The following is a 72,089-nucleotide window of genomic DNA, read 5'->3' as shown; positions in this document are numbered from 1 at the left end:
CCCAGATTCTCCGGTGTCTGGTCTCAGTTTATCTATGGTTGGAGTTTTGTTCAGCAGTCTGAGTTTGTTAATCAGTTCTGCAACTGCAGTTCTCCTACCTGGTTTCCAGCATCAATGGCCCCTCCTCCCTCAAGATTGTGCCTGGCAGGGAGGGGCACAGGCCCCCTGGTCATGAGAACTTACAGATTTCACTGATATCAGCTACTTCAAATGCTCTTCAGTGTTGTATGATGTGTTTCCAAACTCAGATTCCTCTGCAGTGTCCATTCCACACAGTTTCTGGCTATCTTTCAGCTGCCTGAGAAGAGTAACTAAAACCCACACCTCACCAATCCACCATCTTGCCCCACCTCCTGATCCTCATTCATGATTTTGCTTCCAGGCCAATTATGCATTAAGTTTTCCTCTCTCATATGCCTCTTTTATCATTGGTCTATTAGTCTATGTCAGTGTGTCACTGAGTTTTTTCGATAGCATTTTTTTCATTGTAGAGATAACCCAGACAGCAGTACGATTCTCAGTATTAAAATTTTGTCAGCCATTAATTGATTTAAACCTTCCTTGAAATTATTTATGTTTTTGGTCTCTCACAACTCATGTTTACTTACTAAGAAAAATTTTCTTTTATTTATCCCCAAATTACTTAATTCTGGTGTCAAAAGGAACACTTCCTCATTTTAGTGTTTTACTTAATTGGTCTACATTCAATCTCTCTGTAATTGTTTGTAATATTAAGTTGATAAAGCACTATTCTTATTTATATGTGGACAAGACAGCATGGACTCCCCAAGTGCAAGAGACTATCATTACAATTGGGGAGACAATCTAGGAATAAAACGCTAGCAGAGAATTGTATGTTGTGAACAAATGAGAGGTACAGATAACTATTGTAATAACATTGTGGTGGATGAGGTGGAAAAAGAAGGAGTTATGAGAAAGGTCTAGTTTTGCCTAAAATGTGCCCCTGACAGTGTCAGAAATAAATGCTTTAATCCTAGGAAGGTATAGTAACATTTCTTTCAAGATGTAACTGATTTATATCCCTTCCTCTGGCAGATAATTTCCTTCACCTGAGAAAAAATTTAACTGCAATCTCTTCAGACTCTATCTTTTGTAACTTGAATTCAGTTTTCAAAATTCTTTTATCAGCTTCTTCTTCTCTTCAATCATTTCTGTTACCTTTATTTGAACTTTCTACCTGTTGCTATTTCTTTAAGTATGGTGTCAACAGAGGTACACAGTAAAAAATATTTCATGGGTAGGCACAGGTTAATTTTGAACAGGGCAGCATGATGTGTTGTTTTATTTTAAATGCTCCTCCTTTCTTATATGTTGAAACTTTGATGTCTTTTTTTTTTTTCAGTGAAATATTGGGTATGTGCTCATGTTCTTTTCCGGGGCTAAATTTTTTGTCTTAGAGTGTGCCATCTCTTAAATATAGTTCACATTTGGCTTTTTATTTTCCTGGGTTTCAAAGTAGCTCAGTGTCATCTGAAATCTTAGAGATTCCTTTTTGCACATTCTTTTTTAAATTCTTTTAATTTTTTAAGTTCAGTTTTGTTGAGATATGTTCACATGCCATACAATCATCCAAAGTGTACTATCAACTGTTCACAGTACCATCATATAGTTGTGCCTTCATCACCCCAATCCATTTTTGAATATTTTCTTTATACCATAAAGAATAAAAACAAGAATAAAAAACAAAAGTAAAACAGAACACCCAAATCATCCTCCTCATCCCACACCAATCTTCATTTAGTCCTAGTCCCTGTTTTTCTACTCATCCATCCATACACTGGGTAAAGGGAGTGTGATCCACAAAGTTTTCACCATCACATTGTCACCCTGTGTAAGCTACATAGTTATACAATTACCTACAAGAGTCAAGGCCAATGAATTGGAGTTTGATAATTTCAGGTATTTACTTCTAGCTATTATAATTCATTAAAACCTAGAAAGGGATATGTATATAGTGCATAAGAATGCCCACTAGAGTGACCTTTCAATTCCATTTGAAATCTCTCAGCAATGAAACTTTATTTTGTTTCATTCCACTTCCCCCTTATGCTCAAGAAGATGTACTCAATCCCATGATTTTGGGTCCAGGTTCATCCCTGGGAATCATATCATGAATTGCCAGGGAGATTTACACCCCTGGGAATCAGGTCTCATGTAGAAGGGAAGGCAGTGAGTTCACTTGCCGAATTGGCTTAGCTAGAGAGAGAGGGCCACATCTGAACAACAAAGAAGAACTCAGTGGGAGACTCTTAGGCAGAGTTATAAGCAAGTTTAGCCTCTCCTTTGCAACAACGAGCCTCAAAAGGGCAAGCTCCAAGACAGAGGATATGGCATACCAAGCCATCAGTCCTCAATGTTTATGAGAACATCAGCAACAACACAAGAGAGGAAGTCTAACACTTCCACACTTTCTCCCAGCTCCTCAGGGGGGCCCTCTCTATAAATTTTCATTCCCTGCCTGAATCACCCCAGGTTGTGTCACTATTTCACACTAACCTGCACAAACACACCAGATCTCACTTCCTGTTCAAAGTGCCATGTAATCATGGCACTTGAACAAGCTGACTGTACAAGTCAGATTGTTTAGTGTACTACAGAAACACAGATTCTTCTCCAGATAACCATCTCTTCCCTTGGTCTCACATGGAAGTTGAAGCTCTAAAATACAGTCAATATCTTCCTCCACCCCTTGCCTTGACCCATCCCAGTCCCAACCAGATCTTCTTCATTTGTATCTCTGATTGAAGTCTAGCCTCCTCCTCAGCTTTTCAAACAGTTGCTGTATATGCTAATACTGATGTTCTTATCTGTTGAGCTCTCACTCTGAGCCTCAGGCACCACACAGACACCTAAAGTTCCAGAGATCAGCCAGATCACACACAAAGGGATAAGCATCTCAGAATTTGGAGATAGCCACTACAATTCAGGAATAGATGTGACTGCTGTAAGAGCTTACAGTCCATGAACCATTACAATGAGCATTCCCCTGATAAGCTGTGCTCTAAGATTCAATTCTGAGTTTACACATTGTAGTTAGTCCATATTGGTGAGGCATTATAGTGTCTGCCTTTGTTTCTGGCATACTTCACTCAAAATGTTGTCTACTGTATCCATTCACCTCATTGTATGTCTCACAGCTTCACTCCTTTTTGCAGTTGCTCAATATTCCATTAGTATGCACACACCACAGTTCACCATTCCATTCCTCAATCGAGCACCCCAGGCCACCTCCACCCATTGCAAATTATGAATACTGCCTCCACAAACACCAGTGTGCAAATGTCCACCCACATCCCTGCTCTCAGATCCTCCAAGCACACACCCCATAATGAGGTTGCAGGACCCTGTGGCACCCACATACCTAGCTTTCTGTGGTACCACTACACCATCCTCCTGAAAGGCTACAACAGTAAATAGGTACATCCTTGTCTCCATGTTCTCTCCAGCACTTTGTTGCTATTTATATTTTTTCCTACAATTTTATAGAGATATATTCACATACCATACAGTTATCCACAGTGTACAATCAATTGTTCATGGTATCACCACAGCCAGCACTTGAGCAATTGATTACTACAAAATAAGTGTTTTTTAAATGAATAATAAATGTATAATAAATAGAAAAATAAAATATCATATAATACAATATAATAGTAAGGTCAAACAGCAACACTGCTACCAAGAATCTCATATCTTCCCTTATATTCCCCTCTCATACACATTTAGCTTTGGTATATTGAATTTGTTACATTTAATGGAAGCACATTACAATATTACTGTTGACCACAGACTCCAGTTTGTTTTGATTATATTTTTCCCCAATACCATCCCTTTTTCAACACTTTGCATGGTTGCCCTTCATTTGTTCTCCCACATGTAAAAACATTACCACATTTTGTACATTTAATCACAGCCATCAACCCACTCCAGCTTTTGCCAAGTAAATGCAGTCCCAGTCCCTATCATTTATCTTTACTTTCAGTGTCATACATGCCCTTAGCCCACACCTCTAAGCTTCACTCACAGACATCTTTGTTCAGTGTACTTACAATATTGCAACACCATCAATCTGCAGTTGTGGGGTGTAGTGTTCTATATATGTCTGCAAAGTCTAGTTCATTTATCATACAATTCAACATCCCCAGTTCCTTATTGATTGTCCAGATGTTCTATCCATTGATGACAGCAGTGTATTGAAGTCTTCAACTATCATTGTAGAGGTATCTACTCCTTTCAGTGTTTGCCTTGTGAATTTTGGGGCACTCTGGCTTGGTGCAAAAATATTCATGATTGTTATGTTTTCTTGATGAATTGACCCTTTGATTAATATATAGTGTCCTTCTTTGTATCTTTTAATTGTTTTATTTTCAAAGTCTAATTTGTCTGATATTAATATAGCTACTCCAACTTTTTTTTGTTTCTTTTCGTGTGAAATATCTTTTTCCAGCCTTTCACTTTCAGCCTATGTTTGTCTTTGTGTCTAAAGTGAGTTTCTTGTAGACAGCCTGTAGATGGGTCCTGTTTTTTAATCCATTCTGCCAATCTATGTCTTTTTATTGGGGAGTTTAATCCATTAACATTTAATGTTTTACTGTAAGGTCAGTACTTTCTTCTACCATTTTGTATTTTGGGTTTTATATGTCGTATCTTATTTTTTCTCTCTCTCTCCATTTACCCTTCCTGATAATCTTCATTTTTACACTTTTTTCCAAACCTCTCTCTCCTGTCTTTTCCTATCAGCCTGTAGTACTCCCTTTAGTATTTATTGTAGTGCTGGTCTATTATTCATAAACTCTCTCAGTGTCTGTTTGTCTGAAAATATTTTAATCTCACCCTCATTTTTGAAGTACAGTTTTGCCAGATAGAGAATTCTTGGTTGACAGTTATTCTCTTTCTGTATCTTAAATGTATCATAACACTGTCTTTTCGCCTCCATGGTTTCTGCAAAGAAACCTGTACATAGTCTTATTGAGCTTTCCTTGTATGCGATGGATCACTTTTCTCTTGCTGTTTACAGAATTCTCTCCTTTTCTTTGATATTGGACAATCTGATCAGTAAGTGTCTTGGAGTAGGTCTATTTTGATCTGTTCTGTTTGGGGTATGTTGTACTTCTTGAAACTGTAACTGTCTGCCTTTCATGAGAGTTGGGAAATTTTCAGTGAATATTTCTTCTATTATTCTTTCTGCCCCTTTTCCCTTCTCTTCTCCTTCTGGGACACCTATAACACACATATTTGTGTGCTTCATGTTGTCATTCAGCTCCTATGACCCTGCTTGTATTTTTTCATTTTTAAAAAATTTTTTAAAATTTTTATTGTGAACTTTAATACATATACATAGCAGTGACAACTTTCAAAGTATAATTCAACAAGTAGAGAGCAAATTTCAAAGAATGTCTTGGATCATAGTTCCACAATTTCAGCTATTTCCATTATTGTAAAATATAACATACATACAGGTGTTAACTTTTGATGTACAGCTCAACAAGCAGTTATATGGGTCATATCAAAATTTTTTATGGGTTACAATTCCACAGTTTTAGTTCTTTCCTTATTATACAATGTATGGTACACACAGATAGGTAAAGACTTTCAAAGCACAATTCAATGAGTAAACAAGTAGCTTTAGCACAAATTTCAAAGAACGTTAGAGGTTACAGTACCACCATGTCATTTACCTCTTTCCAGCTATTCCAACACCCCAGCATCTAATATATATACTTCAGTATTCATAGTCATTTGTTAAATCTTTTCTTGTTGTTGCTTCCCCTTCCTCTCACTTAATCTCTTTCTCCATCTTCAAGGGTGTCTAGGCAGTGAGCACCCTAGCATGTACATTTTGAAAGGTGGTGTTGACAGTATGGGGAAGGGAGTTGCATCTGTTTGTCATTCTTAAAGAGGCTATTGCCTCTGGGTTTTAGGACCTGTCTGGCATAGGAACTCTCTGGTGGACTTAAGTTTCCAAGAGAGAAAACCTAGTAAGCAAATCTCCCATAGAATCTCAGAATGGGACCCAGATATTTGGGGGCTACCCTTGGTGAGGGCATGGACTACTGTGGCCAGTTGGGGTGTGTAGCTGGAGCTTGCCTAAAAGAAACCCACAGGATAGCCTCTTGACTCTATTTGGGATATTTCAACCATTCTAAACTCAGCTTGTTACCTTTCTATTTCCCCACATTTGGTCAAGTAGGCATTCTCAATCCCTTGCTGCCAGGCCCAGGCTCATTCCTAGGAGTCATGTCCCACATCACCAGGAAGATTAATTCCCTGGGAGTAATGTCCCTCTTGGGGGGGGGGTTAATGTATTCATCCACCAAGTTGGGGTTAGAGAGAGAAAGGCTGCATCTGAGCAACAAAAGAGGCTCCACGGAGGTGCCTCTCAGGCACAATTACAAGAAGACTCAGCCTCCCATTTACATTCCACAAGAAGAAGTTTCACAAGAGCAAATCTCAAGTCAAGGACCTGATTTATTAAATAGTGGGTTACTAATTTCACTAATATATATTGTATCCTAATATAAATGGCCAGTTTCTTAAATTATCTTCACTTAGTTGTACAATCATCACTTTCAACTTTAAACAATTATCCTAACAAAACATATTCAAGAGATCTTATAAGCTGCTAATTATTCATCCCTAGTATTAGTGTAGTGTTGGTAAGATATTCCTATTAAATATAGTCTTTAATATGTAATCAGTAGTTTTCCATATCTTGCTTTGTTGTTAACTCTCTGCACCAGTGTCATACCTTATAAGTGTATCATGCTAACAGTTATTAAGGTTTGAGGTGCTAGTCAATGGGTTATATGCCCTTAGCCATTTATGAACATCTTCAATGCATCACTGATGCTTATAATCCCATTAATGAGCCATATTCATATCTAATCATTCCCATACCATTAAGTTCATCCTCATTCTCATATCTGTATATATTAGATTATCATGCCCCCTTCACTAGTTTCTCTCTATCTTTAGGTCCCCTATATTCTAAATTATAAGACACTTATTTTACATTTTTCATGGAGTTCACATTAGTGGTAACATACAAAATCTCTCCTTTTGTGTCTAGTTTATTTCATTCAGCATTATGTCTTCAAGGATAAACCATGCTGTCATATGTGTAACAACCTCATTCCTTCTTAGTGATGCACAGTATTCCATGTATGTATATACCACGTTTGTTTATCAACTCATCTGTTGTAGGACATTTTGATTATTTCCATCTCTTGGCAATTATGAACAATGCCACTGTGAACATTGGTGTGCAAATATCTGTTCATTTCACTGCTTTCAGATATTCTTGGTATATACTGAGAATTGAAATTGCTTGATGGTAGGTAACTTGATATCACATTTTCTGAGGAAATGCCAAACTGCCTTCAAGAGTGACTGTGTTAGGAGTTCAATTCTGCCAAACAATGTTGTTGCTGATGTTTAAATGTCACTTATGGCTAAACAGTATATATTTTAAATTTGCAATATTTAAGATACATAGGTAGAATAAAACAATATAAATAGTTCACTTATGATTAATACAATTAGTGTAGAAATAATACTTATAAAATACTTTTTTGGGGAAATATAATTTGATCCAGTTTCCATTTGATTAAATGTTTAAATTGTGGCAGTTTTTTCCCACTATTTAGAGATATGTCAAACTTTCTTTGAAGAGAGTTCAACACTTCCTGGTATTTTCTTTGAAGTTGATGGTCTTTTCATCTAAGATGAATTAACCATGGCTGTATCCAGGATGAAAAAGTGGAGGAACTCCAGCCAGTGGAGGGGGTTTTTTGTATCCACCATCCTCAAGCAACTTCAGATGGGGCGGGTGGGTGAATGTGGCCTGGAGGATCCCAAGCCTGAGTGGAGGGGAGGGGACAGCACTGCTTTAACTCATGGACCCACCCCTGAAAGAAGGGTCTTCAGAGGGTGAATGAGATCACACATTGGGTTTGGAAAATGCCTTCTCCTGTGGTGGTTCTCATGACCCCTTTGAGAGACTTTATGTATTTAGCATTTCCATTATCACCTGTTTTTAGTTTGGAGGGTTTGGTTCTCTCTTCCTTTAGTTTTGGGGCCAGAGAAACTAATCTCAGCAGTATCACTTTCATTCTCTTTGCTTTTCTGTAGGTATCTACAAGGCTGGGTATTTTTTAAGTCTCTTTCTCTAGTCTGACATATAAAGATGCCACAGTCTCTGAAAAACCCTGTGAGGAAACTGATCTTATCAAGGAGCTGGCATTTCTCTTCAGCCACTGCATCCAGTGTGTGAGCAAGCTGCTTTTCTCATCTTGTATAAGCCTATCTTCTAACAGACTGTGCAAGTCTGAACAAACATAAGGGACCCATCAGTAAGCTGGTGACAGGTGGAAGCTGTGGAATGTAAGGCCAGGGCCCATGTCATTTACCAGCAGCTCCATCTGCATCTCTCACTGCTTCCCAAGGATCAGCCCAAAGTCAGACACAAGAGAGGTTTGCAGCTCTCTATGGCACTGTAGCCACCAACAGAGCTTTGCCCAGTAGCCACAATGACCTCCCCAGGATTCCACCTGAAATACACCAGCCACTGGCAGCTTGGACAGGTCATCAATGAGAGGGTCTGGAGAAGAGGGGAGGAAGGGAGAACTGGAAAATAAATGTCCTTGTTTCCTTTACAGTCTAAGGATAATCTTTTCTTTCTAATTTTTCAAGTGAGGTAAAATTGAAATACAATGGTGCCAATCTTAATTGAATGAGTGTCAAATATTTAAACATACTCCGCACTATCCAACAATTCTATCAAGATAGGAATCATTCAATTGCATTAATCCAGAAAATTACTCCCTACCTATTAAAATACAAACACAATATGTTACAGTAATTTTAAAATTATATGTGGAGAAAGTAATACTTCTCAAAATGTACAACCAAATTTATTCATCTAATTTTTAACCTTCTGTATGTCAACACTTCCCTTTTTGTTCCAAATCATGAGAATCTTAAACAAAAGGCATTCCACTAAGAACTTTGAATAAAAGGGAATCTTTAAAATCAAAGCACAGTTCTAAAAGCTATTGTTTCATTAGAAATATTCTTCTGGATAGTGTGTCAGATGCCTCTATAGTTTTTGAAAAAGATACATATTTCACTATCAAAAAGACCAGAACACACCCACCTTAGAGATAGAGTGAAGCTACCTCAGGAAACTAAAGAAATATTGAGTGTGAACTAGAACCAGGACAGCAGCTTTTATACATGTTATTAAATATATATTATGCATATATACATACACACACATACAAATGAAAAGATGTCTAGAGGTTTTTGTCAATTTTGCTAAGTAGGCATCGTCTAATATTAGACAAAGCTAAGGTGATTTTGGATAAAATGTGAAGAGTAAATACATGACTTATTTTATTTGCAATCATCATGCTGACAACAATGCCTGTTTTGAAAAATGACAGAAAATGGCCAAAGGGACAAAATCTATTGAACATCAAATAATTTTCTTCAGATGCCAGCCAACATATCTGTTGCTATGGAGCCTTGTAGTAAAGAGCTCAGGGCTGCCTCCAAAAATAAATTCTCTGTTCTTATCAGCTTTACATATTGAATTTCAATTGTTTAGGGATCACTGTCCCTGGGGGAGTGGGGAGGAAGGGAGACTTGGAAAATAAATAAAATGTCCTTTTTCTCTATTATATTCTAACGATTTTCTTCCTTCTCTCTTTCAAGTTATTTTTAAGTGATATAAAATTGAAATATAGGGAAATATGCCAATCTTAATTGATAAACACTTCAAAAGGTAGGAATCGAAGGAAATTTCCTCAATACGATAAAGGGCATATATGAAAAACACAAAGCCGTCATTGTAATCAATGGTGAGAGACTGAAAGCCTTCCCCCTAAGATCAAGAACGAGACAAGGATGCCAACTGTCACCCACCATTACTAAATGTTGTGCTAGAAGTCCTAGCTAGAGCAATTAGGCAAAACAAGGAAATAAAAGGCATCCAAATCAGAAAGGAAGAAGTAAAACTCATTATTTGTAAATGATATGATCCAACATTAAGAAAATTCTGTGAAATCTATGACAAAGCTATTTGAGCTAATAAATTCAGCAAAGTGGTGGGGTACAAGATTAATGAGCAAAAGTCAGTAGTGTTTCTATACAGTAGTAATGCCCTAACTGAGGAGGCAATTAAGTATAAAATTCCATTCACAATAACAATAACTAAAACAATCAAGTATCTAGGAATAAAGTTAACCAAGGATGTAAAGTCCTGTACACAGAAAAGTAAAAAATGCTGTCAAAAGAAATAAAAGGATACCTCAATAGGTGGAAAGACATTCCATGTTCATGGATAAGAAGGCTAAAATCAATGTCATTAAGATGTCAGTTCTACCCAAATTGACCTACAGATTCAAAGCAATGCCAATCAAAATTCCAAAACTCTAATTTGCAGACTTGGAAAAGCTGGTTATCCAATTGATATGGAAGGGAAAGTGGGCTCAAATAGCCAAAAACATCCTAAAATAGAAAAAAATGAAGTGGAAGACTTACACCTCTTGACTTTACTGCTTATTATAAAGACACACTAGTCAAACAGCGTGGTATTGGCACAAAGTTAGACACATTGATAAATGGAATCAAACTGAGAGTTTGGATATAGGCTGTCAGATCTATGGTCAACTGATTTTTGACAAGGCTCCCAAATCCACTAAACTGGAAGAGAGCAGTCTCTTCAATAAATGAACTGTGAGAACTGGATATCCATATTCAAAAGAATGAAAGAGAACCCATCCCTCACCATCCTATACAAAACTTAACTCAAAGTGGATCAAAGACCTAAATATAAGAGCCAGTATCATAAAACTCCTTGTAGAAAATATAAGGAAATATCTTCAAGAGCTAGTGATGAGGTAGCTTCTTAGACCTTATACCCAAAGCACAAGCAACAAAAGAAAAAATAAATGGGAAATCTTCAAGACTGAACACTTCTGTGCTTCAAAGGATTTCATCAAAACAGTGAGGAGACAGCCAACTCAAAAAGAATATTTGGAAACCATATTCCATTCTTTTTACCATCTGTTCTTTTGTGTTTATGAATTCAAATGTCATCTTCCAGTTCCCTAATCCTTTCTTCTGCCTGTTCAAATCTACTTTTGTATCCTTCTACTGTGTTTTTCATCTCTTCTATTGTGTGCACACTTTTTAAAAATAATTCATAATGTAATACTGGTTCTAGGATTTATTCTTTCAGACCCTACTGTTTATGTTTCTCTATCCAAAAATAAAACACACGGAAGAACTCATGCCTTTTGCCAAAATGAGAAAGGTAACCCTTTTTCTCCTTATTACTTAGCTCTAAGCCAATTTTTGGTACAGAAATTTGCCAAAGTAGTTCTGAAAATCAGCATCCTAGAGAGTACATTTTTCTACTAATACTATTGAGTAATATTTATTAAATACTATATAAATAGTTTAGGGTAACAGCTAGATGATGTCAAACAAATCAACATTGTATCCTGATCATCTAGAATATTTGGAGTCTAGTTTGCAGATTATAGCATTTTGTTCAGGACACCAACATTTTTGTTCAGCTGGGAAACCAGATCACTTGAAAAAATTGAAGCACCTGCAGACTTCTAGGGATGGCAAACAAATTTTGCTGACACAAAAAGGAAGTTATTTTCACTCTTATTGATTGGATGAGGGTTTATTATCCTAGAGGGGTGTGCCAGTTTGGATATATTATGTCTCTCCAAAAGACATGTTTTAATCCAATCTTGTGGGATATTTGGATTAGGTTGTCTCCATGGATATATGACTCACCCAACTGTAGGTGAAAATTTTGATTAGATTATTTCTATGGAGGTGTGGCCCCACCCATTCAGCATGGGTCTTGATTAGTTTACCGGAGTACTTTAAAAAGAGCCACACAGGCCCAGATGCTTGCAGACTCTGATGCTTAGAAGTGCTTGGAGAGCAGACAGAAGGATGTTTAGCTAAGAGATGAAGCCCAGGGTTTGCCAGAGGATATGCTAAGACAGGACCTCTGTGAGCTTAGAGAGAAATATCCTGGGAGAAAGAACCAGGGATGTGCTGCAGCTGGGAGAGATATTTTGGAGACGACCATTGAAAGCTGACTTTTGCTGATGCTTTGGACATACTAGTCCAGAGTTTGCACTGAGAATCTAAGCCTAGAGACATTTTGGAGAATTCCATTTTGAAATGCAACCTGGGAGCAAGCAGACACCAGCCATGTGCCTTCTGAGCAAACAGAGATTTTCTGGATGCCAACGGCCTTTCTCCATTGAAGGTATACTCATGTTTGTGTCTTGATTTGGACACTTTTATGGCCTTAGGACTATAACTTTGTAACCAAAGAACCCCTTTTATAAAAGTCAATCCATTTCCGGTATTTTGCATAATGGTAGCATTAGCAAACTGGAACAAGGGGTGAGTTTAGGGCAGGAGGGCTTTATTTTGCAATGGGTCAAATGTAATGAACTAGGGGCTTGATTGCCTATCTGCATTGATTGCCTTGGTGGTGATTTAAAAGTTCAAAAGATATCAAATGGAAACTCAAGACGGAGTTAAAAAAATAGGGCATTCGCTTTTTTTTGTTTTTTGTTTTTTTTTTTACTCTGAGGGGTCCCAGGGCTTTCTCTATATAATTTTATCAACTGATTGGGGCATTATATTCCATACTTTCAATTAGGATACAAAGCAGATGAAAGGAATAATGAAAGGGAAAAATAGGTGATAAGAAATGTAGAAAGCTCATAGAAACAGAAGGGATAGATGAACATTATATACCTATATAAAAGAGAAGCAAAATTTATAAATGTGTAGAATTTGTCTAATACCTTTAAAAAAATAATATACATTTATCTTTATTCCTGTTGATTATCTGGCTTGTTAATTGTGAGGCCCATATCTATGTATCAGTCCTTTAAAAGGATTAGAGTGGCAGTTGAAAATTCAAGTCCCAGTGTGAACATATTCTAAATGAAAACATTTGGAATCCTCCTTGGAGACAGAACAATAGTGGAGTACTGCCAAACTTGTTGAAAAATGCAGTCTATAATTGTTATTTCTGTTTGCTTACCCCATACTCATTCTATGGAATTGGTTGCTCGCTCTTCAGCACTGCTTTAAAAGTGCTCTTGCTGTCGTTAACAATGAACTCCTGATCTCCAAATTTAAAGTGTCTCTTCTCATTCTCCTCCTACTTGCCTTCCCTTTAACCTGTGTTGATCCAGTTCAATTAGGCCTGAGGGTGGATAGATGTGTGTGGGGTTAGAATAATGTTGAAATGACAGTCATAAATAAGTATTTCTTTCCACTCTTATGGAAACCAAGATTATCTAAAATTCCATCAAAATAATTCTGGGAGCAGTACTTCCTAAGTGATCCATTGACCAATTCTTGGATACCTGTTTTAACTGCCATTTTCCTCCTTTTATGTTGTAACTCATAAGCAGCAGCTATGTCACAGGTGCCAAAGGGACCCAATGTGATGGGCACTATGGGACCTTCTGATGCTGGTAATGATTGTTATTTTAAGTGCCCAACACTAATTTAAATGATATTTCAAGTATAATTAAGTATAAAAAGCAGTTCCAATCATGACTCAAGAATGCCACTGGCAACCCTTATCTAAAATCATTATTTCAAAGTTACAGAAAAACAAGAAACTTTTGGAACCTGAAGGAATAGTTGTTTTGTTTTTGCTTTGTTTTGTTTGGCAAAGATCATTTGACCATCTAAAGATATACCTACAAGGCAAAAAGTGAATGGATAAATTATTAACATCATTTAGAGATGCAAAAACATCTCTATAAGCTGAGATACTTGCATTTCAAACATTTTAAATGCAATTTTATTGAGATAGATCCATGCACCATATAATCCATCCAAAGTATAGAATCAATGGCTCACAGAATAATAATATAGTTGTGCATTTATCACCCAATCAATTTTAGGACATTTTCATTACTCAAAAAAAAAAAAATAAAAAAGAATACCCAAAACATCCCATACCCCATATCCCACCCTATTATTCATTTTGTCTTTATTTTATTACTCTTCTGCCCGTGCACTGGATAAATGGAGTGGCAGTCACAAGACTGTCACAATCACATGGTCACATGGTAAAAGCTGTATAGTTATACAATCATCATCAAAGATCGCTACTGGATTACAGTTCAACAGTTTCAGGTATTTCCTTCTAATTATTCAAATACACTAGAAACTAAAAAGAAATATCCATATAATGCATAAGAATAACCTCCAGAATGACCTCTCCACTCTATTTGAAGTCTCTTAGCCACTGAAACTTTTTTGGTTTCATTTTTTTACCCCCTTTTGGTCAAGAAGGCATTCTCAAGCCAATGATGCCAAGGCCAGGCTCATCCCTCGGAGTCATGTCCCACATTGCCAGGGAGACTTTCACCCCTGGAAGTCATGTCCCATGTAGATGTGAGGGTATGAGTTCATTTGCAGAGCTGACTTAGAGAGAGAGGCCACATCTGAGCAACAAAAGAGGTTCTCTGGGGGTAACCTATAGGCATAATTATAATTAAGTTTAGCTTCTCCTTTGTAGGAATAAGTTTCCTAAGGGCAAGCTTCAAGATCAAGGACTTGGCTTATTAAATTTGGAGTCTCTAATGCTTGAGAGAATATTAAATATTTTCACATTTTCCCCAGTCCCTCAAGAGGACTTTGCAAAAGTTTTTTTATTTTCTGCGCAAAATACTCTGAGATGTGTTGGGGTGTTATATTAACCTGTACTGAATAACAGGCTCTCATTCCCTATTCTAGGTTCCATGTAATTATTTTGTTTAAATAAACTGACCATAGGTTAAATTAGTGTGCTATAGAAAATTTTAAATTTTGTACCAAATAAATATCTCTTCCTTCGGTCTCACACAGAAGTTTAAGTTTTAGAGTACAGTCAATATCATCCTTTATCCTGTATTCTGTTTTACCTTAGTCCTAGCCAAGTCCATTTCATTCATATCACTGATTGAAGTCTGATCGTTTTTTCAGCTTCTTTAGCAGTTGCTGTATGGAGTAATGCTGACTTTCAGAGCTTCAGAACTCTAACCCTTGAGTTTCAGGTGTCAAACAGTTACCCCAAATTCCAAGGAACTACCAGGTTATATACAAAGACCTCAGCATCTCCGAATTTAGAAATAAAAGGTAAAACTCAGGAATAGATGTGAATGCTATAAGGGCTTACATTCTAGGAACCTTTACAATGAGAATTATTGAACATTCTGTACTCGTAAATCATTAATTGCCCAATCTCTGCCCACATTCTATCCCCTGATAACCTATTCTCTTGAAGTCAATTCTTGGCATTTGCTCATTATAGTTAGTTTATATTAGTTAGACTATACAATAGTTGTTCTTTTGTTTCTGGCTTATTTCTCTCAACATTATGTTCTCAGGGTTCATTCACCTAGTTGCATGACTCACAACTACATTCCTTCTTGCAGCCACTTAATATTCCATTGTATGTATACACTACATTTCACCCTTCCATTCATCAGTAGATGTACCCTTAAGCCACCTCCATCCATTGCAAATCATGAATAACACTGCCCTAAACATCAGCATGCAGATGTCTATTTGTGTCCCTGCTTTCAGCTTTTGCAAGTATATACCTAATAATGGGGTTGCAGAATCATATGGCAACCCTATACTTAGCCTCTTATGGTGCCACACTGCTCTCCAGAGGGGCTGCACCATTCTACTACCCTACCAACAGTGAATAGCTATATCTCTCTCTCTCACCTTCTCCAGTACTTGTATCTTTCTGTTTATTTTAAAAACAGTTTTCTTACACACCATACAGTCCATCCTCAGTGAACAGTCAGTGGCTCCCAATAGTTATGCATTCACCACCACAATCATATGAGAACATTTCCATTTCTTCCACAAAGAAGTGAAAAATAACAAAAAAATAAAGAATTAAAAAAACTAAAAGGAGAAACAACAACAAATGGTTAAAACTCAAAATAACTAGAGGCTAGAGATCGGGAAGGACAGGTAAAAAGGGGCCTGAGTATTTAGGGATTTGCACATTTTTCAAAGAAGCCTGAACTTTATCCTGTGGTCAATAAGAAACTTTTTTTTTTTTACTTCTGTGCTGGCTTCCAGATTTCTGAGTGCATTTATTTTGAGCTTCAGACCAATATTTCCTGAATCTCCAGGGTCAAGAAGAGTCCCATAGCCTCCCTTATATCCCCCTCTTATTGACATTTAACTTTGTTTATTGCCTTTGTTACCATTAATGGAAGAATATTACATGTTACTGTTAACTATAGACCCTAGTTTGCACTGATTTGTATTTTTTCCATATACTATCCCATTCCAATCCATTATTTTTGAACTAGAATTCTTTGCCTATAATTTCTTAAGAATAAACTTATTCCCATCCCAGGAGGCTTAGCTCCTACCATAAATGAATTCCTGATAGACCTATAGGTTCCCCACATACACAGATTTCCAGATTACCCACAGCAGGCAATTCCGTCCTGATTAAAATTTTTTTGTTCCTTGCCCTCCACCACACTGCTCATTTTCTCTCTGGGTGCTCCAGCCTTTCTCAATTTTTCCTTGAAGCTTTTCTCATCTGCACACAAATTAATTTACTTCTTTGCTGACTTCCAAATTTCTGAGTGCAGCCCAGACATATATTCTGAACTTCAGACCGATATTTCCTGAATTTCCAGGTTCAACATAAAACCAACAGAGTAGGGAATGAGGAGTTAAAGGTCAAGTTTTGCAGAGTTTCTATTTGGGGTGATGGAAAAGTTTTGGTAATGGATGGTGGTGATGTAGCACAACATTGTGAACATAATTGGCATTACTGAATTACATATTCGAAGGTGGTTAAAAGGGGGGGAATGTAAGATTGTATATATGTCACTAGAATAAAAATTCTAAAAAAATCATAGGACTACATGACACAAACAGTGGACCTTATCATAAATGATGGACTACAGTTAGTAATACAGTTATAAAAATGTTCTTTCATGAATTATAGCAAATGTATCACATTAATGCAAGTTATTAATAGGCTGTTATATGGGAACTGTGTATTTTACCCAGAATTTTTGTTTCTGTACAACTTCTATAATAAAAAATTAAGCATAAGAAAATAAAACAAATGGAGCTGAATTCATTGGTGTCACTTCTCCACACCTGCTCTATCTCTTGTATTCCCAATGTTACTTAAGGTCATCACTATTCATGTAATCCTTAAATTAGAAATTCTAGAGTTATTGTATACTCCTCACTGCCTAACTCCTATGTCACCAAGTTCTATTGATTCTGCCTTTGACATTTAGCTTTTGATATCTTTCCTTTGTTTTAATTGAACCCTCTTTTATCTCTCTTATTTTGGCCTCTACTGTCCATCTCTTGCCTTTGTTACAGCCTGATCATTTTGATCTACATTTTTCCTTCGGCTTGCCTGAACTTCCCGTCCCTAATCTTACTCATTTCTACCCATTCTTCATACTGACTCTAGTTATTTTTCTAGAGCATAAATATTATTGCTACCCCTCTCCACAAACATCCCAGACATTTATGAGTTCTCACTGACCACAGGATAAAGTTCTGGCTTCTCTGAAAAATGTGCAAATCCCTAAATAATCAGGCCCTTTTTTACTTTTCTAGCCCATTTTCTGCCACTGTCTTTCCCAATTCCTGGTCTCTAGTTATATTGAGTTTTAACCATTTGTTGAACAGATCCCTTTCTTTTGAGCCTCCATTTTTTTGCACCTACTATTCCTGCTACCTGAAGTGCTTTGAATCCTAAAAGATGAAATGTCTTTTCCTCTAATGCTTTGCTTAACTTTCCCAGGTTGTTAATTGCTCCTCTATTGTGCATCTTCCCTGAATACTTGCCCATGTTATAGTACTTATTACACTGAATAATAGTTGTTTGCGTATTCCTAAATGATGAAACATAAGCCAGGTTTGAATCAGTATCTCTATTGCCTGGACTGGCATAAAGATATGTGATCAATAATGATTTATTTACTGAATAAATGAATGAATGAATGATTTATTTATCAGATTTTCCTACTATTTAGTTGATGAGAAAACTATTATTTTTATCTTAAATACTTCATGAAAATGTATTGCAAAATACACTTCAAGGCATGATAATTTGATAGCTTTCTATCCAAATAAGCAGTGTTCAGAAAGGATTTTTCTTTCCCTTAACAGTGTTTGGACTTTTTCTTTTCTTGTCTTTCCAATGTGAATGAAGTCTATAAAATTAAAAAAAAAAAGTCACAAACTGAACAAAGAAAATCCTTTTAGGCCTATATAAAAATTTACTTAAGTTTTCAGAAGTCCACCAGGAGCTGAAATTCTACATTTTGTATGGATAATTTCACTACTTTTTCCTTTGTGCTGGTCAAAAGTGCCAAATAAAGTGATTCTCTACTTTTCTTTTCTTGATTTAGCACTGACTGTGATTTTTGGATGAGTCCCCTATGGTCTGATATGTCTGATGCAGAAGGAGACATTTGGATCCATGGAAATCTTGAGCAATTTTCCTTATGTTTGGTGTTAGCATGGAAGCAGACTGTAAAGATGGGCATGGTGCTGTAACTAAGAACTGAGACTTAATTCTGCATGGTGAGACATGATGAAAAGTGACTGAACTTTCACTAAGTATACCTAGATATCATTCTAAGATGCTAACTTTCATACTTTCGTCAACTGTAGATTTTAGTTTTTTTCCTGTGCTTAGGTTTATGGCATTTTATGCCTAGAGAGCAATAAAAATAAGGTAATTTTGTTTGTGTCATGGATTTTTTGACAAATGCTAGGCTAGGCTCATAATGAGTAATAAAGTTCCCTTGAGGAAGGAGACAGTTATTTAGCATTTTAAGTGTTCTGAGGGTAGTTTTATTGGATTCATTTTCTCTTACACCTTGCATAAACTTTGGCTGTTGGCTCAGAGCAAAAAGAGAATAAAACACACTTAATCTGTAATTCAACACATATTAATCATATATCTTCTAATTCATTGATTCATTCAACAAGCATTTACTATGCATTCTACATGTGCCAGGCATTGCAGTAGGTGCTTTGGAGGCAAAAAGGAGTAAGAATTAGTACATAGCCTTAAAGATTTCATAAATTAGAGAGTAAGAAGGGAGAAGACTTATAAATGAATTATAGCAAAGCCTGACAAATGCTATAAAGGTATTGTAAAAAAGAGCTGCTAAATGGGTGGACAGGACGTGGGTTAAGGAAACCTTTATAGTGGAGAAGGTCTACAGTCCTTTGAACCGGATCTTGAAGGGTGAGTCGGAGTTTGTTAGGAGTAAAAAATGGGAAGATTTTTTCATGCAGAAGGAACAGCATGCTCATAAATTTGGATTTATCAGTGAACCTGATATTCTCCTGAAATAAAGAGATTGTTATATAAGAGATTATAAAATCTTAAATTGCCACAATGATTCCCTTTTGTCTGTAGAAGCAAATCAACCAGGCACTCAGGAATGTTCTATCCAGTGGCTCCAGCAAATGTATATCCAGTATTAGTTCTGCTGCTTCCCACTGCAGTTCCTTAGCTTTACTGACAGGGTCTCCTCATTGTATTCCACATGTACCTGCAGAGTTTCTTGACAAATCTCACAATCTCACATTCATTCTTCCTTACTCTCCATAACCCAATCAGGGTTCTCTAATTGTTTTTAATATGTGTACTTTACAATATAAACTTCTGTGGACAGGGATAAACCCATACATTTCTAATATTTATAGTGCACAGTCAAGAGTACTTAACCATAGGAAATATATAAATTCGTGGGGGCTATTATTGTAGCTCTAAATAAATATGTATAGATTTTTAAAAATATTGTCCCCTATTTTTATTAGAGAAGTTGTAAGTTTACAGAAAAATCATGATGGAAATAGAGCTACAATATAACCTACCTGTCCACAAGATTTCCCTGTTATTCACTCTTTGCATTAGTGTGGTATGATTGTTGCAATTGATGAAACAATACTATTGTAATTATACTATTAACTATAGTCTATAATTTACATTAGGGTTCACTGTGTTATACATCTGTGGATTTTTAAAGAAATTTTTTTCATGATAACATATATAGAACCTAAAATTTCCCCATTTAACCACATTTAATTACCTAATTCAGTAGTGTTAATTAAATTAATGACGTTGTTCTGCCATTATCAACAAACATTAGCAAAACTATTCTATCAACCCAAACAGAAACTTATGTACCAAATAAGCATTATTACTTATTTATCAAATAAGCATTAACTCACCATACTCTACTCTCACCCCTGACCCTAGTAAACTTTAGTCTAGTTTCCAAATTTGTGCATTTGTTTTTTCTGTTTATTTTGTGTCAGTGAGAGCATACAATATTTGTCCTTTTGTGTCTGGCTTATTTCATTTGACATGATGTTTTCAGGGTTCTTCTATGTGCTTGTGTGTATAAAAACTTCATTCCTAGAACCGTCAATTTATCCCTCCAAATCTGCCAGTATTTGCTTCATAAATTTGTGACTTTGCTGTTAGGTCATATATATTTATAATTGTTACATCTTCCTGTTGAATTTTCATGTTTATCAATATTTAATGACCATCTTTGTCCCTTGTAACTGTTTTTGACTTAAAGTTTATTTTATTGGATATTGACATAGCTATCCCAGTTGTAGATATTAGTTACCACTGCAGTTACTACTTGCATGGTATCTTTTTTTCCATCCTTTCATTGTCATTCTGTTTGTATCTTTGACTTTAAGGTGAGTCTCTTGTAGACAGCATACAATTGCATCATGCTTTTTTTATGCATTCTGCCAATCTCTGTCTTTAGACTGGAGAGTTTAATCCATTTACATTTAAAGTCACTACTGATGATACAGGACTTTGTCTGCTATTTTGCTATTTAGCCTTTGTAATTCTTATACCATTTTTGTCTCTCAATTCCATTATAGTTCACTTTTATATTTTTTTATTTTTTTGCGTGTTGTATCCTATTGAGTGACTTCTCATTTCTATCTGGATATATTTTTCATCTATTTTCCTTGTGGTTACCATCAGGTTAAAATTTAACATTCTCATATATAAGAATCATATTTGGTTTGATACGGAATTAACTTCCGTATACTTCACATATACTTTTCCTATACTCCTGTGTCTCTCCACCATTCTTAAAAATACATGTTACCGCATGTATATTTGTAAATAGTACATCCAAAAACCAGGAATCATCATTTCTTTTTATGCATTTGCATTTTAGCACCAGTTAGGAAGTAAAAAATGAAGTTACATACCAAGCAATTCAGTACAGTAATAATGGCATTTATGATTGCCCAAATGGTTATCTTTACTTCACGTCTTTATTTATTTATGCTGCATTAAACCACTGTCTAGTATCCTTTACTTCAGTATGAAGAATGCCCTTTAGCATTGCTTACAGGGCTGGTCTAGTGGTGATGAACCCCTCAGCTTTTGTTTATCTGAAAATGTCTCAATCTTACCCTTTAAGTTTCTCAACCCATTGCCTTCTTGGCTCCATGATTTCTGATGAGAAATTGGCACTCAACTAATTGGGACTCCCTTGTATGTAACACATTGCTTTTGCATTTTTCAGAACTCTTTCCTTTTCCTTTGCATTTGATAGTGAATTCAATATATGACAGGGTATATGTTTCTTCATGTTTATCCTGTTTGGTGTTCTCTGAGCTTCTTGGATGTGCCTATTCATGTCTTTTGCTGTGTTTTGGAAGTTCTCTGTCATTATTTCTTTGACTATTCTTTCTTCCCCTTCCTCTCTTCTCTTTACTGGACTCCTATAATGCATATATTGGTGTGCTTGATGGTGTCCCATGGCTTTCTTAGGCTTTCAGTATTTCTGTTTTCTTTCTGTCCGTCTGACTCATTTCAAGTGTCTTGTTTTGGAGTTTACTGATTCTTTCTTCTTCTAGCTCCAATGTGCTCTTGAAACCCTCCTGGGCATTTTTCACTTAGTTATTGTGATTTTCAACTCCAGTAGTCCTGGTTGGTTTCTTTTTAAAATTTCTATTTCTTTACTTAGACTCTCATTTTGTTCATTCATTGTTTTCTGATATCCTTTATTACTTTCTCTTTCCTTCATCTTCTTGAGCATTTTTAAGATCATTTTTTAAAAGGCTTTGTTTGGTATGTCCACATTCCCATCTTCTTTGTTGGTATTTTCTGTATTCTTATCCTCTTCCTTTGGATGGACCATTATTTACTGCTTTTTTGTTTGTACTGTCTTATTGCACACTGTGCATTTTAATATTTTAAATGGTAACTGTGGGATTTGCTCCTTAAATATCTGTTTTTTGGTTTTGTAGAGCTTCAGTCATGGTATGCCCATGGCAAAGGCAGTGTGCATAATTTTCCCTGTCTTCCTGGGCCTCCTATTTGTCCTGGGATTTTGCTTATTAGTTGCTTTTGGATCCCTCTTTTTACAGGAGTTTGGTTGTCCCCTCTGTTTCCCAGAAGACACACCCCTCCCTCTCATGGGTGTATGAAGGCAGAAGGCCTTTGTCCCAGACTGTCTGCTTCTACAGTTTTTTTTTTTTTTTTTTTTTTTTTTTTAACATTCATTTTCTCATGCTGCTTTTGCCTGGAGGGAAAATTCTAGGAGGAGGGTCATCCTGGAGAGGACTTTTCCAAGTCAGTCTTTCCCAGCCACAACAGGGCCAGGGACCCATGAAAGTGGTGCAGACTGGCTTCAAAGTGTACCAGGGATCAGACAGGGTTCGAAACCTTCTCTGATGGCATTCCAAAGCTCAGCTTTACTGGCATGCTCAGCAAATGGAGCCCTTCAGCTGACTGTTTCCTGCAGCCCTGAGGAAGTGGTATGTCTTTAAATCTCCACTGCCTCTGCTTCTGTTCAGAGAGGGTTCAAACAATGGTTGCCACCACCTGTGCAAGTTGAAACAATAACAGCCCTCAGACCCGGGACCCAGTGATCTGAATTTGCTAGTCAGAAGTCATGATCAGCAATTGGCCATGTCCAACCCTGTTCATGGGAATGAGGACTTTCATGTGACATTCTGTCACCAACAGCTAGCCAGGGCCTGGACCCCAAGGCAGCCTTCTGCTGGAGTAGTGGATGGGCACAATTACCGCAGCATGGATAGAAAAACTTACAGTTCCTTACTGTAATTTATATGCCTTTTCCTCCTACTCTTCCTTGGATGCTATATAGTGTTCTCCTGGTCTATGGAGTTTCAAAATAGTTGTTTCATACAGTTCCTGACTGTTTAATAGTTGTTTTGGTGGAAGGATTGAGTCCTGGAGCTCGCTACACCACCATCTTACTTGGAAGTCCCTCTCTTCTCCCTCATTTTTTAAAAATTCAGTTTTATTGAGATATGTATTCACATATCATACAGTCATCCATGGTGTACAATCAGCTGTTCACAGTACTATCATATAGTTGTGTATTCATCACCCCAATCTATTTTTTGAACATTTTCCTTATACCAGAAAAAGTAAAAATAAGAATAAAAAATAAAAGTAAAAAAGAACACCCAAATCATTCCCCCCACCCTATTTTTCATTTAGTTTTTGTCCCCATTTTTCCACTCATCCATCCACACACTGGGTAAAGGGAGTGTGATTCACAAGGCATTCACAATCATACTGTCACCTCTTAAAAGCTATGTTGTTATACAATCAAGTCAAGTTATACTTCAAAAGTCAAGGCTACTGTTCTCCCTCATTTTTTTTCCCTTTGTCCATAAACTTTTTTTTATTGAGATTATTCGCATGCCATACAATTATCCAAAGATCCAAAGTGTCTAATCAATTGCCCACGGTACCATCATACAGCTGTGCATTCATCACCACAATTAATACGTTTTTCAATTTTTAGAACATTTTCATTAATCCAGAAAAGAAATAAAGACAAAAAAAGGAAACTCAAATTCTCCCATACCCCTAACAAGCCTCCCCTCCATTAGTGACTCATAGCATTGGAATAGTATGTTACTGTTGATGAAAGAATATTAAAATACTACTGTATTTTAATACTACTGTATAACTGTAGTATACAGTTTGCAAGATATATTTTTCCCTATATGTCACTCTATTATTACCTTCTAATTATAGTGTCATAAACTTTTTCTAGTTCATGAAAGAGATTTCTAATGTTTGTATAGTTAATCATGGACATTGCCCACCACAAGATTCACTGTTTTATATATGCCCATCTTTTTACTGCCAACTTTCCTTTGGGTGACATATGTGACTCTGAGCTTCCCCTTTCTTCCACATTCACACACCATTCAGCACTGCTATTCTCACAACATGCTACTGTCACCTCTGTCCATTTCCAAGCATTTAAATTCAACCTAGTTGAACATTCTGTTCATAATAAGCAACCATTCCCCATTCTTTAACGTTGTTCTATATCCTGGTAACTTATATTTCTTGTCTATGAGTTTACATATTATAATTAGTTCATATCAGTGAGACTCTGCAGTATTTGACCTTATGTGTCTGACTTCTTTCACTCAATATAGTGCCCCAAGTTTTCTTCATTGACCCATTTTTTAAGACAGTTTTGTTCACACACCATACATTTTGTCCTAAGTAAACAATTGATGGTTCCATGTATAGTCACATATTTATGTGTTCACCACCATCACCACTATCTATATAAGGATATCTGCATTTCTTCCACAAAGAAGGAGGAAGAGTCAAAGCAGGTAGAGAGACAAAAGAAAAAGAAAAAAGAAAGAGAGAAAACAAACAAAAAACAGCTAGGAAGCAACAAAAGGAAAGACAGAATTAAATTAAAGTAGAATAAAGAGTCAGACAACACCACCAGTGCCAAGAGTCCCAAACCCCTCCCTTATGTCCCCCTCTTATATACATTCAGCTTTGGAATATTGCCTTTGTTACATTAAAGGCAGCATAATACAAGGTTTCTGTTAACTATAATCTCTAGTTTGCATTGATTGTATTTTTCCCCCAAATACCACCCTATTTTTAACACCTTGCAAGGTTGACATTCATTTGTTCTCCCTCATGTAAAAACATATTTGTATACTTTATCACAATTTTTGAGCACTCTAGGTTTCACTGAGTTATACAGTCCCAGTGTTTATCTTTCCTCTTTCCTTCTGGTGTCCCACATGCTCCTAATCCTCCTCTTTCAACCATACTCACAGTCATGTTTGTTTGGTGTGCTTACATTGCTGTGCTACCATCACCCAAAATTGTGCTCCAAACCTCTCACTCCTGTCTTTTCCTTTCTGTCTGCAGAGCTTCCTTTAGTGTTTCCTATAAAGCAGGTATCTTGTTCACAAACTCCATCATTGTCTGTTTGTCAGAGAGTATTTTAAATTCTCCATCATATTTGAAGAACAGTTTTGCCAGATACAGGATTCTTGGTTGGCAGTTTTTCTCTTTCAGTATCTTAAATATATCACACCATTTCCTTCTTGCCTCCATGGTTTCTGCTGAGAAATCCACACATCGTCTTATCAAGCTTCCTTTGTATGTGATGGATAACTTTTCTCTTGCTGCTTTCAGGATTCTGTCTGTGTCTTTGATGTTTGATAATTTTGAATATTAAGTTTCTTGGCATAGGCCTATTCAGATCTATTCTGTTTGGGGTACACTGTGATTCTTGGATCTATAATTTTATGTCTTTCATAAGAGATGGGAAATTTTCATTGATTATTTCCCCTATTATTGCTTCTGTCCCTTTTACCTTCTCTTCTTCTTCTGGGACACCCATGACACATACATTAATGCATTTCATGTTGTCTTTCAATTCCCTGAGACATTGCTCATATTTTTCCATTCTTTTCCTTACCTGTTCTTTTGTGTTAGGCATTCAGGTTTCTTGTTCTCCAGTTCCTGGATGTTTTCTTCTGCCTCTTGAGATCTGCTGTTGTATGTCTCCATTGTGTCTTTCATCTCTTGTGCTGTGCTTTTTATTTCCATAGATTTTGCCGGTTGTTTTTTCAAACTTTCAATTTCTACCCTGTGTTTGCCGTCTGTTTTCATTATACCCTTTATCTCTTCTGCCGTATTTTCCCTAAACTTTTTGAATTGATTTAGCATTAGTTGCTTCAATTCCTGTATCTCAACTGAAGTGTAAGTTTGTCCTTTTGACTGGGCCAGATCTTTGTTTTTCTTAGTGTAGGTTGTAGTTTTCTGTTTTCTAGGCATCTGGTTTCCTTGGTTACCCCAATCAGGTTTTCCCAGACCAGACGGGCTAAGGTCTTAGAAGGGGGAAATATTCAGTATCAGGTCCCAGATGGTGTGTCTCAGAAGATTGACACACGCTGTGAGGCTTCTAGTTGCTGTGCTTTTCCTAAACTGCCCAGCAGGCAGCCTGTTGCTCCTGACTGGTGTAATGAGGTGTGGCCCCCTTAGTTTCTGTTTTGGCTGTTTTCCCCCAGGCTCTGGGGTCTGGTTCTGAATGGAACATGGGTAATAGAGCTGTGCACCACCTCTTTTCTCTTAGGGAAGATACACCCCCTAGGGAGTTATCTGCATTTAAGTAGTTCTTTGTCTCTCTGACTCTGTTATCTCCACCCTTGTCTTGGTCAGTGGGCTGCTGACTGAAAATGGCTGTGGCTCTCTCCTCTGAGCTCCTCAGGTTGAGAGAGAGAGAGAGAGGAATGGAAAGCCCCCTTTCAGAGCTAGTACATGGGCCCACAATTTCACTGATCAGCCAGGGATAGCACCTGGTCTTCTGGGCTCCCCCTCCTGGGACAGAGAAGTCTTCTGGCTCTTTAAGGTCAGTTGTCACTGAAAGCCTCTGTCTGCTTGTTGGAGATTTATAGCTTGTATTAAGCAGTCCACATGTGTTAATTAAAACCCCAGTTGGAGCTGGACTGAGGTATATTTGCTTGTTCAGAGAGTGCTGCTTTCTTCCTCAGTGAGATTTTGCAGTTTGGGCTGCTGTGGATGGAGGGGGCTCCTAGCTTGAGTCTGCAGTTTTTAGTTACAGATTTTATGCTGTGATCTCAGGCATTCCTCTCAATCCAGGTTGGTGTATGATGTGTGGACAGTCATGGTTTTCCCCCAGCAGTTATTCCAGATTATTTACTAGTTGTTCCTGGTTGTTTATTAGTTGTCCCAGGGGGACCAACTAACTTCCACTCCTCTCTGTGCTGCCATCTTCTTAGTCTCCCCTCCTTCATTTTTGAAAGCAATTCTTGCCAGATGTAAAATTCTTGCTTGACCATTGTTTTCTTTCATCACATTAAGTATTTCATCCCATTGCCTCATTGCTTTCATGGTTTCTGATGCAAAATCTGCACTTAATCTGATTGGAATTCCTTTGTACATAATATATTGCTTTTCTTTTGCAACTTTTCATACTCTCTCTTTGTTCTTGGCATTCAAAAGTTTGGCTATTATGTGTCTGAATTATCATGTCAAGTTCAATGGGCTTCTTGGAAGTGTATATTCATGGTTTTCATTAAATTTGGAGAGATTTCTATCATTATTGCTTTCAGTATTCCTTCTTCCCCCTTTTCTCTTCTCCTTTTGGTCTTCCATAATGTGTATATTGTTATGTTTGATGGTGTCCTTCAGGTCTTTTTGGCTGTGTTCACTTTTTAAAATTCCTTTTCTTTATTCTTCTATCCTGAATCCTTTCAATTGTCTTTTCTTCAAATGTATTGATTTTTTCTTCTGGTAGCTTCAGTTTGCTGTTGAAACCACCCAGGGAACTTTTCATGTCAATTATTGTGGTCTGCAACCCCAATAAATATTTTTTCATTCTCTAAAAAATGTGTATCATTTTATTAAGATACTTATATTGTTCTTTAATTGTTTTCCTGATATCATTTTGTTTTTTCTATTTTTCTTTTTCTTCTTGAGCATATTGAAGATCATTTTTTTTAAGTCTTTGTCCATTTTGTCCAAAGTCTTTTCTTCATTGATAGTTTTTGGAGTTTTATCTTGACTTTTGCATGGACGTCAGTTCTTGTTTCTTTTCTTTATGTTGTAATATTTTGTTGCACACTGTATATTTTAATATTTTGAAGTATTAACTCTTGGATTTAGTCCTTGAGATGTCTGTTCTTTATGTTTGTTTCCAGATATTATATGACAGAGATTTACTTGAGTTCCAAGATCTAACAAAAACATATGAAGTAGCACAAAAAAATACTTTTCACAGTCTTTGCAAATCGGCACTGTATTGTCTGGTTCTCTGCTTCAGACTTTAGCCCTCATGTCAAGAACATCAGCCTGAGTTGAATGTGAAGTATAGGGTTCTCTCCTTTTCTGAGCCTGTGTCTTGTTTTTGGGTTGTGCTTTCTTATGTCCTTAGGAATTCCCCCATTTACAGGAATTTGAATGTCCCTTATACTCCTTATGAAATAGACTTTCTCCCTTTCTCAGGTGCTATATCATACGACTTAAAGCTAGTAGACCTCTGCCCCACTCCACTTCAACTTAATTGGTTTTTACACTTGTTTAGCTGCCTTCAACCTTCTTCTTCTTGTAGGGCAAGTTAAGTGAGGGCAAGTTGGAGAGGAGTTTCATGGTCTCTCAGTCTTTTAGGCTGCCACCCATTATACTGGTCCTAATGCAGACACCATGGTATGTTCATACGGATTACTCTACTCCCTTGGATCAGGGCAGGGACCCAAGGTGGGGATATAGGTTGACTCAACAGTGCACTGGGGAGGTGGTAGGGTGAGGCAAGCTTGGACACCACAAGCTGCTTGTCTCATTTTTTAGAGGTGCATTTTCTTGATTTGGCACTTGCCCAGTTACTGTATCTCTTTTAACTGTTTTCTGGGATTTTGAGGAAGAAGTCTCTGCCAAACTTTGGTAGTTTTTCAAAGATTCTTTGGGGGAACAGCAACCTGGAGCACCTAACTCTGCCATCTTTGTTGACAGGAATCTTATAGATTTTTAACTGTATATTTATTTTTATTTAGTTTGGTTTTAAAAAGGGTATTCATGTTTTTGGAAAACATATCTAAGGAAGAGTATTGAGTCCTAGTTTGAGACACATCCTGTTTCTCATTTATTTTTTATGTGTGAAGTTGAATGACGTTGAATGGACTATGTGTAGAATCTCTTCTAGTTCACACATTCTTCTAGTGTAGGAGGAGGAGAGCTCTCAATGATTTTGCTAAATTATATTTTCTGCCTCCTAGCTTCCTAATCTCAGATATTATTTTTCTCATTTCAGTCTTTTGATTCTCTAATATCTGTGATGTTATGAAAAAGAGATATAAAATATCAAATCAAAATATTAAATAATTCATTTAGATCTTTTGAAAAATGTGCCCCATAATACACTCTATATGAGTATGATCCAGGAAAAGAGTACTAATAGACAGTGACATGTTAAGAGTTGTAAAGTCAGTGTTCTAAACATTAGAGCACAATAGATGCATAGGAAAAGAAAATTTCAAAGCAAGATGTATATGTGCCAGCGTCCATGTTGGTTTGGGTTCTGGTTATCTCTTGTTGTATAACGAGCCACTCCAAAACTTAATGGCTTAAAAATAACAATTATTTATTTGGTTTTCAAGTCTTCAGGTGTCAACAGGGAAGGCACATGTTCACTCCACAGTCTCAGCTGGGGTGGCTTGACTGGGAAGTCAATGATCATTTCCACGATGACTGACTTATATCACTTACAAGTTGGTTTTCTCTATTGACAGGGAGTTCAGCTGGGGCTGAAGACTAAGGATCTGGTTTCTCTCCTCACATGAGTGGTGACTTCATTCCTGGAGTGAATGTCCCAAGAGTCAGTAAGTGTAAGTTGCTTGTTTTCTTAAGACTGCCATGTGGAAACTGGTACCGTATCACTTCTGATGTGTTCTGTAGTTCAGTCACAGAGCCAGATTTGAGGGGAGAGCATGTAGACCACACGTTTTGATTTGAGAAGTATCTAATAATTTGGAGGAACGTTTTATAATCAGCACATATTTCTTCAGTGAAAATAGTTTCATTGTTTTTATTCTGATATGTATTTTCATTGTAAAAATCCCAAACATGATAGAAAATTTCCAGGGCCCAAGTAAAATATAATTTGTAAAAAATCTAGGTCTGCTTTAGTAATACTGTCCTTTGTTATCTGTCCAGTCATAACTACTTTAATGCAGCCTTGAGATTCCTAACCATATATTTGTGTTTTATAAACAAAACATTTATATTTGAGAGTTAGTATGTTAATTCTTTATTCTTCCATTTAAGGCTTTTATTAATTATATTCAGGCTTGGAAGTGATGTGTGTGCACCCTGATCTTTCCATCTTCCATGACTTTTAAGTCTCTTTATACTGTCTGGTATTTGGGTTACTCTTCATAAACGGTTCTCCAGAGGAATAGTCAGGATCCCTGTTTAGGTATGGTGAAACCACTGGGAGTATAGCATTTAGGATTCAGAATCTTTATACTGAAAAAATACTTTGAAAATCACACAGTTTAAGTCTCCATCAACCAATTGCTTGAATTCCCTCTATAATATCTCTGCAAGTAGTTATCCAGTCTACACCAGAATAGCTCCAGTGATAGAATGCTTACCAGTTTTATGTGGTAGCCTGTTTAATCTTCAAACATTTCTGGATTTTAAAATGTTTTCTTTTATTGAGCTAAATTTGTCCTCCTGTAACTTCCTGACATTCCAAATATTCTAAACCCTTCTACCCATGGAAAGCTCTCAGAATTGAAAATATTTATCATGGCTCCTTCCTGCTCTACTGATTCCTATTACACCAAAATAAACAGTCTTATTTTTTCAACTTTTTGTCTTGGTAGTTTCAAATGGCTTTCCACCTGACCACTTACCTCTGAATATGTTCTGGTTTGTTGATGTTCTTCTTAAACACTGAATATTATTTAAGAACTGAACACAGCACTCCAGATACAGACTGTCAGGGAACCTTCCCATGATGATCTTAGCTGTTTACCTTCAATTTATAACAGGTTGCAAGGTGCCTGCTTGGAATTCCAATAATGTAGCCTTAGTAATATTTGCCCAATCTCTTACTCTCCCTCTTTTCAAGGCTCTGTCTGGACTGTAGAGTTTTAAATCTGGAAGAGGAAAAAGTCTGCCTTTTATTTCTAATGCATTAGAGACATCACTCCTTTTTCTTCTGGTCTATCCTTAATTTGTCAATCTTGAAAGGTAATGAACCACATAGGTTAAGTAACATTCTAACTGTCATTCCATTCTTTGTCAAGTTGTTTGAAAATAATTGTTTTGTAAGGTACACAAGCACCATAATAAAAGGTATACTTTTGTAAATCTGAAGGATAAATTAGTGAAGGATTTCTTAGCAATTATGGATGTTACATATTTTCAAGTGGCCAGGTAACTGCACAAAAACAAAGGTGTTTCAGTTTGCTAAAGCTGCCGGAATGCAATATACCAGAAATGGGTTGGCTTTTATAATGGGAATTTACTAGTTAACATATTTGCAGTTCTTAGGTCATGAAATTGTCCAAATTAAGGCATCAAGAGGAAAATACCTTATCTGAATAAAGGCAGCTGACATTCGGGGTACCTTTGTCACATAGGAAGGCACATGGCAACATCTGCTGATCTCCTGGCTTCTGATTTCAAAATGGCTCACTCGGCTCCTGTGGGTCTTCCTTGCTTCTCTGGATTTTATTTCTTGACTTCTCTGAGCTATCTTCAAAATGTCTCTGTCTTTTATCCTCTCATAGAGGACTCCAGCAAGGGGATTAAGGTCCAACTTGAATGAGCGGGGTCACATCTTCATGGAAACAACCTAATCAAATATTCTGCCCTCACAAGATTGAGGCATATCTGGGGTACATAATGGATTCAAACCAGCACAAAAAGAAAGGAATGACATCTGTATGTTGTTTTCTATGTTTTTTTTAAATTTTTTAATTTTTTTACACTTTTTATTGTGAAATATAACATATATAGAACACTGATAACTTTCAAAGTATGATATGACAAGTGAGAGCAAATTTCAAAGAATGTTATGGGTTAAATTTCCACAATTTCAGTTATTTCCTTATTGTGAAATATAACATATACACAGAAAGGTGATAACTTTCAAAGTACAATTTAACGAGTAGCTGTAGAGCAAATTTCAAAGAATGTTATGGGTTACATTTCCACCATTTCAGTTATTTCCTTCTAGCTAGTCTAATACCCTAGCATCTAAAAAAATTTATGTAAAGATTCAGTTTTTAAACTGTATGAACAATTGTTAAAATGACTGACTGGTCCCAAGCTGGAATTTTGAGTATAGAATTGGAATAGCCTTGATGGTGACATAGGATGACATGACATTCTTTGACTACCTTCAACTCCCCAGGTCAATTGATTTCTAATTATTTAAGTTAATAATAAGTTAAATTCCCTGAGTCAGTTGTGGACATGACCCTTCATGAAGCCAACATGGAGGAAATTTTTCCTGGTAATTTGTGTACCAGTTTGGATGTATTATGTCATCCCCCCAAAAGCCGTGCTCTCTGATGCAATCTTGTGTGGGCTGATGCTGACATTTTGGAGAACGCCATTTTGAAACAACCTGGGACACGCAGATGCCAGCCATGTGTCTTCCCAGCTAACAGGGGTTTTCTGGATGCCAATGGCCATCCTCCAGTGAATGTACTCTATTATTGATGCCTTACCTTGGATACTTTATGTCCTTAAGACTGTAACTTTGTAACCAGATAAACCCCCTTTATAAAAGCCAATCCATTTCTGGTGTTTTGCAAAATGGCAGCCTTAGCAAACTGGAATAATTTGTAATGGATTTATTTCAATTTACTTCTTTGTAAAGTTTGACAATCGTACATGATTAAGGATATACTTGATATATGTGTAGGTACAATATGAAGTTTCCTTTCTTAATGGTTAATTGATTTTGAGGGATGTTTTTAGTTTTGAAAATGTTAGAGTTGGTGGGAAGGGATACGGAAGGAGAATGATTAGGGCTGCAAAATGTGGTCCTTAGAGTTATCATTGATTCTATATAAAGATCACATCACCAGGGCCTTTTTGCAGTATGGTTAGAAAAAATATTAGGGCCCTGTGACAAGTTAAACTGTTATTATAAAACAATTTTATACTCTGCCTCTACTGACCATGGAATGCAGAGATTTGTATTTATTGCTTCATCAACCACTGATCTGTTAGCCCCTTCTCAGAAAGCCTTCAAAAAGCATGTTCTTACTGTACTTCTTAAATGCTATAAACAGAAAACTAAAATCTTCTGCAGTGGAAATGGTGGTAGAAAGATTTGCTTCAGATTGCTATGAAAGTTTCAGCCAATAAGCTGCTCCTGTTTCTCTGAGGTGAGGCCGTTTTGAATTTGCCAACCCAAAGTATAAGTGCATCTGTTACTGGTTTGTCCTAGAGAGCTCTTTCCTGTTTGAAACTGGTAACTTATTTTGTAAATTGTTCATGAAAAAATAAAATGTACTTAACATACAAAACATGAATCTGAGAAGTACATTTCTGAAAAGAAAGTTGAAGAGCAAAATGTACAATATTTGGGGGTAATGTTAGGAGTTCCTTTGTTTCTTTTTATACATTTTTATGCTCTGCATGAAACATGTTTAGTTTTAATAGATATCAGATAGCATTATTCTGTGAATGTGAAGCAGAACAACTGAAATTTTAGTCTGAGCTACGTAGAAATATAAAATCTCAGATTTGAATTCTCTAGCTTTTTGTTCAAGGGTCATTTGTATCTCTTTAAAAACATTTCTAGAGGTGAAAAACTTTCTGTCCCATACTGTGGGTAGCTTCCTTTTTGGACAATTGTAGTTGAAAGCCATTTCTCACACTGAATTAAATATGACGTCCTATAACTTTTACCTTTTAACTCTGATTTTGATCTTTCTACCTGATGGCTCTTTACATATTTGATGATAATCAGTATGCATTCTTAAATTTTCTTTGGCTTAAAACAGACAAATTTCCTTCAGTCTTTTTCATATGACACACTTTTGATTTATATTTGACCTCTTCTAATCACAATTCCTCTTAAAATATTTTACTAATATTGCCTTTGGACATTTGGGATATTATCATGAGGAGTCAGTGATTTTCCTGACAAAGTAATTTTCATTTAATTAAAATGAAAATTTTTTTCTAATTAATTTCATGTAACTTGGTGTCCATCTTGCTAAGGTCAGATGCTGGAAATCAATTAACACCTAAAAGAATTCAAGTTATGCGCACGGGAGAATGTTAACCAGAAATAAAATACAAGATTCATGGTGGTTGTTTCTTCAAAATTTGAAGTAGAGGCAGCCTACTGCAAAGATGGCCCAGGCAGTTGTCCACATGGAGTGATTTCAGGCTACTGGGAAGGACTATTCGCTATCTGAATCTCCTCCTTTGAGTTTAGCTTCTTTTGTTGCAATAGAAACTGTCTCTATCAAAAAGTAAAAAATAAAGTTTATTGCAAGACTGTGGAGTAACACTTAGAAATGAAAGGCACAGAAGCACAGGAACCAGAGAAACCCCGGAGATATAGAGGAAGAAGGAAAGCATAATCAATTCAGACTGCTTCTGTCAATGCTGGGATGGAAACCAAACACTGCCGGTCTTTGAGACAATCTGCTCAAGACCGAATATGTAGAGGAGACAAAGTGACTGTGATGGACAGTCCCACCATACCTGCATTTAAGGGGTAGGATAGCATCCCAAGGCAGAATCTTAGTGTTGGACAGGGAAAAGCAGTACATGAATACTGTATTCCCAAAACTTACTTCTGGAAACTCCTAATCCCTTTAATAGGAGTGAAGCTCTCAATTTTATATGGAGATGTATTTTATTTGAAAAGAAAATACATATGAAAGGTCATAGTGACAATTTTAGTCTAAGTTTTAAAGAAGGGTAAAGAGATCCTCTGCTAAGAATTTTATTAACGTGGAAGGAGAAACCTGTGCATTGAGCCCCTTGTATCAGGTGATACAGCCCTTTGGGAAGGGCTCCACAGGGGAGCTCTAAAATAAACCAATTGTTTTAATCTTTTGCCTTGATCGTCTCCTAAAGCAAGTCTTTACTGTGATATTTGTATTAATATAAAGGGTTGCCATTTAAAACTCACTCTGGAGGAGTTTATCACCACTGTTTGATGGTGGCTCTAGATCCTACTTCTGCTTGCCAATTTGTGTTGCTCAGGGGTCTGGGTTCACTTTACCCTGCCACGAGAATTGTGGTTAATTTGGAATAGAGAGAAGATGACAGCTAAGTTATGGGCTCGCAGTTCTTGCTGGGAATAGCTACAGGAAGTAGATCAAAGAGACTGTGTAGATCGTAAGGCCAGGCTGGCAGAATCTTGCCAATTATTCCTGATTAAAGTAATTATCATATATTGATGGTCTTGCTGTACAGAAGTGGGCAGGTAAGGTTTGAAAGGGGCTATTCTCTTTAAGGAAAGAGGAAAAGCTGTGGTTTGAGGATGCTGCACTTTCAAGTAGATGAAGTTAGAAAGTAACTTTATTTTAGCATTTGGTTTTGAAAAATAGGTTAATTGAAATAATGAAAAAAATGATGATGAATGAATCATAGAAACTAATCATTATATTCTTTCTGAATCCAAGATAAAATTTTATAGGATAGCACATGGCTCTACTTTGCCAGTTTAAGGGAACTGTAGAGTAGCCACACAGGAAGCTTACAGCTAAACCTGGCAAGGACACAAGTGATGAGTGTTTCTTTTAGTAACGATGGGAAACTGGAAAAGTCATACTGATTTTTGTCCTGGCCTAGTGGCAAACAACTGGAATGGAAACAAATATGTTTTGTTCTGTCTATATCCATACATTTCTTCTACTGCATTGGACCCCGATGGGCCATTTTGCTTGTGAATATCCTTTGTGTCTGGGGAAGGAGTCAACTACATTTTGAGGGAAAATATACCCTAGGTGGCTCACTTCGTTCTCTTGAAATACAAAAGAAAAATCTTATTCATGTGTATGAAAATTTATGACATCCAGCATTTAATCACTCCAAATTGCTACTAATTCTTATGCCTATGCTTTGCCAAGACCCTGATAGCTATCTAATGTTCATCGTGATGCCCAGAGGCAGTACACTATTCTCAAATGTCTTCATAATGCTCAAAGAATGATTGGATTGTGTTCATAATAGTAGAGTTGTCATTTTATTGTTCTAATTACTTGAATATTGCTACTTCATTTTAAAGATATGATTAAAAAGAACAACTAATTAAAAATACCATATTCCATTTTTGGTAACAGAATTTACTGGAAAATGCCAGAAGCCTAACTGAGCAAGCAGCCAAGTGCTTGGAGGCTGAACTTACCTGAGGTTGTGCATAAATTATATCTGGTACAATCTACATATATTCACCTATCATATTTGTTCCCAAATTATAATATAGGGCCTCCAGTCTTGTAAATGCAAGATGATTTTATTTATCCTTATAAGGGGAGGTACAGTCCAATCAGTGCAAAGTCTTCTTCAAGGAGATGGCCAGTTACTGTCATCTAAAAATCATGATTAGTGAAACAAACTAAAGTCCTCGCTACAGAATCTCATCTCAAGGACATAATTGATATTCTTCATTTCCATCCTCCACTATCCAATTTATATTTCCCTTACCCTTGTCCAAAACTTTGGCTAGGCTACGTTGTTTTTCTGATGGGGTGACCTAGATACTCATCTGAAGTCTAAACTCTTAGTTACTCCTCTTTTCTTTTGTTGTTACTACAACTATCACTTTAAAGTTATCATGAGGAGGCGGGGCAAGATGGCAGACTGGTGAGCTGTAAGTTTTAGTTACTCCTCCAGGAAAGTAGGTAAAAAGCCAGGAACTGCGTGGACTGGACACCACAGAGCAATCTGTCTTTGGGCATACTTCATACAACACTCATGAAAACGTGGAACTGCTGAGATCAGCGAAATCTGTAAGTTTTTGCGGCCAGGGGACCCGCGCCCCTCCCTGCCAGGCTCAGTCCCGGGGGAGGAGGGGCTGTCAGCTCCGGGAAGGAGAAGGGAGAACTGCAGTGGCTGCTCTTATCGGAAACTCATTCTACTGATTCAAACTCCAACCATAGATAGACTGAGACCAGACACCAGAGACTCTGAGAGCAGCCAGCCCAGCAGAGAGGAGACAGGCATAGAAAAAAAACAACACGAAAAACTCCAAAATAAAAGCAGAGGATTTTTGAAGTTCTGGTGAACACAGAAAGGGGAAGGGCGGAGCTCAGGCCTTGAGGCGCATATGCAAATCCCGAAGAAAAGCTGATCTCTCTGCCCTGTGGACCTTTCCTTAATGGCCCTGGTTGCTTTGTCTATTAGCATTTCAATAACCCATTAGATCTCTGAGGAGGGCTGTTTTTTTTTTGTTTTTGTTTTTGTTTTTTTTTTTTTTTAAATCCTTTTTTCTTTTTCTAAAACAATTACTCTAAGAAGCCCAATACAGAAAGCTTCAAAGAATTGCAATTTGGGCACGTCAAGTCAAGAGCAGAACTAAGAGAGCTCTGAGACAAAAGGCAATAATCCAGTGGCTGAGAAAATTCACTAAACAACACAACTTCCCAAGAAAAGGGGGGTGTCCGCTCACAGCCACCATCCTGGTGGACAGGAAACACTCCTGCCCATCGCCAGCCCCATAGCCCAGAGCTGCCCCAGACAACCCAGTGTGATGGAAGTGCTTCAAATAACAGGCACACACCACAAAACTGGGCGTGGACGTTAGCCTTCCCTGCAACCTCAGCTGAATGTCCCAGAGCTGGGAAGGTGGAGCAGTGTGAATTAACAAAGCCCCATTCAGCCATCATTTGAGCAGACTGGGAGCCTCCCTACACAGCCCAGCAGCCCAGAACTGCCCTGGGGGGACGGCACTCACCTGTGACATAGCACAGTCATCCCTCAACAGAGGACCCGGGGTGCACGGCCTGGAAGAGGGGCCCACTTGCAAGTCTCAGGAGCCATACGCCAATACCAAAGACTTGTGGGTCAGTGGCAGAGACAAACTGTGGCAGGACTGAACTGAAGGATTAGACTATTGCAGCAGCTTTAAAACTCTAGGATCATCAGGAAGATTTGATTGTTAGGGCCACCCCCCCTCCCCGACTGCCCAGAAACACGCCCCACATACAGGGCAGGCAACACCAACTACACACGCAAGCTTGGTACACCAATTGGGCCCCACAAGACTCACTCCCCCACTCACCAAAAAGGCTAAGCAGGGGAGAACTGGCTTGTGGAGAACAGGTGGCTCGTGGACGCCACCTGCTGGTTAGTTAGAGAAAGTGTACTCCACGAAGCTGTAGATCTGATAAATTAGAGATAAGGACTTCAATAGGTCTACAAACCCTAAAAGAACCCTATCAAGTTCAGCAAATGCCACGAGGCCAAAAACAACAGAAAATTATAAAGCATATGAAAAAACCAGACGATATGGATAACCCAAGCCCAAGCACCCAAATCAAAAGACCAGAAGAGACACAGCACCTAGAGCAGCTACTCAAAGAACTAAAGATGAACAATGAGACCATAGTACGGGATATGAAGGAAATCAAGAAGACCCTAGAAGAGCATAAAGAAGACATTGCAAGACTAAATAAAAAAATGGATGATCTTATGGAAATTAAAGAAACTGTTGACCAAATTAAAAAGATTCTGGGCACTCATAGTACAAGACTAGAGGAAGTTGAACAACGAATCAGTGACCTGGAAGATGACAGAATGGAAAATGAAAGCATAAAAGAAAGAATGGGGAAAAAAATTGAAAAAATCGAAATGGACCTCAGGGATATGATAGATAATATGAAACATCCAAATATAAGACTCATTGGTGTCCCAGAAGGGGAAGAAAAGGGTAAAGGTCTAGGAAGAGTATTCAAAGAAATTGTTGGGGAAAACTTCCCAAATCTTCTAAACAACATAAATACACAAATCATAAATGCTCAGCGAACTCCAAATAGAATAAATCCAAATAAACCCGCCCCGAGACACATTCTGATCACACTGTCAAGCACGGAAGAGAAGGAGCAAGTTCTGAAAGCAGCAAGAGAAAAGCAATTCACCACATACAAAGGAAACAGCATAAGACTAAGTAGTGACTACTCAGCAGCCACCATGGAGGCAAGAAGGCAGTGGCACGATATATTTAAAATTCTGAGAGAGAAAAATTTCCTACCAAGAATTCTTTATCCAGCAAAGCTCTCCTTCAAATCTGAGGGAGAGCTTAAATTTTTTACAGACAAACAAATGCTGAGATAATTTGCTAACAAGAGACCTGCCCTACTGGAGATACTAAAGGGAGCTCTACAGACAGAGAAACAAAGAAAGGACAGAGAGACTTGGAGAAAGGTTCAGTACTAAAGAGATTCGGTATGGGTACAATAAAGGATATTAATAGAGAGAGGGAAAAATATGGCAAACATAAACCAAAGGATAAGATGGCCGATTCAAGAAATGCCTTCACGGTTTTAACGTTGAATGTAAATGGATTAAACTCCCCAATTAAAAGATATAGATTCGCAGAATGGATCAAAAAAAATGAACCATCAATATGTTGCATACAAGAGACTCATCTTAGACACAGGGACACAAAGAAACTGAAAGTGAAAGGATGGAAAAAAATATTTCATGCAAGCTACAGCCAAAAGAAAGCAGGTGTAGCAATATTAATCTCAGATAAAATAGACTTCAAATGCAGGGATGTTTTGAGAGACAAAGAAGGCCACTACATACTAATAAAAGGGGCAATTCAGAAAGAAGAAATAACAATCGTAATTGTCTATGCACCCAATCAAGGTGCCACAAAATACATGAGAGAAACAGTGGCAAAACTAAAGGAAGCAATTGATGTTTCCACAATAATTGTGGGAGACTTCAACACATCACTCTCTCCTATAGATAGATCAACCAGACAGAAGACCAATAAGGAAATTGAAAACCTAAACAATCTGATAAATGAATTAGATTTAACAGACATCTACAGGACATTACATCCCAAATCACCAGGATACACATACTTTTCTAGTGCTCACGGTACTTTCTCCAGAATAGATCATATGCTGGGACATAAAACAAGCCTCAATAAATTTAAAAAGATTGAAATTATTCAAAGCACATTCTCTGACCACAATGGAATACAATTAGAAGTCAATAACCATCAGAGACTTAGAAAATTCACAAATACCTGGAGGTTAAACAACACATTCCTAAACAATCAGTGGGTTAAAGAAGAAATAGCAAGAGAAATTGCTAAATATATAGAGACGAATGAAAATGAGAACACAACATACCAAAACCTATGGGATGCCGCAAAAGCAGGGCTAAGGGGGAAATTTATAGCACTAAATGCATATATTAAAAAGGAAGAAAGAGCCAAAATCAAAGAACTAATGGATCAACTGAAGAAGCTAGAAAATGAACAGCAAACCAATCCTAAACCAAGTAGAAGAAAAGAAATAACAAGGATTAAAGCAGAAATAAATGACATAGAGAACAAAAAAGAATAGAGAGGATAAATATCACCAAAAGTTGGTTCTTTGAGAAGATCAACAAGATTGACAAGCCCCTAGCTAGACTGACAAAATCAAAAAGAGAGAAGACCCATATAAACAAAATAATGAATGAAAAAGTTGACATAACTGCAGATCCTGAAGAAATTAAAAAAATTATAAGAGGATATTATGAACAACTGTATGGCAACAAACTGGATAATGTAGAAGAAATGGACAATTTCCTGGAAACATATGAACAACCTAGACTGACCAGAGAAGAAATAGAAGACCTCAACCAACCCATCACAAGCAAAGAGATCCAATCAGTCATCAAAAATCTTCCCACAAATAAATGCCCAGGGCCAGATGGCTTCACAGGGGAATTCTACCAAACTTTCCAGAAAGAACTGACACCAATCTTACTCAAACTCTTTCAAAACATTGAAAAAAATGGAACACTACCTAACTCATTTTATGAAGCTAACATCAATCTAATACCAAAACCAGGCAAAGATGCTACAAAAAAGGAAAACTACCAGCCAATCTCCCTAATGAATATAGATGCAAAAATCCTCAACAAAATACTTGCAAATCGAATCCAAAGACACATTAAAAAAATCATACACCATGACCAAGTGGGGTTCATTCCAGGCATGCAAGGATGGTTCAACATAAGAAAAACAATCAATGTATTACAACACATTAAAAACTCGAAAGGGAAAAATCAATTGATCATCTCAATAGATGCTGAAAAAGCATTTGACAAAATCCAACATCCCTTTTTGATAAAAACACTTCAAAAGGTAGGAATTGAAGGAAACTTCCTCAACATGATAAAGAGCATATATGAAAAACCCACAGCCATCATAGTACTCAATGGTGAGAGACTGAAAGCCTTCCCTCTAAGATCAGGAACAAGACAAGGATGCCCGCTGTCACCACTGTTATTCAACATTGTGCTGGAAGTGCTAGCCAGGGCAATCCGGCAAGACAAAGAAATAAAAGGCATCCAAATTGGAAAAGAAGAAGTAAAACTGTCATTGTTTGCAGATGATATGATCTTATATCTAGAAAACCCTGAGAAATCAACGATACACCTACTAGAGCTAATAAACAAATTTAGCAAAGTAGCGGGATACAAGATTAATGCACATAAGTCAGTAATGTTTCTATATGCTAGAAATGAACAAACGGAAGAGACACTCAAGAAAAAGATACCATTTTCAATAGCAACTAAAAAAATCAATTACCTAGGAATAAACTTAACCAAAGATGTAAAAGACCTATACAAAGAAAACTACATAACTCTACTAAAAGAAATAGAAGGGGACCTTAAAAGATGGAAAAATATTCCATGTTCATGGATAGGAAGGCTAAATGTCATTAAGATGTCAATTCTACCCAAACTCATCTACAGATTCAATGCAATCCCAATCAAAATTCCAACAACCTACTTTGCAGACTTGGAAAAGCTAGTTATCAAATTTATTTGGAAAGGGAAGATGCCTCGAATTGCTAAAGACACTCTAAAAAAGAAAAACGAAGTGGGAGGACTTACACTCCCTGACTTTGAAGCTTATTATAAAGCCACAGTTGCCAAAACAGCATGGTACTGGCACAAAGATAGACATATAGATCAATGGAATCGAATTGAGAATTCAGAGATAGACCCTCAGATCTATGGCCGACTGATCTTTGATAAGGCCCCCAAAGTCACCGAACTGAGCCATAATGGTCTTTTCAACAAATGGAGCTGGGAGAGTTGGATATCCATATCCAAAAGAATGAAAGAGGACCCCTACCTCACCCCCTACACAAAAATCAACTCAAAATGGACCAAAGATCTCAATATAAAAGAAAGTACCATAAAACTCCTAGAAGATAATGTAGGAAAACATCTTCAAGACCTTGTATTAGGAGGCCACTTCCTAGACTTTACACCCAAAGCACAAGCAACAAAAGAGAAAATAGATAAATGGGAACTCCTGAAGCTTAGAAATTTCTGCACCTCAAAGGAATTTCTCAAAAAGGTAAAGAGGCAGCCAACTCAATGGGAAAAAATTTTTGGAAACCATGTATCTGACAAAAGACTGATATCTTGCATATACAAAGAAATCCTACAACTCAATGACAATAGTACAGACAGCCCAATTATAAAATGGGCAAAAGATATGAAAAGACAGTTCTCTGAAGAGGAAATACAAATTGCCAAGAAACACATGAAAAAATGTTCAGCTTCACTAGCTATTAGAGAGATGCAAATTAAAACCACAATGAGATACCATCTAACACCGGTTAGAATGGCTGCCATGAAACAAACAGGAAACTACAAATGCTGGAGGGGATGTGGAGAAATTGGAACTCTTATTCATTGTTGGTGGGACTGTATAATGGTTCAGCCACTCTGGAAGTCAGTCTGGCAGTTCCTTAGAAAACTAGATATAGAGCTACCATTCGATCCAGCGATTGCACTTCTCGGTATATACCCGGAAGATCGGAAAGCAGTGACACGAACAGATATCTGCACGCCAATGTTCATAGCAGCATTATTCACAATTGCCAAGAGATGGAAACAACCCAAATGTCCTTCAACAGATGAGTGGATAAATAAAATGTGGTATATGCACACGATGGAATACTACGCGGCAGTAAGAAGGAACGATCTGGTGAAACATATGACAACATGGATGAACCTTGAAGACATAATGCTGAGCGAAATAAGCCAGGCACAAAAAGAGAAATATTATATGCTACCACTAATGTGAACTTTGAAAAATGTAAAACAAATGGTTTATAATGTAGAATGTAGGGGAACTAGCAGTAGAGAGCAATTAAGGAAGGGGGAACAATAATCCAAGAAGAACAGATAAGCTATTTAACGTTCTGGGGATGCCCAGAAATGACTATGGTCTGTTAATTTCTGATGGATGTAGTAGGAACAAGTTCACTGAAATGTTGCTATATTATGTAACTTTCTTGGGGTAAAGTAGGAACATGTTGGAAGTTAAGCAGTTATCTTAGGTTAGTTGTTTTTTTCTTACTCCCTTGTTATGGTCTCTTTGAAATGTTCTTTTATTGTATGTTTGTTTTCTTTTTAACTTTTTTTTTCACACAGTTGATTTAAAAAAGAAGGGAAAGCTAAAAAAAAAAAAAAGAAAAAAGAAAAAAGACAAAGAAGGAAAAAAAAAAAAAGATGTAGTGCCCCCTTGAGGAGCCTGTGGAGAATGCAGGGGTATTCGCCTACCCCACCTCCATGGTTGCTAACATGACCACAGACATAGGGGACTGGTGGTTTGATGGGTTGAGCCCTCTACCATAAGTTTTACCCTTGGGAAGACGGTTGCTGCAAAGGAGAGGCTAGGCCTCCCTATATTTGTGCCTAAGAGTCTCCTCCTGAGTGCCTCTTTGTTGCTCAGATGTGGCCCTCTCTCTCTGGCTAAGCCAACTTGAAAGGTGAAATCACTGCCCTCCCCCCTACGTGGGACCAGACACCCAGGGGAGTGAATCTCCCTGGCAACGTGGAATATGACTCCCGGAGAGGAATGTAGACCCGGCATCGTGGGATGAAGAACATCTTCTTGACCAAAAGGGGGATGTGAAAGGAAATGAAATAAGCTTCAGTGGCAGAGAGATTCCAAAACGAGCCGAGAGATCACTCTGGTGGGCACTCTTACGCACACTTTAGACAACCTTTTTTAGGTTCTAAAGAATTGGGGTAGCTGGTGGTGGATACCTGAAACTATTAAACTACAACCCAGAACCCATGAATCTCGAAGACAGTTGTATAAAAATGTAGCTTATGAGGGGTGACAATGGGATTGGGAATGCCATAAGGACCAAACTCCACTTTGTCTAGTTTATGGATGGATGTGTAGAAAAGTAGGGGAAGGAAAGAAACAGACAAAGGTACCCAGTGTTCTTTTTTACTTCAATTGCTCTTTTTCACTCTAATTATTATTCTTGTTATTTTTGTTTGTGTGCTAATGAAGGTGTCAGGGATTGATTTAGGTGATGAATGTACAACTATGTAATGGTACTGTAAACAATCGAAAGTACAATTTGTTTTGTATGACTGCGTGGTATGTGAATATATCTCAATAAAATGATGATTAAAAAAAAAAGTTATCATGTGATACAGAAGTACTAAGAAGTGCAGCTTATACAAAATAAATACACCTGACTAAACTATATAATGCTCGTCATTCAGTTAAAGTAGGATAATAGAAAAAGAATTAGGTTACACAATTTTGTAGCACAATACAAGGTAGTAGCTATTTAAACATTTATTTGAATTGCTCTTATATATGCCTTAATTTCAGACTTATTTTGGATATAGTTTTTCAGAATTGATGGTCATCACAAAATCCAAATATGATGAGAAGGAAGTATCCTAACAGAAGCTATAAAAGCAAACTGAAATACAGAAAAACCCTAACAGAAGCTTTAAAATATGAAAATTAAACACTGATGGATAAATCATAAAGGTAAGGAAATGAATAACAGTAGCCAAGAAAATGTATATAATAAAAATTCATAGGAAGATATAATGAAGACTTTGAGAATCAGGACAATGTGAATCAGGAAGTAAAAAGCAGATGAAAGAGGAAAGCAGTTGTGAAGAATGACACAATTTATGTGGTCAGTAGAGCATACCCAAAGGTCAGACCAACTCTATCTTGATGAATCATTCGCTTCAATAAGTCTTACGATTTTTTAATTGTAACTTGTCACTTTAAGTGATAATTTAATGCAATGATATTCAATAAAAGGGAGCTTGATTTTTCGAAGTTGAGATCTGAATAGAATTTACTGTGACTCAAACAGAACATACAAGAGACAAAAGAGAAGATTTTGAAATGGATATTTTGAAAGCAAAAAAATCAAACTGTTACTAGTGTCACTCATTTCAACACTAAAGGTTGCATGGATTGTTGCACTTATATCAGACAGTTTTCAGATTGGGTGATTATATTGCGAACCTGAAAAGACATGAAGACTCTAAGCACAAGAGCACAAAAAGGTTATGTTTACTAGAATTATATAGAAATTAAATAAAAATACACTAGAAGACTAGAAGAGCATCTTAAAAGACAGGTAAGTAAGCATATTCATTCTTTTAAAGGGCTAAAAAGTAATTACTGTTATTAAAATTTCAATTGAAAGAAGTTTGCTCTGATGGAAAGTGTTATTCTTCAAATATAGGAGAGGTTATGGTTATCATCAAACTAATTACTGAATGTGATTCATTTTTTTTATCTTGACAATTTTGGAAAATACCAAACCAAAAAAAGGGAATTTATCCTAGACAGTTTTTGAAGAATTAATTGATACAATGGGAGAAAAGGTATACAAAATAAAGTAAACAAAATAAATAAAATAGACACCAAATTCCACACCAATATTGTAGTTTCTACACCAGATTGCAATACAAATGCTTAGAAATGATTTTTAACTTTTTTTTTAGCAATTGAAAAATAGCAATCTGTTGCTTTAGTTGATGAAATAGAATAAATTCTAGATGATTATAATCAGCCATGAGCAAAACTACTGGTAATTCTGACAGCACAGCTGCCATGATAGGTGAGAACAGAAGATTGTAAATACACTTTAAAAAATCCATAAATTCACAAAAAGCTCATTTCCTTAATCCTGTTGGAGCCAAAGCTGCCTCAACAGGCCCTAAAAATGTTTACTACTCAGATTATCTTGTGACAGTTTTCTGGTTTGCCCTATAGAAGGCACAGTTTCAACTCATGAGCCGACTTGAATTTCTCAAGCCTTCCAACATGGGTATAACAGCATTTAAAAATTTTGAAAATATTTTTGAAGACTTAGAAGAGAAACCAAAACACAAACTAGGTGCAAAAAAGTTATTGAAAAGCTGATAAAGCTTAAATTTTGTCTGCATTTTGGAAATATATTAGGATGTTTCAATGAAACAGGTGAAAATTTATAGACTACTGGTTAGAACATTTATGAAATGGATTTTCTATCAAATTTAAATTTATTTTTAAAGCAAAGGAGAAAATGAAGATAAAAATGTAAGGTATAAGAAATAAAAATGATAAAGATTGGTAACAAAACAAATAGAAATTATTTTCAGATTGAGAAGTAAATTGTAACAGAAAATGTGTTCAGATCATAACAAAGTCAAATTAATATGAGGAAGAGATACATTTTGAGTGGAATTAATGAATAAGGTCTTTTGGGTTAATAAGAAGTGGCAAATCATATGAACACATTTCAATAAGATTTAAAATTATTGCTGACTTGACACAATATACTGTTATCAAAGAAGATGATATTAAAACTCTGCATATACTATTACAGCAAGGAATCACTAATAAATTGATTAACATGTGTTGTCAATTCAAAGATGATTTAAGATTAGTTCTTGCAGAAGAAAATCTGAAATTCCTTAAATGTCTTAGCTCATAAATGAAAGAAACTTGTTAGAAGCTTTCTCAATTTGAATCCTAAAAATTTCGTGACGTTAGCATTAAGAATAATAAAGTTGAAAGAGTTTTCTATACTATCAATAATAAAACATTTTGGCCAACAATGCTTGAGGGAAGGCTGAATTTTATCTTTCTGTTCCTCTGTAGAAAATGAGACTGCAAAAATCATTGTCATATGAAGATACGAACAAATATTATGCAGCCAAAAATGTTGGGAAGATAGTATTTTAGAGGTTAGGCAGTTAATAGAAATATTGTTTTTTTTTTTTTTTCTGTATTTGGGATGTTCTCCTTTTAAAAATGTATAAATTATTGTGATTTCTAATTTAAAGACTCATTTTATTCATAATTCTGTATTCATAATTTTGTATTCATTATTCTGTTTTCTTTTTATCGGGGTGCTCAGTGGAGGCTCACAAGATCTGGATCTACAGTGGTCATTTTAAAGTGGAAGCAGAGTTCAGATTTCTTTCTCACAAAATTTGGTATTGATGGGCAATCTGAGAAAGGAAAGCTTGAGAAAGACCAATTTTGTAGTGAGATTTTACATAATAAAGATATACTCTAAGTATGCTTGTTGAGAGAGGGAAAAACACAGAAGGCAAAACAGAACATCCAAAAGAGAGGAAAGCAAGTTCCTAGCATACATTTTGGAATAAAGGTGAGAGAGAATTGTCTTAGCAAGGATGAAGAATACTGCCTCTCCAGCATATGTTACCAAGGAAAGAATAGATGAAAGGATCACTGTGGTGGTCTTATTATTCATGCCACAATGCCCCTGCCGTTTGGTTTAATGGAACTGACCCCAGTTCCAAGTTGGTTCCTGATTCATCTAATTTAATCAAGTATAATCCTATTTCCCTTGCCACTGTGATAGGTTTGGACCTAATCCAATGATCCATGGCATTTCCTGATGAAATGGTGGTTCAGCCAGAGTGATGATTAGGATACTTTATGATGGTTGCAACAATGACTCACTGTCACCCTTAGGATGTGAATGAGGAACCCACTGCTGGCAGTCATCTTTCAATCAAGGTAAGCCAATTTAAGGATGAGGTACAACATGGAAAAGGGCAGGGTGAGAAAAATCACACCACCTGGAACATTTGCCATGTGCCCAAAACCTGATTACCTCTAGGATTTTCAGTTACATCAGCCAATAAATTCTCTTTGTTGTATAAGCCAGCTTGGGTTGGGTTTGCTGTCACTTGCGTCTGATAGTATTCTCCCTGATGACAATGCATCAAAATACAGAGACATTTTGAGCTGCAGGGAAGCCAAAATGACTAGCTTCTGTATTATCTGTAAAATTGAAGGAAAGGTAATCTACAGAGATTTAGAGGACTGCATATAATACTGGAGGTATGAAGAAAGTGAAAAGGGACTGAAAGCCACTAAAGAAACTGTGCTAGGGAACCAAATATAGATTAATCCCTGCTTTACTTTTCTTCCTAACACATCATTATCTGACATTATATTATATATACCTTTATTTTTTCTCCCTGACTACCTTTTAAGCTTCGTGATGACAGAGATTTTGTCTGATTTAATTTATTCATTATATTTCCAGTGCCTAGAATTATGCTTGGCACTTGGTAGAGGCTGAAAAAATATTGTTACATGTGAATGAATGAAGGAATGAACTTCTGAACAAAATTAAGAGCCCAGTTCAGATTTGGCAGTATGAATATAGGGGGAAACATTGGATGCTCTTTAGCCTGTGCACATTAGAGGAGAAAAGAGATTATGGAGTTTATCCATGATTATGCTGTGGCACCTTGTCAAGTGCCTGGCACTTAGTGAATGGTAAATACATCTCTAATGGTGCATAATGTGACAGTGGTTATGGCAGTGGAAGGGTGGCAAGGAAATATAGGGTGCCAGCCAGGGCCGGGTTGACATTGCTAACCACATTGTCCAAGCTGGATAGGGAAGCAGTTGAGTAAAGTGATTTGAAAGTCAAAAGTAAAATTATATCAAACTAATGTCATGTACAAGACTTAGTTTTGAAGTTCATAGCACAGTTGTCTAATTTTACTGGAGAAAAAGTAAGTACTACTAGATGGACTACTTAAATCTGGTTTTCTTTAGAGAAAGGAAGTAACTGCAGGGCAAAATGAGGTCATAAAGAGATCACCAGAAAAAAAAAAATGGTAGGTCAAAACCCTTAGAAACATAGTTGGACATGTGTAGAGCATTGTGATTCCTGATGATGCAGAGGTCTGAAGAAATCCGTTATTGGGACTTATTTGAAAAATGGAGAGAAGGAACAGAGAAAGTTCCAATTTCAACCTGCATTAAAAAAAAAAATGAAAAAAGCAGTGGAAAGAATATATGAAACTGGCTGTCGTGTTTAAATTTAGAAAGTAGGCTAAGAAAGTTCAAAACAATGGGCTACACTGTTGTAGCTGCTTATTTTTACTGGGTCTATTGGCAAAAGTCTCTCATTTCTTCACACGTACTTTTCAAACACCCTAGAGTCCCAGGTTTCATTTAGCAGAGTAACAGCTTTGAAATAGTAATCTATTGTCTGTCTCAGCCTCTGGCTCTCCCTTTCCCCTTGTACCTCTACCTTCTTGTTATTTTTCTTAGTTCCCTTACTGCCACTTTTTTCCCGTTTAATTTCTCTCTGGATTACAGAAAGTTGTCAATTATAAATATAGTCTAACACATCTGAGACATATTTGATGACAAAGTCTGGAGAGATCCTGGGGTCCTGTTCCAGGATGGCCTCATGACTCTGTAGTAGCACATCAGTTTTGAGGCTTTGGATCAACCTGAAGGGACTGAATGACATTAATTTCTTGGAACCTCTGGAAACTAGGAGCTACTCTGTATAGTGCCAGAAGTGTTGTAATAGAAAGAAGTCTTTTGATTATACAAAACTTGTTCAAATCTCAGTTTCATTTTTTACTAGCTATGTGATGCTGGATAAGTAGCTTCAACTCTCCGTCCCTCAGTTTCCCCATTTGTAAAAAGGGGATACTATTACATACCTCAAGGTGTTTTGTGAAGAGTAAATGAGTAAAGCCCATGAAGTGAAGTGGTTAGTTAGCATAGGACTTAGCACATGGTAAAGCATTCACTGATTGGTATTATTGTTATTTTAGATTGATTCTACTTTCACCTGTTTTCCTACCAATGTCCAGCTTAGCGCAGAAAACTGATACTTAAAATATGTGTTGCTGGACATCTGGGAAAATGGATACACTTTTCTGTTAGAGAGTGTTTGGGCATCTGAATGAGTGCCCTTAACAGTGAGTTGCATGGAAGCCTTGCTGTTCTGATTTCACCCTTTCGTGTTCTAATTCATCTGTGCTCAGAGCCTGATCTATTCATTCTTGCATTAATTTATTTATTCAGTACAAGTTTATTGAACACTTAGTGCCAGGCCTTGCTCCTACTCTCATGATATAGAAAATTCCTACCTTGGGAAATATGGAGTTTATATATGGCTTCCTTGAGTGAATTACATCATAGATACACATGCAAAGAAACATGGCAACCATTTTGGCCAGTAATTGTTAACTACTTTCTTAAGCATTATTCTGGAGTCTTTATTTGCATCTTAGTTTCCTTTTTCATGTCAGTTTTTCATTCTCATGAATTCTCATAAAATCTCATGAATTCAGAGTTTAACTCCTAATCTTGTACAGTTACACATGCAAATAGTACATCTCCTTACAGAGTGAGTCAGTATCCTCATACAGAATGTAGAGGTCTGAATTCTGTTATAGTATCACATGCAAAGACCCATGCTATTACTCAAATATGGGGAAATGTAAGACCTATGAACTTTTTATTATATGTTAATTGTACAGGCATAGGATTGAAAGGTCAGTCTAGTGGGTATAGATGCATTTTCTCAGATCCAAGTTTCCTGACTGACTGGGTCTCAAACTGGAGGGTACATTAGGAGCATAAGTGCATTTTGAATTCATGTCAACAAGACATTGTAGTATTTTTTTTTCTGTGTTTTTCTTTGTTTACTTTTTTAGATTAAATGAGTAAAATTATTGGAGATGTTCTGCTTTAGCTTTGCTGTTACCGAAACTATTTTTTCTGTTTGTAGTTGAAAAGTTCTGTCGTATCTGAGGCCATATCTGGAGTCTTGCCTGAGACTCCGTTTACCTCCCAGTCCCTAGATGTCAATATTTTTATTGGGGAGAGGGTCCCAAAGCAAAGTCTTGTTATTTTATAGATGTAAATGCAGTTCTGGTTAGCATTAAATTGCAAAAGTACTCTGGAATCTTGAAATAATTGGCAATTTGTTTGTTTTCAGTGTTCAAAGTTTAGTTTTGAAATGACATTTTATCCATTAAGTAAAGTTTTTGAGTAGTGTAATAGCTTGCCTGGCTTCCAAAACTCGCATTTTTCTAAATCTGCCACTACCCAAATCCCCTTCAGGTTTAAGCTTAGCTCTATTTGACATGCTGGTTCAATCTTTTATAAGTCAGAGGAACATAACAACAGTGATAAAAATAACTCATTGGCTTAGTTTTGGATGAATGTTGTCCTCTGTTCTTGGTACTGCATTGTCCAGATTTCTTTTTTTAAATTCTACCCTAAAATATTTGGCTCCTGATTTGTATTCTGTACCCCTGGGAATGAGCTCTGGATTAGTACTGTAGTTCTGCAGTGTGGAAGTTCTTAGCTTATGCTACACTGGGCTAAATTTCTTACCTTGAACCTTAGTCTCCCAGTGACTGAGTTCCTGGTATCTGTTATTTGCCTTTACCAATGCCAACTGCCTTTCCTGTTTGGGTTTCTGCTTTCTATCACCTTTTGTGTGAGCTTTCACTGCCTGATCCACCATGGCTTGGATAATAAGGTGAATATTTTTCTTAGTGGTATTTATATTCCATCTGTTCCTTTCCCTTTTGAATTGATATCCAGGGCTTTGCCTTGTCATGTGGGTCTGGCTTGGTCTTCTTTCATATGTAATAAAATTATTCCCCCAAAGGCCAGGCTCAACACTTTCTTGCGTCTCCAAAAATCTCCCATCAAAACAGATCAACCAGTCCAAGAAGTAACATTTCCCTCAAGCCCCACCACGAAGCCAAATCTGAAAGCACTGTCAAGTGTGGCAGCATTTACTGAAATTCTCATGAGGTGACAGAAGAACAGTTAAATTGTATATCACAAGGCAAAACTTCTTAAAATACTCTAACCATCTTTATTCTCTCTTCTTTGCCTCCCTTGCTATCTGTCCTAGCCATTTCTTTTTCTCCACAAGCCACATGCCCAACTCCACTCTAGGGACTCTGAATTCTTCTCTATTATCCTGAGCTATCTAGCTCTTCCCCTCAGCTGGAGTACTTCACTCTGCAAAACAAGAAGCAACCATATACAGGTTTTCTAACATGTTCTATGGGAACCTTTGTCCTGATGAGAGTCCTATCATTCAGAAGTAGGTAACTTTTGCAAAAGTGTGTATTATTCAGTTTTTGTGAGGATGTGTCTATGTGTCTGCTTGGGTATTGTTCCAGTTTGCTAATGTACCATTATGCAAAATACCAGAAGTGGATTATTATAAAGAGGATTTATTAGGTTACAAATTTACAGTTTTAAGGTCATAAAAGTGTCTAAATTAAGGCATCAACAAGAGGCTACTTTCACTGAAGAAAGGCAGATGGTGTCCGGAAAACCTCTGTTAGCTGGGAAGGCACGTGGCTGGCATCTGCTGATTCTTTGCTCTGGAGTTCTGGTTTCCAAAATGGCTTTCTCCAAAATTTGTCTCTCTTAGCTTCTTCAGCTCCTGTGCATCTAAGCTTCAGGGGTCCTCTCTTAGTTCTCTGGAGCAAACTCTAGGCTAGCATCTCCAAATGTCTCCAAGTATCTCCAAGTGTCAGCTCTTAGCTGCTCTCCAAAATGTCCCGCTCAGCTGCCCTGAGCTCCTTCTGTTCATGAGCTCTTTAGTAGGACTCCAGTGATTAAATCAAGGCCCACTCTGAATGGGCAGGATCCATATCTCCATAGAAATAATATAATCAAATGTTTCATCCACAGTTGATTGAGTCACATCTCCATGGAAACACTCAATCAAAAGATTCCAACCTAATCAACACTAATACATCTGGCCCCACAAGATTGCATTAAAGAATATAGCTTTTGGGGGGACATAATATATCCAAACTAACACAGGTATGAATATTGATGTATATATGTGGCTTTCATAGAATTGAGATAATGCCATGTTTTAGTTTCCTAGGCTGCTTAAAACAGATATCATGAAAAGGATTTGCTTAAACAATGGTAATTTATTAGTTTACAGTTTGAGGCTGAGAAAATGTCCAAATCAAGATGTTATCAAGGTGATGCTTTCTTCCCAAAGACTGGCTGCTGGTGATCCTTGGCTCCTCTGCCACATGGCAAGGAGCATGGTAGCATCTGCTTGTCTCTCCCTTCTCTTCCAGTTTTTGTTGCTTTCAACTTCTTGATCCCCCCCCCCCCATTCAGCTTATAAAAGATTCCAGTAATAGGATTAATTCCCAACCTGAATGAGGTAAGTCACACTTTAACTGAAATAGCCTCATCAAAAGATCCTACTTACAATAAGTTTTCATTCACAGAAATGGATTAAAGAGCATGTTTTTCTGGGGTACATACAGTTTCAAACTACCACATACCATATATATTATTATATCATCTGCATTTTTACTTAATAAAGTATTAGTCTCCTGTCTTCAGTTGTCCTCTACTACATATTTTTAGTGGTTGCAAAAATTGAACTGTACAGATGTTTTATGATTTAGCTAATATGCCGTCTTGTTGGCTTTAGGCTAGGTACAGTTTTTCCCATTGATTTCTTCTGCAATGAATTTCTGTCTTATTTCATTAAGATAAACTAATAGAAGTAGAATTTCTAGGTGGAACTGTACAAGCAATTAAAAAGTTTTGGTTCATAATACTAAATTGACCTCCAGTATGCCATACCAATGTATGCTCTCACTTATAGTAAGTGAGAATGCCCACTCTCTACACCCTCATGAACAATACATATTATTTTTGCATCATTCCATTTTATGGGGAGGAATGGAATATAATTATTTCTTATGTGTTCATTGATTTGATTACTACCAAAGTCAAATATGTTACATTATTTATCAAGCAACAAGGTTGCACAGACTTATCTTGTGTTTTCCTTTGCTCTCTTTGCTGAACTTTCCACTCCTGGGACTTGACTCATTGTGCTTGCCTCTGTTTTTCTCTGAGCTCTTACAAGTGACTTGTGATCTGATTTCAATCTTTATCAGTCTCTGGCTTTGCTTTACTTACTTGCTTTTATAGGCCCTTTTCATACTCTTTGTGGCATCTGCCTTCAGCTTATTCTTCTTTCCAGCAGCATTAATCCAGTACAACATTGAGAGCTGAAAGACTATTGCAAAGATAAAGTATGAAATGGATTTATTTTAGTCTTAAGACCAAATTAACACCAAACCCACCCACTTAAGGCATTGAGTTGGGGGGGAAACTCAGGATCAATGAGTTATCTCGGGTGCTGGAAAGCTAGAGGCAGAGAAATTGATCAAGTACACCTGGGGAACTGACTGTTTTTTCCCCTAGATGAGGCTGTGGCCTTTCTGGTGCTGTTAATGCAAGAACCAAAAGATTCTGTTATTAGTAAACATTCCCATAAATGGAAGCAAAGACACAGTTAGTGTAAGTCCTTTTACAGCAGTAGAAGGGTGATGGTGCAGTAAGCACACAGTGAGGCCTACTTTGTGCACATACTGTTGCTGACAACTGCTGCTCTGCTCTTCTCAGTTCCACCTCAAGGAAAGGTGAACTCTGAACTCTGCTGTGCTGCATTTCATTCTGCTTTGCATGGCCATCTTGCTTCCAATAAGATCTTATATTCTTGGATAGTTAATCATGGAATGTGATCTAATCTCATGTTAGGATTGTATGTACCTTTTTCTACCAATTCATGGCTTATCAGGTTTATTATCAGTGCACAGCAGAAAATTCATTGTAATGAAGATTTAGGAAACTGATTAAATGATTTTGGAAACTGTAAATATTAATGTACAATGTGCTTATCACTTTTTTTGTTTTATAGATGTATTCATATTTTTATCATACAAAATCTGGGATACACTTTCTCCTACATTTTAATTTCAATTTCACAATTTACTCAGCATGTTATTTATGTCTTCCTCCCTATTGGTCCCATAACCTAGGTTAACACAACATCAATTCATAACTAAAGTTGGTGATATTTAGGACAAATTTTGAAATTAAACCAAAAATTGGGATTTTGATGGAAATTACATTGATTCATAGGTTAATTAGGGGAGGATTGTCATTTTTACAATATTGTTTCTCCTTATTCCTGAGTATGTCTACGTAATTGTCTTCCTTTATGGTTTTCAGTAAATTTTTATATTTTTCTCCATTACGTTCTTGCACATCTTTTATTAAATGTATTTCTCAGTACCTTATATATTTTTGATGGGCTAGGTAGTGTCTGTTGTAAACCTTGTGTGTTGGTGCATGGTCATTCCCAACCTCCGTTACTGCAAGGGGTGGGCATATGAATTAATTCTGGCTAATGATATTTAAGAAGTCTCCTGGGGTGATTACTAGGGAGATGTTTTTGTTTCTGGTAAAAGAGACAGACTTGTTACTGGTGCTGTCCTTTACCCTTTTTTCCTGCTATGGTGCACATATAAGACTTGGTGTTTACTTCAAATATTCTGTGAATGTGAAATGACAAAACATGAGTGTGAAAAACATGGAAGTCAAAGGTATGGGGAAAGCCCTCAGTTTCTTGTTGACATGGTAGAGCAGGTGAACTGAGTATATCCAGGTTTCTTGCAGTGTGAGGGGAAAAAAAACCCCTTTCTTTGTTTAAGCCACTATTGTATGTTTTCTGTTACTTTCAGCCCAAATCAATTCTCATGTAGTAGCTATTTTGATATTAAATGTTTTGTTTGTTGCTGTTAGGAATGACATTATTGTTTTCTAATCTTGTACTCAGCAATCTTCTTAAACTTTATTATTGTTATAATAGTTTTCTGTTGATTCTCTTGAGTTTTTTATGTACCCAACCATATGGTGGAGTTCATAGGAATAGCCAGGACCAGTAACCAGAAAGTAGAAACTAAAAATGTTTTTCTGGTTCTTTTATTGGCCACAATAAGGCTGCTGACTTTTGTCTAACTGTAGTAAATTTCATACAAGACTAACTTTTTTTAGTTTTGTCATTATTCCAGTGTAAACGCATAACAGATTCCTGTGGTGAAAACTTTTCTGTAATTTCAAAAAGTTGTAACATCCATTCATAGATCATGATTGAAAATATCTGCCTTTAAATAAATAAAAATCACACTAGTTAACACAATTTATTGTGCCAAAAAGGGAACTTTCTGAAAACTCCCAAACAAGTTGTTTGGGGACAAATTTTTTTCAGATTCATGAAATCCAGATATGATGAGAATATGGTTGCAGAAAACTGTGTGGTGAAGAAAACTGTTGAACACTTGTTACAAAAGAACTCAGTTTAATTCCTAGTACTCAAATGCTTGTTATAATAGACCGTAGGGATCTCTAAACACAGTTGGTTAGAATTATTTGAAATATATTTACGAACAGTTAAAGGGAAATATGAATTTCAGTTTTTGGATATACAATAGTCTATTTTGATCTTCAAATTTTGAGACCATCTCTGGTTATGTTTTAATTTTAACTTTACATTCATGCCTGTCAATTATTTGGAAACTCAAGCCAAGATTACGGTTGTAAATTTTGTTTATTGTACTCAATAATGATTTTTTAATGGTAGACTTGTTTTGTGGAAATGTGGATGTTAAAGTATTCTGATTTAAAATGTTTCTTTTATGGTGCTCCCGTGCAATTCTGTTTTCTAGTCTAGATATTTGTCTAGTAGTTAAAGGTTCTTTGTACCTGGTTAGAATTGCTTTTTTCACACTTTGTTGGCAGAGAATGGTAGAACAGTTCAGAGACTTTTAAGTTTCATTCAGCCTGACATTATTGCTGTTATTTTCTGCTTGATGGTTAAACATTACAATTGTATAGACTCCTATAATGAGTCTAAAACCAGTTTCGTTGCCAGTTTGATTCACATCGCCTAACCTGTATGTTTCCTAAATGTTACAATCATTTTCCTGGTCACCTGAATTAATTTCATCTTTGGTTTATCCCTCCTCTTTGAATCTTTATATCTGCCACAAAATATTGTAAATCCCCATTTGCAATATTTCCTTCATGCTTCTCTTTCTTTCATATTGCTTTGAATGCCAATTTTCCTGTTCTCCTCATGTGAAATGCAGATTTTCCAGCTCATATTTGGCACAGTAACCCATATTTTCATGAAATCTTTTGATAATTCTGTCATGTTAATACTTCCCCCTGAATTTCTGTAGCTTTTATTACCTGTAAGTCATTCATGCTTACATTTAGATAGATGCAGCACATGTTATTTAAATTTTCATGTACTTTTGTCTTACTATCCCTTAGGATTTTAAATATATAAGAGAAATAACTCAGCTTTATTTCATGTTGTCCTATCAGCACCAAGAGTGTTGTTGTATATATAGAGAACACAAAATATATATTTATTTCTTACAATTACTCTCACTAGAATTATTTTACCCAGTGTTGGCATCAAAGTCTTTTAGAGAAATTTTCTATGATTAAAGGGAACTAATATTTGGTAGAAATTTAATCAATATTGCCAAATCATTTTGAGTTTGTATTTGATTACTTTCTTTATTTGCTTTGAAATTACTTAAATTTGCTGTCCCAAACTTATCAATGGGAAACTAAGTATATCAGCTAATGAAGTATAAGTATGTCCTTACACAGAGTAGAGGCTTCCACTTCTGGGACTATCCCTCCCATTTTAAAGGATGAAAAACCTGGATGATATTTATGAGACAACTGTTTTCAGTTGAACAATTAGTAGCAAAGGAATGTGTTTCTTCAGAGCAGAGACAAATGAGATGATCTGTATGATTGTCCAGCTGATTGATTGAAAGCATTTTCCAGGCAACAGCACAGAAATGGGAGTCCAAATGGAGCTTTGTGGTCTAATTGTGTTGAGAAAACAGAATTGAGAGTTGATAAGGCTAAGCAGGTAGCATTTTAGGAGCAGAATACTGGAGAGAAGGGAGATGCACAAAGTAAGAGTTCCAGAGATCTGCAGGAGGGTCTCCTCAAATGTGTAACTGAATGCTGATCTTCACATGTATTAGTAAAACTCCATGTCAGTGAAAAAGAACCAAGGAATCAGTAGGCCAAACAATTCTTGAGCACATAACAGGCTTGGTATAGTTTATGTTATCAACAGCCAGAGTGGAAAGAAACAAGTATCCAGAAAAATATTACCTTAGTAGTAGGACTGAATTCTCCCTAGACTTAAAGATTCTCTAAAGAAACTTAGAGCAACCTTCAAAAGGTTCAAACTTAACCTTGTGCAAAGACAAAATCCCACCACTTTACAGATATACAATGAGATCTATCACCCAACAATATAAAATTCAAAATGCCCAACATGCAATAAAAATTTTAATTATGCAGAGAAAGGAAAATATGATCTATAACCACAACAAAGAAACAATCTTTGAAACAGATCCAGGAATGACATAATAACATTACAGATGAGGGCATTAGAACAACTATTGTAAATATGCTCCATATGTTCAACAACATAGAAGGAACAGGCACCATGAAGAAAGAAGTGGAAGATAGATAAAGATCCAAATGGAACTTCTAGAAATTGAAAATACAGTATCTGAACTGAAATACACACTGCGTGAGAGTAATTACATATTATATACTACAGAAATGACCAGTAAGTTTGAATATGTAACAATATAAATTATCCATAATGAAGACCAGAAAAATAAAATGTACAGAGTTTGACTGAGCTGTGGACAATATTAAGCATTCTCACGTATGTATAATTGGAGTCTCAGAAGGAGAGGGGAAAAGGGAAAAAAAAAACATTACTTGAAGAGAAACTGATCAAAAGTTTCTCAATTTGATGGCAAGTATAAACTCATAGATCCAAGGAAGTTATAAGTCCCAAGCAGAAGAGACATAAAGAAAACTATATCAAGGCACATTATAATCAAATTGATAAAAACTAGTTATAAAGAAAAAATATTTAAAGAGGCAAGAGGAAAAGCTACAGCACAGAGAGAGGAACAAGGATAAAAATGACAGATACTTCTCAAAAAATCTATGCAAGCTAGAAGAAAATGGAGTAATATCTTTAAAGTACTAAACACTCTAGTGTTTGCATTGTTTATTTTTCATACTTTTATTTTTATATCTCTATGTTTATATTTAAAGTGAATTTCTTGGATACAGTACATACTTGGGATTTACTTTTTTATGTAACCCATTAATCTCTGTCCTTTCATGTTAGTGTTTAGGCCATTTACATTTAATATAATTATCAATATAGTTGGGTTGAAATCTACAATCTGGCCATTTGTTTTATATGGATATCACATTTTTTCCTTTTTTTTTTTTTTTTTTTTTTTCTCTTTTCCTGCTTTTTGATGGCATGACTTTTTCTGGGTTTTCAAAAATCTCCACTCTTGGTTAATTAGCTGTAGCTCTTTAGTATGTCATTGTTACTTAAACAGATAGTAACACTGTTTTCACTGAAAGAAAAAAGACAAAAGCTTTCAACATTATATTCTAGACCTAGTGAAAAATATGTTTCAGAAATGAAGCCAAAACAGAGTCTTTTAGAGACACATGCAGTAAAGCTGAGAGAATTTTCTCCAGAAGACTTGTACTACAAGAGGTGTTAAACATTTTTTATGCAGAAAGCAAATGACATCAGATATAAATTTAACTCCTCATGAAAGAAAAGCACCAGAATGGAGAATAAGTAGGTATGTGTAAAAAATGTGTTTTCTTACTTTGAAACATAACCAATTGTTTAAAAGAAAAGTAATAATAATACTGCCATGGCCCAAGGGGGCTTTTGCAGCCGAAAGACTAAAGAAGGCACTGGGCATGGTCTGAGACATGAGCTTTTATTCAGGGTTTACTTACAAGAATGGAGCAGGAGGTCAGTCAGGCTGCTGTGAATGGCAGCCAGTTTAGAGCTCAGTGTGAAAGTACTCCACACTTTGGGAGGAACTGGTCAAGTCAGTTATAGGGGCTTGAGACAGAGGCATTCCAATGGGTATGAGAGTATAAGCATGGGAATGGGGGTCTTGTGACATAAGGAAGGATTGATGATATTCAACCGGAAAGAGGGGAGGATTATAGATTACCTTGTAGGTAACAACAAGAGTGATAGCATCTCAGGGAGTTCAGGAAGGAGGTAAGCTATAGATTACATTTAGCACAGGGGGCCTGGTTTTACAAGGAGGGTAGGTTAAATCTTAAGTATCTAGGTCACACAAGCTGCTGTGCACACAGTCTTCAAGGCCCCTAGGGATGGCCCTGGGCCCAGGGCCCCTACAAATACATTTTAGGACTTACAACTTCTTTATGTATAAAAGGTATAATAATGGCACCAGGAAAAGAGGAAGAATATGAAGGCATATATGATTGCAAAATTCCTACACTTTATATGAAATTTGAACATTATTATGTAAAGATAGACTCTGATAAGTAACAAATGTATATTGTAAGCCATAGGACAACCACTAAAAACAACAGCAACCACAAACCAAAGAAGTGTATAGCTAATCAGTCAAGAGTGGGGATAAAATGGAATCCTAGGAAAATAGTCACCCAAAATAAAGCAGGAAAAGAGAAAAAAATGTAAAAAATAAAACATGACATATAGAAAACAAATCTTGAGATGATAGGTTTCAACCCAATGTATTGATATTAATATCAATTAAATGTTAAATGTACACGATCTAAACACTATGATTAGAAGGCAGAGATTATCAGATTGGGCAGAACAACAAAACCCAAGGATATGCTGTCTGCAAGAAACTCACTGAAATATAAAGACACAGGTGTGTTTAAAATAATGGAAAAATATATACCCTGCAAACACTGGTATAGCTATATTAATATAAAATCATATGTTAGAAAAAGGAATATTAACCAGGGATAAAGCAGAACACTGTATAATGATAAAAAGATCAATTTATCAAGAGGAAATAGCAATTCTAAAAGTATATGTACCTAAGATAAATATATTGTAAAAATGAGAAAACAAACAAATCTGCAATAATAGTTGAAAATTTCAATAATCCTCTCAGTAATTGATAGAACAAATAGAAAATCTGTCAGGGTATAGAAAACTTGAAAAAGTATTAACTAACTTGACTTAATCAACATTATAAAACATTCCATCTACTGACAACAGGATGCACATTCTTTTCAATATACACAGAACTTCTGTGAAGCCAGATCACATTCTGTGCAATAAATTAAATCACAGTAAGTTTTAAGTATGTTCTCTCACCATACAGAATTAAACTATAAGTCCATACCAGAAAGATATCCAGAAAATACTCAAATATTTATAAATCAATTAAAATACATCTAAATTACTCATGAGTACAGAAACAAATGACAGGGTGTATTAGAAAAATGTATTGAAATGTATTAAAATTATAACTTACCAGAATTTGTGGGAAGCAGCTAGACCAATGCTTAGAGGGAATTTTATACTTTTAAATGGTTCCATTACAGAAAAGTGGTCTTTAGATCAAAGATCTAAGCTGCCATCTTAAAACAAAAACAGGAAAATCTAGAGCAAATTAAACACAAAGTAAGATCAAGGAAGGAATTATGATAAAAATAAGACTCAGTGATGTATAAAACAAACTAAGAAATATCAATGGAACCAATGCTGCTTTTTTTGGCATTATCCATAAAATTGATTCTAGCTAGAATGATCATTAAAAATAGTAAGGAGATAGAAAATACCAATATCAGGAATGTAAGAGAAAGCATACATACCATCTTACAGGCATTAAGTGGAAAATAGTATTATGAACAACCAAATTAATGTCATAAGTTCTACAACTTAGAGATGAAATAGACAAATTTCTTGAAATACACTATTAAATACACTCAAGAAGAAATAGATAACCTGAATATATGTATTTGAACTTGTAGTTAAATATCTTCCTTCAATGAAAATACTAGACCCAGATGACTTCACTGGTGAATTCTGCAAAACCTTTAAGTATCAAATAATACCTAATCCACACAAACTCTTCCAGAAAATAGAAAGGAAGTTACTTCTCATTTTATGAAGGCCACCATTACACCAGTAACAATACCAAAGCACTCACAAGAAAAGGAAACAACAGACCAATATGCTTTCTGAAGATATTAAAATTCTTTGTAAATATATAGCAAACCATATCTGGCTATATATAAAAATACAGTAGTAAATCATGATTAAGAGGGTTTTATCCTAGGAATGCAATAACATGGTGAGTCACTCAATGTAATTTACCATATAAGTGGAATAAAAATATGATCTTAATAGTGCTGACAAAATATTTGCTGAGGGTAAATATCCATTCATTATAAGAACTCCAAGCAATGTAAAATAGAAGGAAACTTCATCAACACAATGAAAGGTCATCCCTAAATTGAGAAGTTTATTTGGTGGAAAATAATTTTCTGTATCACTCTATTTAATGTAACTTGTATGGTCGGTTTTTTCAAACACCATAATTACATGTAACCTTGAATATAGAGTGAGATCTGGTTTGTTTGTACAGGTTAGTGTGAAGCCCTGATACTTCTGAGTTTAATTTGGGCAGAGAATAAAAAGTATTTGAAAAGCCCCCTTGAAGGATTGGGAAAATGTGGAAATATTAAGTTTATTCACCAGGGGAATTCCTTATATTCTCGCAGATATTGGGAACTACCAATTTAGAAGGCTGAGCCCTTGATTTTGGGGCTTACACTTATGAAGCTTGTTACTGCAAAGGAGAGGCTAAGCCTACTTATAACTGTGCCTAAGAGTCATTCCCAGAGGACTTCTTTTGTTGCTCAGATGTGGCCTCTTTCTCTAAGCCAACTCGGCAGGTGGACTTGCTGCCCTCTTCCTGATGTGGGACATGACTCCCAGGGGTGTAAATCTCCCTGGCAATGTGGGACATGACTCCCAGGGATGAGCCTGGCTCTGGCATCATGGAATTGGGAAAGCCACCTTGGAACAAAAATGGGAAAAGAAATGAAACAAAATAAAATTTCAGTGGCTGAGAGATTTCAAATGGAGGCAAGAGGTCATTCTGGAGGTTATTCCTATATATTCTTATTCTTATATATACTAAACAGATACCCCGTTTAGTTTTTAGTATATTAGAATAGCAAGAATGAAATACCTGAAACTATTTAACAAGCAACCCAGTAGCCTTGATTCTTGAAGACAAGTGTATAACTAAATAGCTGATACAGTGTGACCAAGTGATTATGAAAACCTTATGGCTTACACTCCCTTTATGTAATGTATGGACAGATGAGTGGCAAAATGGGGACAAAAAAATAAATGAATAATAGGGGAAGATGGGTTGTTTGGGTGTTCTTTCTAATTTTCATTATTTTTCTTAAAATTTTTGAAGTAATGAAAATGTTCAAAAATTTATTGTGGTGATGAATGCACAACTATATGATGACACTGTGAACAATTGATCGTACACTTTGGTTGATTGTCTGCTATGTGACTATATCTCAGTAAAATTGCAAGAAAAAAAGGTCATCTACTAAAAATATTCTAACTAGCATCATACTTTATTTTGAAAGATGGAATGCTTTTTCCAAAGATTAGTAAAAAGTCAGAGATGTCTACTCTCCCCTTCATACTCAGCAATATTACTTGACATCCTTCTCTGTGCGATTAGGCAAGAAGAAGAAATAAATGCCATATGAACTGGAAAAGATGAAGTGCAACTGTTTTTCTTTGGGACAACCTGATTGTTGATGTGGAAAATATATGGAATCTACTGAAAAAGCTTTTAGAACAAATACATTCATTAAACAAAATCACAAGATAACTTGCCAATACAAAAAAACAATTTTATTTCTATATGTGAGGACTCAGGGCCCTGCCCCTCTTCCATTTTCACTGCACACAGCCACCTACATGACCAGGATCAAAAGTCAACAAACCCCCTCGGGGGGAAAGAATATTGTCAAAGCATTAAAACTCCCCATCGCTGATCACTATTAATATCCAGATCTCATAAGACCCTGCTGAAACTCCATTGTCACACCCTATGGACATAAGTCTTTATAAGCCAGCCCCTCTGGCACTTCTCTCTCTCTATTTCTGCGCAGTTCACTTTCCATGGACAGCTGCAACCATGAAACCATCTCCTGTCGATAAGTCCCAATTAAACTCATGTCCACTTCTGTACCTGGTGTGTTCTTCAGTCTTATGGCTAGCTGGGCTGAAACACTATACATTAGCAATGAACAATTAGAAATAAAAATTTAAAACAGAGTATCATTTATAATAGCATAAAAGCATGGCATGAAATAATAGGAATAAATATGGAAAAATATGGGCAATAGTTGTATACTGAAAATTATGAAATACTGCTAAGGAAAATTAAAGAAAACCTAAAAACTTTGATATGTATACTGCAGTCATGTATCAGAGGATTTAGTAAAGTGTCATTTCTTCTCATTTTGATCTATTATTCAGTGAAATCCAAATAAAAACTCTTGCAGGTTATGCTTTTGTAGAAATTGAAAACCTGATTCTAAAATTTAATGGAAATGCAAAGAATCTTGAGTAGGGAAAATAATATGGAAAAGAACAAAGAAGATATATACTACCTAGATTAAAGACTTACTATAGAGCTGTAGCAATTAAGACAGTGTGTTGTTGGGACAGATCTATGGAAGAATGGAACAAAATTAAAGCTACCAGAAATAGACCCAAACTTACATGACCAATTGATTTTCAATAAAAGTATCAAGGAAGTTAATGGGGGAAAGGATAATCCTTTCAACAGCTGGTACTGAAATAATTTGATATGAATTTTCAAAAAGCTAAGCTTTGTCCTTACTTCAAATTATACAAAATTTGTTTCTCTAACTGAATAGTAGACCTAAATATAAGATATAAAAGTAGAAACTTTCTGTATTTCCTAGAAGAAAATCTAGGAGAATAGTTTTTATGACCCAGGGTTAGGCAAAAAAGTTTTAGAGGGCACAAAATGCAAGAACCATGAAAGAAAACTTTGTAAATTGGATAACATTAAAATTAAGAAGTTAGTTTATTCATGTGATAAATAGACACTTAAGAAAATGAGAAGGCAGGGCACAGACTTGGGAGAAAACATTCACCATACATACATCTAAGAAAGGACTTGAAACATAACATATAAATTTTTTTACAACTCAAGGAGGCAGTAAAGCACTGATAAATAAAGTATTTGAACTGATACTTTACCGAAAAGAAATATCAGTGGCAACTGAGGAATGGGAACATGCTCAACATTGGTTATTAGAGAAATATAAGTTAAAACCACAATTAAATACCATTACCCACCCGGTAGAATAGCTAAACTGAAAAAAAAAATAGTTTAAGAAAAGCAAATTTTGTTGATGATATGGCAAACTGGAGCTGTTATGCATTTTCTTCATAGGAATGCAAAACAGAAAAACCACTTTTGGGATATTATTTGGCAATTTTTTTAAAGTTAATCAGGTACTTACTAAATGACCTGGTAATTCCACTCATAGCTATTTACCTAAGAGAAAGGAAAATGTATCTCACTGCAAAAAATCATTTGTGAATATTCATAGCAGCTATATTTATAAACACCCTGAACTGGAAACCATCTGTGATGGTTTGGAGACATGTACCCCAGAAAAAAATGTTCTTAAACTTAATCCATTCTTGTGGGTGTGAATCCATTATAAATAGGACCTTTTTATTAGGTTACTTCAGTTGAGGTGTGGCCTAAGTTAATCAGGATGGGTCTTAATCCAATAGCTATAGACCTTATAGGAAAGGAGGAGCTAGAAGCTGAAAGTCAATGGAACTCTGAAGAGAAGGGAGAAGAGGCCACTGTTTGCATTACCATGTGACAGAAAAGCCAAGCACCAAGGATTGCCAACAGTCAGCCACACAATGAAACTCTTTTGGGAGAAAGCATCACCTTGATGAAGTCTTGATTTTGGACTTCTCTTAGCCTCAAAACCATAAGCCAGTAAATTCTTGTTGTTTAAGCAACCCATTATATGCTATTTGTTTTGCAGCCAGGAAACCACAACACCATTCAAATGTCAATCAACTGGTGAATGGATATACAAATTGTGATATATCTGTACAATGGAATATTACTTAACTACAGATGAAACAAACTACTGATGTATACCACATCTCAAAAGTGTTATGCTATGTGAAAGAAGCCAGTCACCAAAGACTGGATAGTATGTGATTCTATTTAGATGAAATTTTAGAAAAGACAAAACTACAGTGACATAGAGAATATTGGAGGTTGCCACGGACTGAGGCTGCTCAAAGGCTATCTGACTGGAAAGCAGGAGGAATATTTTGGGGTGATGGAAATGTTCTGTATCTTGATTTTGATGGTTATTACATGACTATAAATTTTCTCAAAACTCCTCAAATTATACCTTTAAAATTACTGAATTTTATCACAGTTAAATTATACTTCAATAAAGTTGATTAAAAATACTGAATAGAAGATATTTCAGTATTGTTTATTTGAAACACTATTTTTAAAAATGCATTAAAAGTGTTAAAGTGCCTGTTTGTATAAAGACTGGTAACTTATTATCATGACCCAAGAATTATATTTTATTATCTTGAGGCAGTGGTATGGTTTCTTTCCAGAATAAAAGCCTCTAATTAACTAGATTCTTTGATCTAAGCAGAACAAAAGCCTAGGTCAGAGAACAATTGAAGGGACTAGTAACTAAAATGAAGATGTTCTATGAATCAGCTCAAGTGAAAGGCAATGGGTCAGTATTTAGATATGACTACTGGGGAAAAAAAACAATGAAACAAAAAAACTCTTGCATCAACATTCCCAAACACAGTTTTGAAATATATGTTCTAAACCACTATGAAATATTGGGAGAGAAAAGCATGACAAGGGACATTGAGCCTCTACAAGGTATGAAACCCCAATTTGAATGATTATCTAGTCTTATGAGGCAATTCTTTAGATAGATTGATAAAGATATCTGACACCAAGCTTTACTTGACAAATCTTGGTTGAGAAGCTGGAGAGAGAGCTGTCATGGCAAAGGGTACTGTCATCTTTCTTTATTTCACACTACCAGCTACATCCAAGTTTCCAGCCACACTGTGTTGGGCTATACCTATTGTTGGCAACTCCATTTTTCTTTGATGATGTGTAATCAATTACCAGTTATTTATGTGGATATACTTTTTCACTTCCTGGGAGTATTTTTCAGTTTTAGGTTATTATATTCTATCCCTCATTGTGAACTCCTTAGTGATTTATTTATTAGGGACAAGTGTGGCCACTGCCCTTGGAAGACGCCAGGATGGTGTATGTAAACCTTGATGAGATTTCAGCTGAGGATAGATGGTATGTTAGCTTTGGCCCTAAGTTCCTGAGAGATCATGATTAAAAGTTGTTCAGGGAGACATATTGCTCTTTTTAGGTTGCCAATTTTGTGGCTTTCCTGTGGAATTGGACCAGTTTTCATCAACAGCTGTGGTTAATTTTTGTGAGCCAGAAGTAGTCATTTTGGCAGCTTTTCTTCCCTTTCTTTGAATGGTGCATGAAGTTTTGACTCTTCGGTTGCTTTGGTTTCTGTTTTTGTTTTTTTTTAATTTCCTTAATTGAGAACTGATTAGAAGTGATGGTCTAGAATTTTGCTTAAGGTAAGCAGAGACCTAAGAAATGTTTACTAGTACTTTATGCAACCATTGAGGATTCTCACATTAATGGTTGGGAAGAGGCCATTGGGTGAGATTAGAGGCATCAGGAGCGTCATGATTGATGTTGATGCTTAGTCTTTGTCCATATTGCCATTTAACATAGTTGTGAATGTAATTTTTAGGGTTTACCTGATATTATAATTGCTTATCTATGTGGGATGAAGTTTTTTCATTTATTTAAGGTGAAATTTACATACAGTAAAATTCACCTTATCATGCAAAATTCTGTGAATTTGAACAAAACCCATAAAGTCATGTAAGCTCCACCATAATCAACATACAAAACAGTTCTATCACTCTCCAAAATTCCCCAGTTGCTTTTTATCTGTATGTATAGTTTTGTCTTTTTCAGGATGTCATGTGAACACAATAATACAATATATAGCTTGTTTTAGTTAAAGAAGTTGTGGGCTTATAGAAAAATCATGTGCTAAATACAAGATTCCCATATACTACCCCATTATTAACAATTTGTGCTGGTGTGGAACATTTGTTACAATTGATAACACATTTTTATAATTGTATTATTAACTACAGTCCATGGTTTAACTTAGGGCTTACTGTTTTGTGTAGTGTAGCTCCATGGATTTTATTAAAAATTTTATTCTTTTACCATACATACAATCTAACATTTCCTCTTTTAATCACATTCAGATATACGTACTTTAGTGCTGTTGATTACATTCACAGTGTTGTGCCACCATCACCACCATCCGTTATCAAAGAATTACCAACACTTCAAATAGGAACCCTGTACATTTTAAGCCATAGCTTCCCATTCCCAATCCCCAACCCATCCCCTGGTAACCCATATTCTAGATTCTGACTTTATGGGTTTGCTTATTCTAATTATTTCAAATCAGTGAGATCATACAATATTTGTCCTTTTGTATCTTGCTTATTTCACTTAACATGATGTTTTCTAAGTTCATGTTGTTGCATTCCTTTTTATGGCTGAATAATATTCTGTAGGTATCACATTTTATTTATCCATTCATCTGTTGATGGACACTTGGGTTGCTTTCATCTTTTAGCAATTGTGAATAATGCCGCTATGAACATCAGTGTACTAATATCTGTTTGAGCTCCTGCTTTCAATTCTTTTGGGTATATACCTAGTAGAGGGATTGCTGGGTCATATAGTAGTTCTATATTTAGCTTCCTGAGGAACCGCCAAAATATCTTCCACAGCAGATGCCCATTTTACACTGCCCCAGCAAAGAATGAGTGTTCCTATTTCTCCACATCCTCTCCAAAATGTGTTATTTTCCATTTTCCTTTTAATAGAAGCCATTCTAAGGGGGTAAGAAATGGTATTTCATTGTGGTTTTGACTTGCAGTTTCTTGATGGCTAGTGATGTTGAGTATCTTTCATGTGCTTTATGGCCATTTGTAGATCTTCTTTGGAGAGAAGTCTACTCACATCTTTTGCCTATTTTTAATTTGGTTGTCTTTTTATTGATAAGTGGAAGGATTTTTTTTTATATTCTGGATATTAAATTTTTATTGGATATGTGGTTTCCAACTATTTTCTCCCACTGTGTAAGCTGTTTTATTTTCATGTTGAAGTCCTTTGAGGTGCAAAATTTTTAATTTTGATGAAGTCCAATTTATCTATATTTCTTTTGTTGCTTCTGCTTTGGGTGTAAAGTCAAGAAACTATTGCCTAATACAAAGTCCTGGAGATGCTTCCCTACATTTTCTTCTAGGAGTTTGTTAGTTCTGGCCCTTACATATAGGTCTTTGATCCATCTTAAGTTGATTTTTTTATAAGGTGTGAGATAGGGGTCCTCCCTTTTTTTGCAGTTGGAGACCCAGTTTTCCCAGCACCCACTGTTGAAGAGACTGGTCTTTCCCCAAAGAGTAGTTTTTGCCCCCTTGTCAAAAACTAGTGGGCCAAAAATGTAAGGGTTGATTTCTGAGCTCTCAGTTGTATTCCATTGGTCTGTATATTTGTCCTTTTGTCAGGTCCATACTGTTTTGATTACTGTGTCTTTATAATAAATTTTTAGATCCGGAAGTTTGAGTCCTCCAACTTCATTCTTCTTTTTCAAGATGGCTTTAGATATTTAGAGACACTTACCCCTCCACATAAATTTGATGTTTGGTTTTTCCATTTCTGCAAAGGAGGTTTTTGGAAGTTTGATTGTGATTGCATTGAATCTATGAATTGCTTTGAGTAGGATTGACACGTTAAAAATATTTATTCTTCTAATCCATGAACACAGAGATTCCTTATATTTATCTAGGTCTCCTTTCATTTCTTTTAGCACTATTTTTAGTATTTTGTAAACAAGTCCTTTACATCCTTGATTAGCTTTTTTCCTTGATATTTGATTCTCATAGTTGCTATTGTGAATGGAATTTTTTTGACTGGATTTCTTCTTCCCATTGTTCATTGCTTGTGTATAGAAACACAATTGATTTTTGGGTGTTGATTTGTACCCTGCCACTTCTCTGAAATCTTTTATTAGCTCTAAGAGCTTTGTTGTGGATTTTTCAGGATTTTTTTGTATATATGATCATGTCATCTGCAAATAAAGTTTTATTTCTTCTTTTCCATTTTGGATACCTTTTAATTCCTTTTCTTCCTAATTGCTCTGGCAAGAACTTCCAGTACAATGCTGAATAACAGTGGTGACAGTGGGCATCCTGATCTTGATCTCAAGGGGAATGTTTTTGTATTTCCCCATTAAGTAGGATGTTAGCTGTGGCCTTTTCATATATACTCTTTATCATGTTGAGAAAGTTTCCTTCTATTCTTAGTGTTCTAAGTGTTTTTGTCAAGAAGGGTGCTGGATTTTGTCAAATGCCTTTTCTGCATCAATTAAGATGAACATGTGCTTTTTGTCCTTCATTGTGTTAATGTGGTGTATTACATTAACTGTTTTTCTTATGTTGAACCAACGGTGCATACCAGATATAAATCTCACTTGGTCACCATGTATAATTCTTTTAATTTGCTGTTGGATTATGTTTGCTAGCATTTTGTTGAGGATTTTTACATATATATTCATGAGATGTACTGGTTTGTAGTTTTCTTTTCTTGTGATATCTTTATATTGCTTTGTTATGAAGGTCATGGCCTCTTAGAATGAATTAGGAAGTGTTGCTTCCTCTTTAATTTTTTGAAAGAGTTTGAGCAGAATTGCAGTTAAGTTTTCTTGGAATGTTTGGTAGCATTTCCATGTGAAGCTATCTGATCCTGGGATTTTCTTTGTTGTGGGGTTTTTGTTTACTGATTCCCTCTCTGTGCTGGTTTAAATCTGCTAGCTACCCCCTGAAAAGCCTAAGTTCTTTTAATCCAATGTTGTGGGGGCAGACTTATTGTGGGTGGGATCTTTTGATTAGGTTGTTTCCATGGAGATGTGACCCCATGCATTCAAGGTGGGTGTGCCAGTTTGGATATATTATGCCCCCCACAAAGCCATGATCTTTTAATCGAATCTTGTGGGATATTGGATTAGGTTGTTTCCATGGAGATGTGACTCACCCAACTGTAGGTGATACTTTAAAGTAGACTATTGCCATGGAGGTCTGGCCCCACCCATTCAGCTTGGGTCTTGATTAGTTTACTGGAGTCCTTTAAAAAGAGCCATCACAGGCCCAGATTGCTGCTGATGCTTTGGAGATGCTAGCCCAGAGTTTGCTCTGGAGAAGCTAACAGAGACAAGCCAAGAGACATTTTGGAGAATGCCATTTTGAAATGCAACCTGGTAGTAAGCAGATGCCAGCCACATGCCTTTCCAGCTGACAGCGGTGTTTCAGATGCCAATGGCTGTTTTTTCAGTGAAGGTATACTCTTGTTGATGCCTTAGTTTGGGCCCTTTTGTGGCCTTAAACTGTAAATTTGTAACTTAATAAATCCCCTTTATAAAATCCAGTCCATTTCTGATATTTTGCATAATGGCAGCATTAGCAAACTGGAACAGTAGGTCTTAGCTTCCTTGCTGGAATTCCCTGATAGGATAAAAGGCAGAGAAATTTGGAGAGAGCTCAGAGAAGCTAAGAGAGACAGAAGCCCAGAGATAATTTGGAAAAAGCCATTCTGAAACCAGAGCCCAGCAGAGAGGGACCAGCAGACATGGCTGTGTGCCTTTTTGTGACAGAGAAACCCTGGATACCAGCAGCTTCTCTTCTGAGAAGGTATCCTCTTTTTGATGCCTTAATTTGGACATTTTGTTGGTCTTAGAATTGTAACTTTTAACTTAATAAATCCCCATTATTAAAAGCCAACTCATTTCTGGTATATTGCATTCTGGCGGTCTAAGCAAACTGAAACAGTCTCT

General features: G+C 36.3%; 1 long non-coding RNA gene across 1 annotated transcript; it reads left to right on the top strand.

The window, feature by feature from the left end:
• Window positions 1–31,134: 31,134 nt before the first annotated feature.
• Window positions 31,135–44,905, top strand: LOC119529025. Its single transcript, XR_005215811.1, has 3 exons — window positions 31,135–31,174; window positions 36,250–36,319; window positions 44,810–44,905. It is a non-coding gene; the product is annotated as an uncharacterized LOC119529025 (long non-coding RNA).
• Window positions 44,906–72,089: the final 27,184 nt, after the last annotated feature.

Source organism: Choloepus didactylus, chromosome 3, assembly GCF_015220235.1.
Source record: "Choloepus didactylus isolate mChoDid1 chromosome 3, mChoDid1.pri, whole genome shotgun sequence".
Lineage (NCBI taxonomy): Eukaryota > Metazoa > Chordata > Mammalia > Pilosa > Megalonychidae > Choloepus > Choloepus didactylus.
The sequence above is the reverse complement of the archived record's forward strand: the minus strand, read 5'-3'. Positions and strand labels throughout refer to the sequence as shown.